The 72089-nt window shown below is 37.1% G+C and overlaps 1 protein-coding gene across 7 annotated transcripts; it reads left to right on the top strand.

Annotated features, from left to right (window-relative positions):
• The first annotated feature begins 32982 nt into the window (after positions 1-32982).
• Positions 32983-64074, top strand: LOC131153060 (ceramide synthase 1 LOH3-like). 7 transcript variants are annotated; one of them, XR_009136147.1, is made up of 7 exons: positions 32983-33365; positions 59402-59631; positions 59809-59964; positions 60072-60257; positions 61086-61270; positions 63177-63266; positions 63633-64074. XR_009136147.1 is itself a non-coding variant. In XM_058105089.1 (7 exons), the coding sequence occupies exons 1-6, from the start codon at positions 33222-33224 to the stop codon at positions 63206-63208; spliced, it is 933 nt and encodes a 310-aa protein (XP_057961072.1). In that variant the 5' UTR covers positions 32996-33221; the 3' UTR covers positions 63209-63252; positions 63633-64074. The 7 variants fall into 7 exon arrangements, 2 of the variants coding, with proteins under 2 accessions (XP_057961072.1, XP_057961073.1); XM_058105089.1 differs by having other exon boundaries at positions 32996-33365; positions 63177-63252; XR_009136149.1 differs by having other exon boundaries at positions 33036-33513.
• Positions 64075-72089: the final 8015 nt, after the last annotated feature.

Genomic DNA, 72089 nt, shown 5'->3' with positions numbered 1-72089 from the left:
TATTAACGGAGTACACGATATCTAGAGATGGGAATTACCTATTTTTGAATTTAATTTTGGTTTTGGATTTATGTGAGCTTATTTTAATTTTTAGGGTTGTTTGTTATTCTCTGTTCAGCTATGACTCCTACTAATATTACATCCAACATCAATTCTATTCCTATGCTAAATGACTCGAACTTTAAGTCATGGAAAGAGAACCTTTTAATTGTTCTTGGAGTCATGGATCTCGGCCTTGCGTTAAGGGTTGATTCTTCCCCACCTATTACGGACAAAACTACCTCTGATGAAAAAAAGGACTTTGAAAGGTGGGAGAAATCAAATCGCATGTGTATGATGATCATGAAGAAAGTCATTCCAGAAGCATTTAACGGAACTATGTCAGATAAAATAACTATAGCTAAGGATTTCCTTGCCGATATTGAAAAGAGGTTTGTCAAGAATGAAAAGTATGAAATTAGTACACTCTTGACAAGCCTAATTTCAATGAGGTATAAGGGTAAAGGTAACATTAGGGAGTACATTTTAGAGTTGTCTCATCTTTCTTCTAAGTTGAAAGCACTTAAGCTTGAACTCTTTGAAGACTTGTTAGTACATTTGGTATTATTATCCCTTCCGGAACAGTTTAGCCAGTTTAAGGTGAGCTATAACCGTTAGAAAGAGACCTGGTCTCTGAATGAGCTCATCTCACACTGTGTATAGGAAGAGGAAAAACTTAAGCAAGATAAGGCAAAGTGTGCTCACCTTGCCTCAATCTTCAAGGAAAAAGGGAAGAAGAGGAAGAAGGATAAGACTACTGTAGATACAACACCTTAAAAGAAATAGCAAAAGAAACCTATCGAACAGGAAGGTATAGGTTGTTTCTTCTGTGAAGCTGAAGGGCATAGAAAGAAGCAATGCACCAACTATCACGCCTGGCATGCTAAGAAAGGTATGCTTCTTAATTTGCTTTGTTCTGAGGTTAATTTAATTTCGGTACCTGAACACACTTTGTGGATAGATTCTGGTGTAACCACTCACATCAGTGTGTCTATGCAGGGTTTCCTGAATTGCCGAAAGCCAAATGATGCTGAAAGATACATCTATGTGGGTGATGGCAAGACAGTTCAAGTTGAGGCAATATGACTATTTAGATTATTGTTAAAAATTGGATTTTATTTGGATCTTGTTGAAACATTTATTATACCGTCTTTTAGACGGAAATTGATTTCTATTTTTGCTTTGGACAAGTCTAGTTATTATTGTTCATTTGGGAATGGAAAATTTAGTTTGTTTCATGATTCAAAATTGGTTGGTTTTGGTTCTTTACCAGGTTATGATAATCTTTATATGATAGATACAATTGCTTTATTTAATGAATCCCTGCATTTAAGTACACGTGGTACCAAAATAAAATTAACCAGGGAGAATTCAGCTATGTTATAGCACAAAAGATTAAGTCATATCTCCAAACGGAGAATAGAGAGACTTGTGTCAGACAAAATTCTAGACCCCATAGATTTCACAAATTTTAATGTTTGTGTAAATTGTATTAAGGGAAAACAAATCAATAAAAGGAGATTTGAAGCCTATAGTACATTGAACGTCTTAGAACTTATACATACGGATATTTATGGGTCATTTCCTACGGTTGCTTGGAATGGTCAACAATATTTTATAACGTTCATAGATGATTTTTCTAGATATAGCTATACATATCTCATTCATGAAATGTCACAGTCACTGAAAATGTTCAAAAATTTTAAAGCTGAAGTTGAAAATCAACTCAACAAAACGATTAAAGCCATCAGATCTAACCATGGTGATGAATACCTTGGTAGATATGACGGTTTAGGTGAACAACGTCCAGGGCCATTTGCTAAATTCCTAGAGGAATGCAGTATTGTCCCTCAATACACTATATTGGGTTCGCCCACTATGAATGATGTTACTGAGAGACGAAACATGATGCTTAAGGATATGGTGAGGAGTATGATTAGTCATTCCACCTTGCCAAAAACACTCTAGGGAGAAGCACTTAAGACTACAGCATATATACTTAACAGAGTCCCAACTAAAGCGACTGCCAAAACCCCTTATGAACTTTGGATAGGTAAAAAACCTAGTCTAAACCACTTTCATATTTGGAGATGTCCAGCTAAGGCAATACTTTATAGGCCTAGTGAAAAGAAATTAGATTCAAGGACAGTGAGTTGTTATTTTATTGGGTACTCTGAAAGATCTAGGGGGTACAAATTTTATGAACTTAGAACTAAGTCGTTTTTTGAGTTAGGAAATGCCTAGTTCTTTAAGGATGTCGAGTTTTCGGGGGGAGATAAAATTAGGGACTTTGTCTTTGAAGAGGAATATGTAGATATTCCCACAGGTGTTGTTGGCATTGATCAAGATTTTATTCCTGACCCTGTTCAAGACACATTAATTCAAGACAATGTTGTAGAACCTCCCACCCAGGAAATTATTCTAGGAGAACAAACTCTTACACCTCAAGAACCTATCCCATTAATAAGATCCACGAGAAAGAGAAGAAGTGTAGTGTCAGATGATTACATTGTATTTCTTCAAGAACATGAGTAGACATTGGAGTGATGGTGGATGATCCTATTAACTTCTATCAAGCCATGGAAAGTTCTAATTCTCAAAAGTGGATTGATGCCATGAATGAGGAGATTAAGTCCATGAAGGACAATGACGTGTGGGATCTTGTCCCATTTCCGGAAGGTATGAAACCCATTGGTTGTAAATGGATAGTTAAGACCAAGAGGGATTCAAAAGGCAATGTGGAAAGGTACAAGGCTCGTCTTGTTGCGAAGGGTTTTACACAAAAAGAAGGCATTGATTATAAAGAGACTTTCTCTCCGGTTTCTTCGAAAGATTCTTTTCGGATTATAATGGCATTAGTGGGGCATTTCAATCTTGAGTTACATCATATGGATGTAAAGACAACGTTTCTCAATGGTAACATTGATGAGACAATCTATATGGTGCAGCCAGAAAGCTTTGTGTCAGAAGACTCAAAGAATATGGTTTGCAAACTAAAGAAATCCATCTATAGACTCAAACAGGCATCTTGATAATGGTATATTAAGTTTCGTTAGGTAATTATCTCGTTTGGTTTTGAGATGAATTCAGTTGATGACTGTGTATATCATAAGTTTAGTGGGAGCAAGTATATTTTTCTAGTTTTGTATGTTGATGGCATCTTGCTTGCCAACAATGATATATGCTTATTTCATGAAACCAAGAGATTTCTAGCTGAGAATTTCGAGATGAAAGATCTTGGTGAAGCCTCTTTTGTGTTAGGGATACAAATACACCGGGATTGTTCTCAAGATACTTTAGGACTATCACAAAAGAGTTATATCAAAAAGGTTCTTAAAAGATATGGCATGTAAGATTGTAAACCAGGTGATACCACTGTGGCTAAAGGAGACAAATTTAGTCTCAATCAGTGCCCTAAGAATGATTTTGAGTTAAAGGAAATGCAGAAGATTCCCTATGCTTCGGCTATAGGTAGTCTAATGTATGCTTAGGTTTGTACGCATCCGGATATTGCGTACGTTACTGGGATGTTGGGCAGGTATTTAAGTAATCTAGGAGCAGACCATTGGAAAACAGCTAAACGGTTCTTGCGGTATTTACAGAGAACTAAAGAATGCATGCTCACATATCGGAAGTCAGATCAGCTTGAGATCATCGGGTATACTGACTCTGGATTTTGTGGGATGCCAAGATAGTATGAAATCTACATCGGGCTATATTTTTCTACTTGCTAGAGGTGCCATCTCTTGGCAGAGTGCTAAACAGTCTCTTATAACCTCTTCCACCATGGCAGCAGAGTATATAGCGTGTTATGAGGCATCTAATCACGGAGTATGGCTGCGGAATTTTGTCACAAGGCTACGCATAGTGGATAATATTGATAAACCACTTAAGTTATTTTGTGAAAATAAATCTGCAGTTTTATATTCCAACAACAACAGGAGCTCGATGAAGTCGAAGCATATAGACATCAAGTTCCTAGTTGTTAAAGAAAGAGTTCAGAGTGGTCAGTTGTCTATAGAACACATTGGTACAAACTCCATGGCTGCGGATCCGCTTACTAAGGGATTGCCACCCTGATAGTTTCATGAGCACACTACTCAGATGGGTGTCATATTTCTAAATAATGTTTAGTTTTAGTGGGAGTTTGTAATTTATGGATGCTTTTTTTCAATATAGACATGTTTTTTAGTTATTCCAGTTTACGGATTATTTTGAGGTTATTTTATGTAGAAATAAATTTTGGTTTTCATACTTTGATTTATGTTATGGTTTGATCTCACTAAGGTTCAAGGTGGGCCAATTGGAAATAGGCATGTTAAGATCACATTGTATGAAATTTCTATGCTACACATCTACATCATAATACATGTCATTCAGTTGTATTGGCATATGTGACTATTGATGGGTCGAGTTACGAATATTGTAACAAAGGCTGCTTTGATCCTATGTTAGTATAATTGATGGACCGGATTGGTTATAGATACATTTTGATATGACAACAAAGTTGAGCTCATTTGGTTATTTTCTGCAATATATAATTATGAGGTTACACTTATAGCCCAAGTGGGAGATTGTTGGATCAAAATTCAATTATGGGCATATATGTAAAACAATTATGTGTTATGGACTGTCTAATAAGGGAAGACCCTATTTAAAAGTGATTAGTTAATTTGGATTATAATGGGCTTTAATGTATCTGAAACGATTGTTGACCTTTAATGTGTAAATACTTTAATGGTTATTTTCATTTATTATGATGGACGAAAACGAAAATACACATATATGGCCAACAGTTATATATATAGTGGTTATGGTCCTCGGATCACACAGACGGTTCTATAATTTCTTTTTTGTCATCCCATTGCCAAAAGAGAATACAGAGAACGCAGAAGGAATTCTCTGGATATTACGTGTTGATCTGGAAGGTCATCTGCACGGCTTGACACATCTTAGAATGCTATGGATTCAGTTATGCTTCGGCATTCAGTTTAATGTTCTTGATGATTTGACATGACTGATTCTGACATGATGATGGTTCTCGTCAATTAAAGAAACACTCTTTAAGTTCTTACATCACATGCTTTTAAGTTTTAATATAACTCCAAGGAGACAGTAATCTATGTGAAGCAAAGGGAAAGCAAGAGAAATGTTATAATCTTACAAGCTTGGTTTGGATGGAATATTTTCTTGCGTAGAATTTGAAATTCACTAATCATGAGATATTATATTGTCTGAGGATCATATATGCTAACAAATCAAAGTCTATTGATTCAAAAATAATTAAACGAGCATATGTGTCAACAACACAAATTTTATCTCAGATTTCATGAGATTTATGATATCTCCTTTATTGTTAATTATATCTTGTAAATTTGTTTAAATACCCCAGCTAGTATCCTCCATATGCACCTAGTGTTCACGTTTCATTCATTGTAACGAGAATTATAATTTTTAGTTATTCTCATTTATTTTTTTTAAGTACAGGGTCCATATTGCGACCAACATTAAAACATATCTCTCATTTGCATCGATGGAAATGCTAACGTGAATTTCTTGCCATTACTGATAAATCTTAAATCTCATATGAAAAAATTGTTTTACATGAGTCATCCTCACTTTCATATATTAACTTCCTAAATATTCAGTACAGTGATATGTCTGTCATCACTTTCTAAATATTTTTTGCAATAAATGTATACATGGCTATCCAGCCATGCATGACAAGAACCAACGCTGCATATGGACCTATCTATATTAATGGTCCCATTGTTGGAGATTTAATTATCAGAAGCAGTTGGACAATCGCAATCGCAATTGCGCATGCATTGTGCGAAGTCTATTTTAAAAAGCAATAATGCTTGAAAGAAATTAAAAGGTGAATGTAAGCCAGTCGATCTTGAAAAGGATGGCCAAGTGGCTCTCTAGCTATCTGCAAAACTCTCACCAGCATGATTTGGCACAATCATCCTTGGCATTGTGATTTTTGTGCATAGTGTAAAAAAATCATATTTATTTATTTCTAAGCATGCTTCACTTGAGATTAATCTGATTTTGAGTACTTGGTAAAAAAAATTGTAAGATTCTTGAAAATATTTAAAATAACTAAAATATAAATATGTATTTTTTAAAAATGAAATTAATGTGTTGATACATCCATAATATTTGGAAAAAAAAAAAAAATTAAGGACATCATGAAATAGAATAATTTGTTGTAAAGAGTTAGCTTAATTTTAGTTTTTAAAAGTTTCAAATCGTTAACTTTTAGAAGTTTCCCCAAAAAAGCTTGTTAAGAATTTCATTACCAAGGTTTGTTCCACATTGAAAAATATGAGTAGATTTTAGGTGTTTATATATTTCATTAAGCCTAAAACTTAATGACTTAAGCATTTAAGTCAACCTGGTATTCATCCATGTATATAAGGTTGTCTCGTGAAGTAGTTTGAAAGCCCTCCAAGCCCTTGACATTTTAAAGTCAAAGCGTAAAAATTAATTTGATCATCAAATCTAGGTAGATAATGGATCCAAATAGGGTCAAGACGTGAGAAGTAGGATTGATGTGAAGGCACAAGAATGCAATGTGAGGATAAGTGCAAGGGTAATATCCTTTTGAGCATTTGTTGGAGAATTGAGTTTGCTCCTAAGTAAAATCTTTTGAAGATCTAACCGTTAGAAGACCAAGTATGTGATGAAGACTAATAATATTGGCGTGAACTGTAATTAGAATTAGAGAGATTATAGGGGATTATACAGATGAGTCTTGAATGTAAATCCCTTGTTTCAAGGGTCACCCCTAATTCTAGTCATAATCTTTGTATGTCCAAATATAAGTCTCAATAATCTTCTATATATGTGTATCTACATCTCTATAAATAGAATGAAAGGAAAAATACAAATTTGAATTTCCAAAGTTTGACATGGTGTCAGAGCCAATAGATCAGTGGCTCTCGTCGCGATCTTCCTTCTCCGGCTACAACGACTTCTGGTTCTCGATTCCACTTGTTTGATTCATCCCCACTTCAGAATTTTGTTGATGCACGGAGGTTGAAGAGAAGGAACTTTCTCCGCAATGATGACACATCTATCGACGCGAGAAGTGATGTTCTTCCTGACTACCCTGTTCGATTTATTCGAATCCTTTGCTTTTGGCTTCCGCAATTTCACCGTTTGGTAACGCCTTTGTCTTTGGCTTCCTCTTTCCATTTCCCCACTATAATAGGAAATACAGCTCTGGCAGAAATTCAGCTATCCTCACCGCCACTGCTGCACACTCTCGACCGACTCAAGACGAACGCTATCACCTTCATCTCCCACTCTATGGCCGTTAACTTGGTTGCTTTGCTGACCCCTCTTTGATCAACTCCAAGCCTTCCATCGACATCAATGGAGGACATCAGTGACCTTGGAAACTCTGGTGAACCCCGAATCAACACCATTCTCATAGAACTAACCACCTAAATGACAGAAGCTTTTACCAAAGCTCAGACCCCGACCTAGACCACTGAGAATTCTGCTGCACTGATCGACATCAAGTTAGACGACACCAACTATGCTCTCTAGTCCCAAGTTGTTAAGATGTATATCTCCGGCAAAGACAAGTTGGGATATATAAACAGAGACTTTCTCAAACCTTCTTCGACATTTGTATCCTTCCGGAAATGGTGCACAGATAATGCCATCCTCAAGGGCTGGTTGATTAATTCCATGGACCCTTCATTGGTTGGGAATTTCATTCAATTTCCCACAGCAAAGCAGGTCTAGGACTCGATTGCGATGACATATTTCAATGGCAGTGACACTTCACAAGTCTAAGATCTCCGACATTATGTAACCCGTCTGCGACAAACTAGAGGTTCACTTGAAAAATATTATAATGACCTCTAAGGTTGGTGGCGGAAGATTGATTTTCATCGTCCGAATACAATGGAGTGTCCCGCTAATATTAAACACTATGACCATATTCTATGGGAAGATCGAGTGTATGTCTTCTTAAATAGGCTTGACCATCGACTGGACAAGATTCGGGGTGACGTATTACAGTTGCGTCCATTTCACACCATAAAACAAGCTTATGCTCATGTTCGCCAAGAAACAATCTAACAAACTGTTATGATCACCGGTGGAAACAATGACACTTGAGGAGCAGTTGTGGCTTTCAAGAGTTTCAAAGCAGGAAAATTAGCATCTTCCTTTGTAGGAGTTCTTTCACTGGGCAGTGGGAAATTCGGGGCGTCCTCCAAGCCATTATCTGATGGAACAAAATGCACTCACTTTGGAAATTTGAAGCATACCCATGAGACTTGTTTCAAGCTACAGGGGTATCTCGACTAGTGGAATGAACTCCAATCTCAGAAACACAATAACGCCACAGGACTGATGAAGGGACAAGGAAGGCTGCCATGTCTACTGCAGAGTCATCTCTCTCCCTTACACCACCGGTCAAACCTTCCCAGGGAGTGTTATCTCTCTAGGATTCAGGTAATTCTGGTATTGTTTTACTTAGTTCTCATCAAGATGCTGATAGTGGTGCTTGGATACTTGACTCTGAAGCTACCGACCACATAACGTTCGACACCAATGGTTTATCACACACTTCTCAACTAGCATTGAAAATGTCGATGGAGTTGTTTCTTCGATCACTGGGGCTGGAACTGTGACTTTCTCACCTTCTCTCAAATTATTTGATACTTTATTGGTTCCCTCCCTATCTCATAAATTACTCTCTGTCAGCTAAGTAATAGCAGACTTAAATTGTCTTGTGCTCCTTTAACCTACTTTTTGTCTTCTTCAGGATATTCTCACCAAGGAGATTATTGGGTGTGGTACTAAAAGGGGGGAGGGGATTATAATATATGTATGATTTTAGTGTGGGCCGAGCACATCACATGTATCATTCGAATGGTACCAAGGAAAGACATATTGGGCTTTTACATCGTTGGTTGGGACATCCGTCGTTTGGTTATATGCAACATTTGTATCCTGATTTATTTTCACATATATCAACTGTTGACTTTAAGTGTGATAGTTGCATACTTTCTAAAAGTCATCAAGTTACTTATCCATTGAGTATTAATAAAAGTGATGTTCCATTTGCTTTAATTCATTCCGATGTGTGAGGTACCTCTCCTATTTCTACTGTATTTGGTAATCATTGGTTTGTATTATTTGTTGATGATTGTACTCGCATGACTTGGTTATACTTGCTGAAATATAAAGATGAGGTATTGAGTGTGTTCAAATCATTTCATGTAATGGTTTAAACTCAATTTTTAGTTAAGATACAGATTCAAAAATCCGATAATGGTGGTAAATATGTTAACCGGGGGTTCCATAAGTATTTCCAACACCATAGAGTTATTCATGAAATCTCTTGCCCGTAGAATCCTCAGCAAAATGGTGTTGCTAAATGAAAAAATAGACATATACTTGAAACTGCTTAGGCTCTCTTGCTTAGATCCCACGTGCCCAACAGGCACTGGGTTGATGCTGTTGCTACAGCCGTGCACCTCCTCAACTGTATGTCATCCAAAGTATTAGGTTTTAAGACACCCCTACAGGCCCTTTCAACTTATGTGTCCTTGTCCACCGTGTTGATGATCCCTCCCGGATCTTTGAATGTGTAGCTTTTGTAGATCTCCATAAGAATCAACGCACTAAACTTGATCCCTATGCTATTCGGTGTCTTTTTTTTGGGGTATGCCTTACACCAAAAAGGATACTATTGCTGTGATCCAATCATTAAGCACACCTATGTAACTATGGATGTAACGTTTCTGGAATCCGACACATTTTACTCTCCCTCGGTATCCAATTCTTCTTTTCTGGGGGAGATCCACACTGAAGAAAAGAATTGGTTAAGATTTGACTGGCAGGGGTTTAATGACATTAATGTGGTTGTCAACAGGGAACCTGATAAAACTCCATATGCATATCTGGAGGATGACAAAACTCTAAGAGCAACATCTACATCACTTGAAGCTAAACAAGAATCCCCCCACTTCTTAGTACCCGAAGATCCATCTTCTGAGAATATCCCCGAGGTAAACTCTCTCGTTGCACCTCCGACTAATAATGATATGGATACCTTTACTGGTTATATCTTACCTTTCAAGCATAATCATGGAAAGCCACCAAATAAGTACTCTCCAGAAATTGAGGATTGAAGGTCAAAGTATCTAATTACTAATAATGTATCTGCCAAGAGACTATCTGAACCCCTCAGAACATTTGCGCACAAACTTTCCTCGTGCCATGTTCCCACTAGTGTTTAGGAAGCTCTTGCAGACCCTAAGTGGACCCAGGCTATAAAGGAAGAGATGGAGGCATTACTGAAGAACAAAACATGTGCTCTTGTGTTGTTGTCTGAAGTAAAAAAGGATGGTGGGATTCAAATGGGTGTTCTCCATAAAACACAAGGCAGATGGATCAATCGACTGGTATAAAGCAAGGTTGGTGGCAAAGGGCTATACGCAAACATATAATGTGGACTATCAGGAAACTTTCTCACCAATGGCCAAGTTGAATACAATTAGAGTTTTGATATCTCTAGCAGCAAACCTTGATTGGCCACTACAACAGTTTGATGTAAATAATGCCTTCCTTCACGGTGAACTTGAAGAGGAAGTGTATATGGATATTCCACCAGGCTACATCGTAACCTCAATGACTAAGGTTGTGTGCAAATTACAACGAGCACTGTATGGACTGAAGCAATCACCTTGGGCATGGTTTGGGTGGTTTAGCTTGACAATGAAGAAAAATGGCTTTCAAAAAAGCGATTCAAACCATACACTCTTCCTAAAGCATAAACTGGGCAAGGTAACAACTTTGATAATCTATGTAGTTGATATGATTATTATAGGAGATGATTTAGAAGAAATTTTGAGACTTTAAAAATAGTTGATGACTGAATTTCAGATGAAGAATTTGGGAGGACTTAAATATTTTCTAGGACTTGAAGTGGCTAGATCAAGGCAAGGTATATTTATCTCCAACGAAAATATATAGTTGAGCTACTATCTAAGGTAGGATTACTAAAGTGTAAGCCTACAGACACACCAATAGTTTAGAACCACAAACTTGGAGAAAATCTACACCAAGTGCCAGCAAACAAAGAAAGATACCAGAGGTTAGTTGGAAAACTTATCTATCTCTCACATACTTGCCTAGATATTGCTTCTGATGCAAGTATAGTAAGTCAATCCATGCATTGTCCTAGTGAGGATCACATGGATGCAGTGATCAAGATTCTTCAATACTTAAAGTCATCTCTTATAAAATGTAAAGACCCGAAAATTTAAAAGGATTAAAATAATTTAGAAAAAAAATAATAAATAAAATAACAAATAAATAAATAAAAGGAATGGTGTGAGAAAAAGAAAAACAATTAAAATAAAAAAAGATAAATTAAATAATTAAATAACTAGTTGTTAAATTAAATTTTATTGTATTGGATTTATAAAAAAAATAATAATTAAAATAAGATATATATATATATATATATATATAAAGTACTGACAGAAGAGATAAGAAAGAAGAAAGAAGAAGAAAGAAGAAGAAAGAAGAAGAAGAAGAGTCAACAGACGCCCCCCCCCTCCTGCAATTTCCTGCGTGCGCGCCAGCCGCCTCCGTCTCCGTCTCTCTTTTTCTCTCAATTACTCGGCGAATTGGTAGCGAATCGAAAAACGGAAGGTGCCGTTGGATTCCTGGTTTCGCTGCCGATATTTCTACTGGAGTAGATTTTTTTCATGGGAACGGCGGGAAAGGTAGTTTTTTCTCATTTTCTCAATTTCGCCGTTAATATGTGGTTAAATCGACGAACGGACACCACCACGGGGTCCTAGTTGTCGTCATCGTCATTTTGACGTATGTAATTTTTCAATTGGGGTTTTCTAGACCCTACTCCAAAGTGAGAGTGGGATTTGAAAAATTTGGCAATTTGGCTAAATTTAAGGGTATATTTATTTATTTAGGAATTATGACCCTAGGAAATATTTAAATAATATTTTATTCAAGAATAATTTATTGGAATTAGGAATTTAATTTCAGGGTTCGGGTGAGCGCTGCAGGTATTTTTCGGAGTCCCTGTTGGCGTAGTTCAAGAAACCAGGTAAGGGGAAAAATATATATTAAATCAGAATTTTTATGAATTTAATGGAAAAATAAATTGTGTTATATGTACGTGTATATGTTTCGATATGGGTAAAATGCCAGCCATTTAAATTATATTTTTTTCCAAGTTTAGGGTTGTTTATTAGATATGTATATGCGAAAATGAACTGATGAAATGGGGAAATATTTTCAGGATAATTAATTAAGAAATGAAAGGTATTTTTAGTATATAAACATAAATGTTGGTTGGCTTATTTTACAGGCAATGTATGAATTTTACTGTTAAATTGTGTGGTATGAGATTCTGTGTAAATATATGTTAAATGTATGAGATGCAGGCTGAGTAAGTAAAGCAATGAAAATAAAATATTATATGGACAATGTTGCCTGTGTATGTTAAATGCAACCATATAAATGTAAGACAGCTGAAAGAGAGCCATGTTAGCAGATCTAGCATACTTCTGTGTAGACTAACTGATGACAGCTAAAAGGAGCTGTGTTAGCAGATTTAGCACGTTTCTACGTAAACTAACTGATGATGGCTAAAGACCAACTGTAGTACGAAGTAATGAAATGAAATGTTATGCAATGAAATGACTGATGAAATGGCAATGAAATGAAATGACAAAGGCAAACGATGTAAATGGGAAAAAGTCACTTAAAGTGAAACGAAATGCAAAGTTAAGTTATGAACAGGAATGAATATGCATGAATGTATAATGATAAAAAAGAATGATGTATTATGATATTAGAAGTACGTATGTACGTAGAACATGTTACGATTGGGCAAGGCGTACCTTTCGCCTGAGGGCTTGCTGAGTAAGGCGAGTGCACTTGCAGCTACAGATGTGGCAGTAGCCACATAACATACTAGGGCAGAGGGAACCTACTTGTATGGGCGGGTAGAATTCCCTATCCTTAGGGCCTTTGCCGATAAACTATTGTTGAATGTGTGAGTACGAGATTAATTTATCAGTTGAGGGCTTACTGAGTAAGGTAAGTGCCCTAGTATGCTTAAATTGTGACATTCGGGTTGCCAAATATATCAGAGCAGAGGGGTGCTACTTGTATGGGCGGGTAATCACCCCTATCCTTGGGAAATCTCGTGGGTTAAAAATTCGCATGTGTTTGATTAGGATTAGGGAATGATTTCGAAAATTATGTTAAGGCTTTTCAAACATTAAATATTATGTCATTTATAAACTCATGTTGGTCACACACTGCTTTAATATATGGTTTCTTCCCTTATTGAGATGTGTCTCACCCGAATATAAATTTATCTTTTTTTCAGGATTTCATCGAGATCGAGCTTAGAGAGCTCGAGGTTCTATAACATTATTGGGAAATAGTAAAAGAAAAGGGTATATTTTTATGTTAATTCTGATATATATATTTTATGTTTTATATCTTTATGTTTTAACTCAGTTATGAAAGGATAGTTGTGAAACATACTGGTATTAGTGGATAATGTTTTGGAGACATGTATATAATTGAATACTGGTGGATGATTAATTTATTATGGTTGGTAGTTAAAATTAGTAAACTCTAGTATTATGTTATATGAAGATTATGATCATATTTTCCGTTGCGTATGTTATGTTAATTATGGATTATTAGGTATAACGCGTCGGACCTCGAGTTTAAGGGTTCGTGGCGTTTCATAAAAGGACTTATGTTTTCAAAGAATAATCTTCTAAGGGTTAAAGGCTATACTGATACAAATTGGGCAGGGAATATCTTGGGCAAAAAGTCCACTTTAGGTTACGTTAGGTGTTTTAGAGGAAATTTGGTTACATGGAGAAGTAAGAAACAAAAGGTAGTAGCATTGTCAAGTGCAAATACCAAATTATGTGGAATGGCTAAGAGTATTTGTGATCTTCTCTAGCTAAGGAGACTATTGACAAAAATTGGCTTTGCTCCTAGTTTCGAGATGGATCTGTGTTGTGACAATAAGGTGGCTCTTAATATTTCTGACAACCCTATCCAACTTGATCGCACAAAACATGTGGAGGTAGATCGAAATTTCATCAAACAAAACCTTGAGACCAAGATAATTTGTTTTCTTTTCATAAAATATGAAGACCAGTTAGCAGACAAACTTATAAAGGCAGTATGTAACAAGAACTTCCACAACTCACTTGACAAGTTGGACATAAGAGATCTATATGCACCAACTTGAGGGGGAGTGTTGGTGTGAGTTATAATTAGAATTAAAGAGATTATAGGGATGAGCCTTGAATGTAAATCCTTTGTTTCAAGGGTCACCCCTAATTCTAGCCATAATCTTTGTATATCCAAATATAGGTCTCAATAATCTTCTATATATGTGTATCTCCATCTTTGTAAATAGAATGAAAGGAAAAATACAATATTGAGTTCCCAAAGTTTGACAAATAAGAACAATTTTGACCAACAACCATTGGAGAATTGTGCTTACTTCCATAAGAGAGACGATTCAAATTAGGCTTCAAGTGTTCATGCATGTGTTCATACAGATGTAAACCTGTGGAAGAGGAGTGGTGAATCCTATGGATTCTTTAAATCTTGTAGATGAGTAGACTAAAATGGTTTCATGGCCCCTTTGTTACTATTTAGTATAAAAGTAATTCAAAAGTTTTTACTACTCTTGTCTAATGGTCGTTTAAATTGTTTATTTAATTTTATTAACAGTTATAAAAATGGTTATGATTGTTTTTGTCACACCCTGAACCCGGCAGTAGGACCCAATGTGTGATATAGTAACCTAACCTGTCTCCATATCATACAAAATATCAATGATACAATAATGAATGAGGGTCCAACCCCATGGGGTTCGCGTACACCCTATACACATTCACATATATAACACACACATAGAAAAAAATGTTCTTTCTATACATAACTTGTACTATACCAGAGTCTATACAAAAAGAGTCTGAGCTCCATAATACAACACATAAACCCGGGTGCCAATCAAAACCCCAAAATGATAACTCGATAAAGTCCTAGTACTTACACAAGTACTTCCCGCAATACACCGACCACTACGCTCCCAACACAAGGACGCTAGTTCCGATTACTTGAAGGACTTGAAAAAATATGTACGTACAATAGGGGTGAGACACCTCTTAGTAAGGAAGAATCAGGTTTTATTGGTGTGTGGCATATGAGTGTTATCATGACAAAACATACACAATTCAATACAATTCCAGTATTTCACAAAATAGTTTCAGTATAGTGCACATCACGCACACACACATGATCAAGTAGCCCGGTGTCGTCACACCCTTTGGCCCAAAGCTGGCCCGCATTACATGGCGTCCCTGGAACATGGCGTAGCCCCAGGCTCCCATGGCATCGTACTAGTACAACTGGTAGATCCACACCCTTCGATGATCAGCCGGTAGGGCTCACGCTCTCGGATATATAGCCGGACACTCTTGCCACTGGCAGGTGATATTTCACACCCTCGGATATAGAGAAAGGCACTCTTGCCATTGGCAGGTGATATTTCACACCCTCGGATATAGAGCCGAACACTCTTTCACAACCTGGAACAATTCGGAACCCAATTCCTATTTCTCATTTCATAAAAATCACAACTCGTGCATGTTGTTAGCTTTGGTGCAATCTCAAGAGGGGGGGTGAATTGGTATTTTAAAATTTATTGCCTTAGGTCAAACCACTAACAACAGTATTACACAAGCTTAAAGTCAATCTAGTGCATGTAAACTAAATCAATGTAAATATACAATGGAATTTAAACTGCAATAAATGTTTAACCAGGCATGCACAATAAAGCAATAAAAGAGACGACACCTAGAAATGTTATCGAGGTTCGGCCAAATTGCTTACATCCCCGCCTTGGCCAACAAGCACAAGGATTACCACTATAGGCTCACTTAACGGGTGGAGCGGCACCTAAACAACCAGGTCAATTAGCACAGGGCTGACCTCAACCTTTACAACCAGGTCAATTAGCGGGGCTGACCTTAACCTACACGCCTTAGCAGGACGACACACCTAACTTTCCTAACCGGGTCTAAGCCAATCCGGGACTATTCCAGGGCTAGTCTCCCTCTTCAGGCCCGTGCCTGGATATACAATAGATTTGAAATACAACAAATGGTACAATGATTGTGCTTTCGTGTAAAGCAGATATGTACCCAGTTACGCACAGTATAATCAATATACTACCAAAAGATAGGATTTGATAAGCTCGATGTAATCTAAGTGTCTACTCTCAAATATTTATGCAAATATAGCAATCAGTGTATGAGAGTGTAAATGATAGGATCTTTGTATCAAAATAATATTTTACTCACAATGCACCAACAAAGATCATAAGCACACTTCAAATATCTCAACAAATAATATTTCTCAATATAAACCACAAGAGATATTTAAAAATGATTTGCAAAAATTTATTTGATCTTTGTATCAAGATAAAAAGATATAGCAACAAAAATCTTCAATATGCTAACAAATATCTCAAAAGATTTTACTCAAGATAAATCACAAGAGATATTTGAAATTTGTTTGTAAAATATTTGATCTTTGTGTCAAGATAATATTATCAATCAAAAGGTGCAATAACAAAGATTTTCACAAGCAAAATATCCCAAAAGTATTTTTCTCAAAAATAAGCACATAGGATATTTGAGAATGGTTCGTAAAAATTTATTTCACAAACAAGAATCAATACGAACTCTTGAGTATTGCAATGATTATGCAAAACTCACAAGCTCTACGAAGTTTTCCTACGGAGGACTTATTAACGAAGTCTCCTAGAAAAACTTCAAGCTTACTCTTGGATAAAAATATATATCAAAGATTCTAAAACTAGCGAGAGTGTAAGCTTTATTAGATACTCACAATAGCACTCTTACTTAGCAAGATTTGCAATGAGGATGAGTAAAAATGAAGAAATAAGGCCTGGATGTGAGAAATAGAGCTTTTGAGAATCAGAGGATTTTTTGCTAATTGTTTTTCTAATCTTCTTGCTAATTTTTGCAAATGAAGCCCTATATATAGAGATAGGAAAAATTATAGCCGTTAGGACATGTAGGGTACTATTAATATAGTTTTAAACCAATTTAACCCTAATTAACCCTGTTTTAAAAAGTTAACTGCAGTAAAAAATATGGGGCAACCCAAGAGGTCCGGTCGACCAGAACAAGTTCGATCGACCAGGTCTCATATGGTTCGATCGACCAGGCGACTTTTGAACTGAGGTCTTGGTCGACCAAGAGAAGAAGATTTCTCAATTTTCCGAGGTTCGGTTGACCAAACCATTTTAAACTGGCTAGTTCGGTAGACCAAACAGCTGGGAGTTCTCCCGAGGACCCTCCGGTCGACTAGGTAGTTAGAGTACAAAAAGGGTTGGTCGACCAGATGGTCAAACTTTTGACCCCAGGGGGTTTCGGTCGACCAAGGCCTTTTGAACTACATGGTTCGGTCGACCAGGTGGTCAAATGTTGACCAAGAAGGGTTTCGGTCGACCAGGGATCTGTGAACAAATTGGTTCGGTCGACCAAATGGTCAAACTTTGACCCAGGGAGGTTTCGATCGACCGGGGATTTTGAACTATAACGGTTTGGTCGACCGTACTGTGGTCAAATGGTTGACCAGGTCCGGGTTCAGTCAATCGGGAGTATTTGTACTGTGAAGTACGATCGACCGAAAGTACCCATTTAGAACATTTTGGTCCCTTTTAATCATACAAACAACCTATTTAAATGACCATTCAAGTATATGCATGAGTGAGTGTCCTAGGGTCATTTCTAGGCCTTTTTCAAGACACCAAAAAAATTCGGTGTCGGTCGACCGAAGAGTGTTCCTTAAATTCCATCTATGGTCTTGAGCTTATTGATCCTTCCATGCAGGTAAGACATTAATTATTACAGACCATGTTCTCCTAATTACTATTACAAACCCAAATGAATGATTAAATTACAATACAACATAAATAAGGTCTTTAGGTCTTCACTTCATGTGTCGTGTGCATGCACCATATTATACGTTCAATCGGTCCTGCACACAAACTCATCAAACCATTAAATACCGTATTTGTCATAATCAAAATAGGGTATGACCCATAGGGTCAACACATGTTCATATAACAAAACAATCCACACCCATTTGATAATCTAAAAGTCATAATTTTCCCAAAAATACAGTTTAAATGAGTCAAGGCACAGTTATCCCCATAACATAATATATATCATAATATATAAATGGTTTTCTAACGAAACCAAAGATGCAACCCAATGCCTCCTTTTCCCAAAACTGTAACATGAAAATCCCGTAATTTCCACCCTTTAGATTTCCCCAAATGAGTAACCAAAATACACACAGGACCGTGAACCACAGTTCTACTAAGTCCGATTTTAAAAATAACCAATATAAATAGAATTTCCCTTACCTTCCCCCAAATAGCCAAACCTGACCTCTACAGCTCCTAAACAGTGAACCGAGTTTCCAAAACCTATAAATCACAGTACCAAACATACTCACAATTTCATTTCCTACAAAATTACCAAAACATAAATGAAAACTGAGCCTTACCTCGATTTTGAGTCAAAACCCGAAAATGCTCGAAACGAAGATCCGTTCCACTAATCTTGAAGAGAATCCTTCCCCAATCCTCGTAGTAACATCGGATCATCGATTCTAACAGCGTACGATGAAGAAATCTAGAGAGAGAGTGTGTGGTTCGAGTTCTTAGAGAGAGAGAGAGAGAGAGAGGGGGGGGGATTTTGATTTCTTAGCTAAGAAGCAACCCAAATGGATATTTATAGCACCTTTGACTCGGCCAAACTCGTCGATGAGGCGGCGTCCTCGTCGACGAGTCAATGTAGACAGTTCATCGACGAAACAGTGGCCTCATCGACGAGCCTGAGATTTCCGAATTTCTCGAAACCTCTCGGCTTCTCCTTGTTGACGAACACCTGAAACTCTTCGCCGAACAATAGAAGGGTATTCATTTACAAACTCTGGCTTCATCAACAAAGCTTTCTTAATTTACTGCCTTGTCCTTTCCTTTATTTATTTATTCCAAATATCACAGTTCGGGTTCTTACAACCTCCCCTCCTTACAAAAATTTTGTCCTCAAAATTTGTAATCTCTTATTTATGAACTCATTCGCACAACCAAAACACACTCGACTCTAGAAAGAATCGGCGGCCACTTACAAAATTGCCCCGTCACAATACATACATACCCTCACTTATGGCATAGGAATACCATGGTTGCATACATAAACCGTCTCAAGAGTTCACAATAACGCACACTCCCTAAGACTAACCACCTATCTCAAACCATAGTAGGGTAAGACATACAAACTCAAAACAACTGTGGATACTTCCAGCGTATCTCTATTTCCAATTCCCAAGAAGCTTCCTCAACCTCGTGATTCTGCCACAACACCTTCACTAGTGGAATATCCTTGGTACGTAGCTTCTAAACTTTACGGTCCAGAATCCGAACGGGTACCTCCTCGTATGTTAAAGTATCCCCAATTTCCAAGTTCTCATAATTAATAACATGAGATGGATCCGACACGTACCTCCTTAACATAGATACGTGAAACACATCGTGGATTCTCGAGAGTGTTGGGGGTAGTGTAATCCTATAAGCTACCGGACCCACTCGCTCAAGAACCTTGAATGGTCCGATATACGTCGGACTCAACTTGCCCGTCTTCCCAAATCTCATCACCTCTTTCATCGGAGCGATTCTCAGGAATATCTTACCCCTACCTCGAATTGTAACTCCTGGCGATGAACATCCACGTAACTCTTCCGCTGACTTTGAGCCAATTTAATCCTATCCCAGATCAAACCCACCTTCTTAGACGCCTGCTGCACAAGTTCAGGTCCTAACACCTGACATTCACCAACCTTATCCCAATATAGAGGAGATTGACACCTACAACATACAGAGCCTCGAATGGTGCCATCTCGATAGTAACCTAGAAGCTATTGTTATAGACGAACTCTACTAGTGGCAGAAACTGCATCCAACCACCACCGAAGTCTAACACGCAAGTCCGTAACATATCCTCCAAAATATGTATTGTTCTCTCCGACTGTCCATCAGTTTGGGGGTGGAATGTTGTACTAAAAGTAAGCTTCGTCCTTAGTGCTTCCTGCAAGCTCTTCTAGAAACGAGAGGTAAACCTTGGGTCTCGATCTGACACCATAGACACCGGCACCGTTTACCTTCTAACTATCTCATGCACATATAAGTCTACCAGCCTACTCAAAGGGTAGCTAACCTTCATCGGTATAAAGTGACCAGATTTCGTCAACCTATCCACGATCACCCAAATGGCATTCTGCCCGTGAAGTGCTGGCGGCAATCTTCACAAAGTCCATGGAAATATGCTTTCATTTCCATTTCGGAATAGCTAAGGGCTGTAACGGCACTGCCGGTCTTTGATGTTCAGCTTTCACCTGCTGACATGTCAGATACTGCTCCATGAACTGAGCAATCTCCCTTTTCATACCACTCCACCAAAAGGTCTCGCACAAGTCCTGATACATCTTCGTGCTGCCAGGATGTACTATATACAAAGAACGATGCGCTTCCTCTAGAATTATCCTTCTAGTCTCATCATCGTTTGGAACACACAGCTTGGTTCCAAACCTCAACACACCTCCCTTAGAAATGTTAAAATCCGCAGCCAACCCCTTCTGCACTTTCTCCACAGTCTTAACTAACTCCGCATCACTAAACTGCACTGCTTTAATACTTTTAAACAAAGTCGGCTAGATCACCAAGTTAGCAATGAAAGCCTGATGATCTCCGACCACCAACTCAATTCCAAAGCTCTCCAGATCCCATCTGATATGATGTTGAGCTACTACTGCAGATACGGCCGCATGCTTTGACTTCCGACTCAACGCATCAGCCACCACATTGGCTTTCCCCGCGTGATAGCTGATGGTTCAATTATAGTCCTTGACTAGCTCAAGCCACCGTATCTGCCTCATATTCAACTCCTTCTATGTGAAAAAGCACCTGAGTCTTTTGTGGTTAGTGAAAATATCGCACTACATACCATACAAATAGTGTTGCCAGATCTTCATAGCATAAACTACAGCAGTCAGTTCCAGATCATGCATAGGGTAATTCTTCTCGTACTCCTTAAGTTGCCAAGAAGCATACACTATTACCTTACCCTGTTGCATAAGCACACATCCCAAACCCTTTAGAGACACGTCGCTATAGATCACAAAACTGCCATCCCCCGAAGGAATAACTAATCATTGTTTCAGCTCTTGGAAACACCGCTCGTAATCCTCTGTCCAATCAAACTTCACCCCTTTTTTGGTCAATCGTGTCAAAGGCCCAGACAACTTAGAGAATCCCTCCACAAACCTACGATAGTAACCCGCTAGTCCTAGAAAACTCTGAACCTCCTACACACTTTTCGGTCTCACCTAGTCAACCACAGTTTCAATCTTGCTAAGATCAACTGAAATTCCGCCTTTAGACACCACATGGCCCAAAAATGCGACCTAATTCAACTAGAATTCACACTTCTTCAGCTTGGCATACAACTTCCTCTCCCGCAGAATCTGTAGTACCAACCTCAGATGGGTTTCATGCTCTTTCAGACTCCTCGAATATACCAGAATGTCATCGATGAACACCACTATAAACTAGTCTAGGTACTCATGGAAAACCCTGTCCATCAGATGCGTGAACACTGCTGGAGCATTCGTCAACCCAAAAGGCATGACTAAGAACTCGTAGTGGCCATATCTAGTTCAGAAAGCAATCTTCGCAATATCTTCAAATTGAACCCTCACCTGATGATACCCTGACCATAGGTCGATTTTTGAAAAGACTTGTGTCCCCTGCAGTTGGTCAAAGAGATCATCAATACGAGACAAAGGGTAACGATTCTTTACAGTCACCTTGTTGATCTCACGGTAATCAATGCACATACGCATCGACCCGTCCTTCTTCTTCACAAACAAAACTAGAGTTCCTCAGGGCGAAACACTCGGTAAGATAAAGCCATTGTCTAGTAATTCCTGCAACTGCTCCTTTAACTCCTGAAGTTCTGCTAGAGCCATTTGGTACAGAGCTTCAAACATTGGTGCCTTGCCAGGTAGTAACTCTATTGCAAACTCTACGTCATGATCTGGAGGCAAACCGGGTAATTTTCTGGAAACACATTCAGGAACTCGCTAACCACTCGAATATCCTCGAGTTTCAACTCATCTTGCGGTGGTTCCTTCACGCAAGCTAGGTATCCCTGACATCCGTCCAAGAGTAGCCTCCTCGCCTGCAACGCCGATAGAAACTGTGGTGTCGAACGCACACACGACCCCATATACTTGTACACCTGCTCCCCAGGAGGTCTTAATACTACCACCTTTCCACGACAGTCGATCACAGCATAACTGGAGAATAACCAATCCATCCCCAGTATGACATCAAATCCCGACATATTGTATACCACAAGATTCGCCAGTAGCAATCTTCCCTAATTTACCACTGGGCAGTTTTCTAAAACCCTCATATAGAAAGATACACTCCCCGACGGTGTAGTTACTGACAATTCTTCATTCATGACTTAGGTATCAACCCCACACAGTTTTACAAAGTTAACAAATATAAAGGAATGTGTCGCATCTAAATAAAAAAAAAACCACAACTCTATTTAAAAGCAACATCATAGTACTTATCACCACATTCCCCGTATGCTCAGCATCCGTTGGAGTAAGCTAGAATACTCTTGCCAGAGTTGTGTTCATCTAATAAGTTCCCCGAGATACCTGATTAATTCCCCGACTCTGACTCGGAGCGGGCGTACCCCTCTTTGGTGCGTGACAATCTCGAGCCATGTGACCTGATTGGCCACAGTTGTAGCAGTTACCCCCAAATGGTTGATATTCACCGTTATGTCATCTGTGGCACCTAACACAATGATCACTCGATTGGCTTGCCTGAAAACTCTGACACTCGATATTTTGACGGTAATCTGAGCTCTTGTTCTTCTTCTTCCACGATCCTTGGCGAGATCCAAACTGAGAACTAGAAGGTACAGGCCTCTTTTTCAATTCCTGATCCACCTCATCCTCTCGAATGTTGGTCTCGATCACAGTGGACTTATCCACCAAAATTGAAAACTTATGGATCCGAAGCATACCCATTAGTCTGCGGATGTCCTTCCTTAAGCCCTTCTCGAACCTCCAAGTCTTCTCATACTCACTCGAGATCAAGCACGGCGTGAAATGGGATAGCTCTATATACTGAGCAGCATACCCTTGCACCATTATATCTCCTTGCGATAGAGCAGAAAACTCATCTGCCTTAACATCACGTGTGGAGGCCGGGAAGTATCTCTCAAAGAACACTTCCTTGAAATGGCTCCATGGCATCTCTATAGAACTGACTCTTTACCTCTCCAGAAGATTCACTACAGTCCACCAACACCCCGCCTCCCTAGATAGTTGGAAGGTAGAGTAGAGGACTCTCTGCTTATCTATGCAGTGTAGGACTTCTAGAATCCTCTCAGTCTTCTCAACCCAGTCCTCTGCTATCATAGGATAAGGTCCTCCTGAGAATGTTGGAGGGTGCATATGTGTGAACCTCTCGATGGTACACCCCGCAGTAGTAGGAGAATGTTCATGTCTCCTAACACTCCGCCCGATTTCCCGCATAACCTGCCTCGTCAATCCTCGAGGCATAGAAGGAGACTCATCGCTCATAGTCTCCTCGGAGCCACCTTCCAAGTTATTATCCTTGGGCTCCATTCTGAAAATACGATAGAAATCTATTAGTACTCCTACATCAAGTACAATTAACGCAATTACTTACAACTAATCATGTTAACCACTATCTCACGGGTCCAGTTCTGTTCTATCACACTGACACGAAAGTCATCAATGGTTTACCATGATTTTACTGAAATCGTCATTCCAGGAAAAACACAGGACACTGCCAACAAGTTCCTGTCTAGCAACACAACGACCCTCGACGTACTCTACCCATTTCCTACATCCTATACTCTGGTATGTACATATAGCTACACCTAACCAAGTCTACAAGACCTAACAACCTGGTTAGCTCTGATACCAAGCTATCGTGCTCTGAACCCGACAATGACCTCGGGTGTGACATAGTAACCTAACCTGTCTTTGTATCATACAAAATACTAATGATACAATAATGAAAGAGGGTCCAACCCCATGGGGTTCCCGTACACCCTATACACATTCACATACATAACACATACACAACGAAAAATGTTCTTTCTATACATAACTTGTACCATACCCGAGTCTATACAAAAAGAGTCTAAGCTCCAAAATACGACACATTAACCAGGGTGTCAGTCAAAACCCCAAAATGACAACCCGATAAAGTTTTAGCAGTTACACAAGTACTTCCCTCAGTACATTGACCACTACGCTCCCAACACAAGGACGCTAGTTCCGGTTACTTGAAAGACCTGAAAAAACATGTACGTATGATAGGGGTGAGACACCTCTTAGTAAGGAAGAATCAGGTTGTATCGATGTGTGGCATATGAGTGTTATCATGACAAAACATACACAGTTCAATACAATTCCAGTATTTTCACAAAACAGTTCCAATATAGTACACATCACGCACACACACATGATCAAGTAACCTGGTATCGTCACACCCTTCGGCCCGAAGCTAGCATGCATTAAGTAATGTCCCCGGCACATGGCGTAGCCCCAAGCTCCCATGGCATCGTACCGATACAACTGGTGGATCCATACCCTTCGGTGATCAGGCGGTAAGGCTCACACCCTCGTATATAAAGCCAGACACTCTTGCCATTGGCAGGTGATATTTTACACCCTTGGATATAGAGCCGGACACTCTTTCACAATCTAGAACAATTTGGAACCCAGTTCCTATTTCTCATTTTAGAAAATCACAACTCATGCATGTTCATATAACAAAACAATCCACACCCATTTGGTAATTTAAAAATCATGATTTTTCCAAAAATACAGTTTAAACGAGTCAAGGCATGACCATCCCCATAACATGATATATATCACAATATATCCATGATTTTCTAACGAAACTAGAGATGCAACCCAATGCCCCCTTTTCCCAAAACTGTAACATGAAAATCCTGTAATTTCCATCCGTTAGATTTTCCAAAATGAGTAACCAAAACACACACAGGACCGTGAACCATAGTTCTACCTAGTCTGATTTTAAAAATGACTGATATAAACAAAATTCCCCTTACCTTCCCCCAAATAGCCAAACCCGAACTTTACGGTTCCTAAACAGCGAACCGAGTTTCCAAAACCTATAAATCACAGTACCAAACATACTCACAATTCCATTCCCTACAGAATTACCAAAACGAAAACGAAAACCGAGCCTTACCTCGATTTTCAGTCAAAACCCAAAAACGCTCGAAACGAAGATCCGTTCCACCAATCTCGAAGAGAATCCTTCCTTAATCCTCGTAGTAACGGTGGATCGTCGATTCTAATAGCATACGATGAAGAATCTAGAGAGAGAAAGTATGGTTCGAGTTCTTAGAGAGAGAGAGAGAGAGAGGATTTTGATTTCTTAGCTAAGAAACAATCCAAATGGATATTTATAATACCTTTGACTTGGCCAAACTCGTCGACGAGGCAGCGTCTTCGTCCACGAGTCAATGTAGACAGTTCATCGATGAAGCGGTGGCCTCGTCGGTGAGCTTGAGATTTTCAGATTTCCCGAAACCTCTCGGCTTCTCCTCATTGACGAGCACCTGAAATTCGTCACCGAACTGCAGAAGGGCCTTCGTTGATGAACTCTGGCTTTGTCAACGAAACCTGCTTAATTTATTGCCTTGTCCTTTCCTTTATTTATTTATTCCAAATACCATAGTTCGGGTTCTTATAGTTTTGTGATCATTGTTAGTAGACACTTTTTAACCATTTTTTACCCTTTTGTGATCTGACCATTTTGTGATAATTTTAGAATCAATTTTGTGTGTGTGACGTCCCGAATTTTTCTACCATTTTTTTCTTTACATATATAAATATATATATTCATATTCAAAGAACTCTGATACCCTATATAACAACCACCCGAACCCCATGTGGGTACCAAGTTGACCTGTCTATATCTCAAATAAAACATGCAGCGGAAATATATACATAAACTCTAAATACAATACTAGAGATCTTGAACCATCATATCACATATATAAAATGTCTCCCCAAAAACCAAAATAATACTACAGCCCAAGGTAATACAAAATGTTCCCCTATACATATACATACTAGTGTCTCATCGGTACTAACTCCAATCCCCAAAAACACTAACCCTGCTCAGAGCTCTCTAAGCTTGTCTCCCTAGATTTCCTAAAAATGGTAAAAATTGAAGGGGTGAGACACTTCTTAGTAAAACGAAATAAATTATAAAAAAATATCATACCACGTTCATTTAAAAAATAATGTAACTGAGTAATCATGAAAATTGTACTCATATCCACACACACACACACACACATGTCAAAATATACAAGTGATCAATACGTTTTCCTGGGTTCAAAACCCAACATGTTTGTAAACGTAGATCCATCATATCTATAATGAGGAACCAACCTGAGTGGACATCCATCAATCACCATCACGTAATCACCCCACATGATTAACTTGTGCGGCTCGAAGGCGGGACTTAACTATGGTTGGACTACCAGGTTAAGTCAAAAAAATTCTCGTCTGTAGTCCGATTGGCCCACCACAGTCTGGTCTAGAACTAGGGGCGGTCAACATCTCTTTGCAAGTCCAATTGAATTCCAATACCAACACTCTCCACGAGTAGTGTGGTTGCACTGACTCATATCCTAGGAACGGTACCATGCTCACAAATTCATCACTGGTCCATTAGGGTTCTCATTTTCATAATTTCACATGTAATCTCAGTATAAAACTTGTCATTTCATTTCTCAGTATCAAAATATCATGTCTGTATAAATCACATTTCTCAATATCAAAATGTCATATCTATATTTTCAATATTTCCATAAGCCAGTATAAATCACATTTCTCATGCCACAAATTTTAAGTAATATTTCATAAAATAATAATTTCCTAGATAAATATAAGTTATTCCAAAACCAACATTTTCAAATGCCGAATACGTTAGGAAATCATATACCATATTTCCATTTTTCTCATGCTTAAAATTAATCAGTAATTCCCAAAATGTTTGTCATAATTTATTCCCCTTACCTATTTACCAAGACTATGCCAGTAAGATCCCTAAACCAATGCCCATAGTGTTTGGAGCACAACCCAGTATTCACATGCCTAAGTTTAATCAACTCAATCCTAGAATTATAACTATTTTAACATTCCTAGGTCCACACATTCCATTAACCAGTTAAACCTTAAAAAAACAACATGATCAACTTCCTTACCTCAGCTTTGGAGTCGTTCCCAAGATCCTCAAAACACGATTTTGCTCCAATTAAACTAACGAGGATCGACCTTAGAACCCTGTAGTGGTGTCCGATCGTCAATTTGGGCGAGTTTTGAGGGAGAAAATGAAGAAAGAGAGAGAGAGAGAGAGAAAGAGAGAGAGAGAGAAACAATTTTAATTTCTCTCAAAGATTTCCCCTTACCTGCTCCACAGGATTCGGTTTGAAATCAAATAAATCATCGATCCTAGGGAGAGGATATTTATTTTTAACTGTTAATTTATTTATCTCCCTATAATCGATGCACAACCTTATAGTTCCATCTTTCTTTTTCACAAACAGAACTGGCGCTCCCCAGGGCGACACACTGGGCTTGATAAAACCCTTATCCAGTAATTCATGTAGCTGATCTTTCAGTTCTTTCAACTTGATTGGAGCCATACGGTACGGTGCTTTAGATATAGGTGTAGATCCCGACAACAAGTCTATAGTGAACTCAACCTCATGATCAGGCGGCAAACCAGGTAATTCTTCTGGAAATACATCTAGAAACTCTCTCACTACTGGCATATCAACTTGTCTCAATGCTTCTTTTGGCAATTCTCTTATGTATGCGACATACCCCTGACAACCATCTTATAGCAGTCTCCTCACTTGAATAGCTGACACTAGCTGTGGTAAGGCACGCATGCGTGAACCCGTAAATCTAAATTCTGGCTCACCTGGGAGTCTGAAAATTATTTTTTCTGATGGCAATCAATACTAGCGTGATAAATAGCTAACCAATCCATACCCAGTATAACATCAAATCCTTGTATATTTAGGACCACAAGATCGGCTAAAAGTACTCTCTCCTAAATACTTACTGAAAAATCCCTAAGTACCCTCCTGCATCTAACCACATATCCCATCAGCGTACCCACAGACAATTCTATATCTAATGGTTGTGTCTCTATTCTAGCTATTTTCACATATCTCGTCGATATAAAAGAGTGGGTGGCACCTGTATAAAAAAAACAATAATTTTATATGGTAAAGCAGTAAGAGTACCTGTGACCATGTCTTTAGTTGTCTCAGCGTCTCCCGGTGTCAACGCGTAGACCCTTGCCGACGTAGTGTTCCTCTGCTGACCACCGTGGGGCGCCTGATATCCACCTCGAAATGGTTTGGGAACCTGTGCATAATTCGATAGCATCTGACACGATCGAGCTATATGACCGGGCCTCCCACATCGATAACAAACATTTTCCCCCAGTCGGCACTCACTAGGATGTCTCTGTCCGCATCTAGGACAAATGGCAGGAAACTATCCGCCCTGAAATCCACCATGCTCTACCATCTGTCTTTAGCCTCCGCCAAATCTACCCCCTCTCCAAGAGCCTCGACTAGAACCTGCCTGAAAACTCGAGGGCGCAGTCCTCTTTCTCTGACTTTACGTCTCAGTCTCCCTAGGCAAACTTTCCTTTACTATAATAGCCTTGACAACCAACTCTGAGAAGTCCTGGATCCTCAGTACTGCCACCCGCATGTAAATTTCACGCCTCAAGTTTCTCTCAAACATTCTAGCCTTCTTTGCTTCATTTAGGACAATATAAGGGCAGAAACGCAATAGCTCAATAAATCTCACAGCGTACTGCTGAATTGTCAATGACCCCTAGGACAGACTCAAAAACTCCTGTACTCGAGCATCTCTGACTGAAGCAGGATAATATCTATCAAAGAACATGTCCCTAAATTGGGCCTAGGTCATCTGCACTGGTATCGCCCTCTGCTCCTCCAACAATCTGGTGGCTGACCATCATCTCTCGGCCTCCCCTGCCAGCCTATATGTAGCATATAAGACTCTCTGCTTATCGGTGCAGTGAAGTACTGTCAGAATCTTCTTTATCTCCTACATCCAATTCTCAGCAACTACAGGATCGGTCGCTCCAAAAAAAGCTAGCGGATTCACCTTTATGAATTTCTCTATGGTACATCCCTGAACTGGAGATGGACCTCCCTGCTCTCTAGAGCTCCGTGCTATCTCAACCATAACTTGCTGAGCCACACTACGAAGCACAGCATCTGAATCTCCACTTCCTACGCCAGAAAGACCTGCTCCATCATCCCCACTGGTGTGAGCGTTATTGCCTCCTGGGTCAATCCTGCAAACATATAAAACACCGTTTTCAGAATCCTATTTCCTACACATCAACTTTTCCCCTTGATTCTATCCCATAATTCAATCCTGCAACCTAAACGCCAAAAAGTTTACTATGGTTTTCCTGGAATCGTCACCCCAGGAAAAACACAGAAACAATAATGAAATCTCGTATCCAGATCACAGGACAAAACCTCAAATATTTTCCTTATATTCTGGTATTATTTTCCATTGCACTTTAGAGTCTACAAAACCTACCAACCTAGGCTCTGATACCAAGAATGTAACATCCTCAAAATTTTCACCATTTTTTTTAATAATAATAAATTACTCCAATATCTGCATGTAATGGGCATCCCTATGCAGCGGAAGAACATAAATCACATAACCACATATACATGTATATACAATACCAGAATTCAATATTTTCAATCATAGCTACATAATACATCTCTCTTTCCAGTGTCAACTACCCAAAAAAATACAAAACCCTACACAAAACTTACCCTATAACTAGGGTGACTAAGTGATCTCTATCCGCGAGCTAGATTTGCTCACCTAACTAGCTCACTTGAAAAATGTTAAAGTAATGGGGTGAGTCAACGCTCAGTAAGTGGAAATATGCTATTACTAGTGTGTGGCGACTAAGTCATAAAATTATAATAATAATGTTTAAAAACTGCATAATCTGGCAATTCTGTACAACACATGTATAATAACTTAAAATATTTGTATCATCTGAACTTTCTATCATTCATAGTGCTACATTATACTATATACAATAAAAGCTGTAAAACTGTATACATATATATAACTGTGTTCTTTCCCTAGGACTCTATATGTCATGATTTGACCCCTCATGACAGGGTTGTACAGCTCGTAGGCGGGACTTAACCTGGTCGGCCCTCCAGGTAAGTCACTATACTCTACACTACCTCAGCCCGGCCAAACTGCATACTTTCCTAGGCACGGGACTGGCTACTACCTCGTCAAATCGGCCCCCCTCAACCCAGCGAATTGGAGAGCTGCATACTCTCCGAGCACGGCTGACGGTACCCACACACTATCTAAGATATGTGGTTGCACTCTATCTATGTCTAGCAACAGTACCGTGCTCTGTATTCTATATCTGTACCGTATCTGTCTATAATCATTCCACAGGGATCTAATACTATAAATACATCTACATATTTATACCTTTGCTGTTTTCATTATGTTTCCAAAAAGAACCATAACTCTATAATTATGTACTGTAAAATCTAAGTAATTGTAGCATCTCAATGTTATAACTGTATAATTTGTCTTTATAAACTGTGTTATGATATTCAGAAAAACATAGCATTCTGTAAAAACTATGATATACTGAACTATATAAAATCTATATAAATATGTCTGTTAATCATTTGTGAATAACTATATATACATGCTATATAACATGATAAGCTGAAGTACTGTATAAATTTTACATTAAATAAATATTTACTCAAGCCACACAACATTAAAACATTCGTTCTGTAAAAACTGCATAATAACTAGTATATATGTATCTATAAAAACTCTGTTAATATTCTTAAAACCCTAGCATAACATATTTCCCTTACTTTAACTCTGAAAAACCCCTACTAAATTCTAGCCCTATATCCGCAGAGTTCTCCACTCAATACCCTGAAAATCAATTCCCCCAGAACAAAACATCAGTATTTCTTCGTGTATTGTATTTCTTATAACCGAGGAAAAGACAAATACTGAATAAAATGTCTTACCCTGAGATTGGGACGAAATTCAAGCCAACTCCACCAACGATCAGCTCCAGTAGACTTGCAGAAAACTTTACCAAGAGCATTGTGGTGGTTTCAGATCGTCAATTCGGCGAGAATCAGGGCCGGAATCGAAGAGAGAAGGAGAGGGGAGCGTTTTTAAAGAGAGAGAGGGTTAATTTTGCGCTGAAATCTGATAAAAATATGAGTTTTTCACTACTTATAGGGTCATATTCTCGACGAAACACGTCACCTCGTTGACAAGTCCTTCAATAATTTCGTCGACGAACTTCCTCCCTCGTTGACAAATTTTAGATTGTCCAAAAACCCCTCTCGGCATCTTCTCGTCAATGAGGCGTGGCTTCGTCGACGATGCCTACTTATGAGCTCATCGACGAACTCCCTGTGTTCGTCGACGAGGCCTTGTGTAGAATTTTCGGGTTATTCCATCCAAAATACAATGTCGTCAATGAACGCGAAAGCCTACTGCCTCTTTCCGTTTCTGTTTTCCTTTCCCTCTCTCTTTAATATTTAAATATCATTAATTTTCGAATCGTTACAAGCTATCACACTTCGTGAGAGAGCGATAGAGAGAGTATTGTATCGCCGCACTCTCTGTATTTTTTTCTTGATAATAGTGAAATTCCTGCAATTATGTGGACGTGAGCAAAATTGTCGAACCATGTAAATATTGTCTTAAGAGTGTGATTGATTTTTCTTTGGTATGTATTCTTTCTTTATTTTGTTTCTTACAAGTTTCGGGAATTTATTATTAATTCCTAACAATGTTTGTATAATTTATCTCAGGAGAGGAAAACAAATGGACCATTGAAGACGTTGCCCGATTCACAGTGCAATGTGGAGAAGTTTTTTTTTAAACTTAGTTAATTATTATTTAAATCTTATAATTAGTTTAAAAGTTTTTTATATTGAATTTATAAAATTTCACTAGTTATAAAATCTCCCCATTTTTTCTTGTCACCCACTTAAACTGGACAAAGCTCTCTCTTACTTTCAAATTTTTTTAAAAAAATTTTGTCATTCATGAGTGAAAATTACTTTTTTTTCAATCTCTCTAATCATGCATTTATTTTGTTATGATCAACTATCAAATAAATGATTTAGCACGTACAACTTTTTAAAAGCTCTTATTAGAGTAAAAAAAAAAATGATCTTCAACCTTTTTTGAAATATTAAATATTATTAAATATTTTTTGTATGTAAATTAAATTAGCAAATTTATGATTTACTCTTGGTATCTTATCGGATTACGATTCCGTCGGATTCGATCTTAAAAGTATTGTACACGTGTTGAGTGACTAGGACAACTCGCTTTCCAGTTTTTGAAAATGCAGCCAGCTGGGCGGACTTTGCCCAACGGCTGCCATGAGGCCCAGGCCCATTGTTCATGCCACGTGGCACGCCTCCGTGCAACCACAAGGATGCCGTGATTGTACAAATTCCTAGCTAAACAATGTAAACGTCACAAGGGTAGTTTAGTCTTTCAGAGAAACCAGTGGCAATTGGGTAGAATCAGAGAAATTTAAGGGCAATTGTAACCCGTAACAGCCAATTAAATCTTTCTTGGAAAAATTGGGAACCCCCACGAGCAATCCCAATCATATTGAGCCGAACTGTGAGCCTAGAGAGAGAGAGAGAGAGAGAGAGAGAGAGGCGAATGCCTCTGCGAGACTGCTGCTTTATCTGATCCAGCAGTACTGAATCTCTCTCGGATTCTTTCGGTCAGTACGGGAAAAATCTGAGATGGGTTTGATCGAATTTGAACTCGCGAAATCAATCAACTGGGGGTACGAATCCTTCCCTGCGTATGAAGATTTCGCAGTTCTTCCTCTCTTCGTTGTCTTCTTCCCATCTGTTCGGTTTCTTCTCGACAGATTTGTGTTTGAGGTACTGCGTTTCTGGTTCTGATTTTAGTTGTAGTGGCTGTTTTGATTTTATTTGGATATGAAGATTCCGCATTTCTTCCTTTTTTTCTTTGTTTTTTGCTGTTTTCTTCCCTTTTGTTCCGTTTCTTCTCGACAGATTTGTGTTTGAGGTACTGTGTTTCTGTTTTTGATTTGTGATTGTAATGTTTGTTTTGATTATGTCTTCAGTTTATTAATTGCATTATCTTTTGGGCAAGTGTTGGATCATTGTTGTTTTGTTTTGTTTTTGATAGGTAATTTGGGGGGAGGGGGTTGATGAGGTTTGAACCCTGCACAAATGCAGGGTGGGATGAGCTAGGCCTGAAAAATTTATTCTTTTTTGCCTTTTTTGGGTTTAAAGGTCCAATTGGAACTTTTCATATAGGCCCTTTTAGATTAAATGCATTTGCTTGGTGGTAAGTCCATTATGAAAACAAAAACCAGAAATGAAAATTAAAAACAAGAAAAAAAAGCTGAAAACTAAAATTGGACAACATGTTGGGTTCAACGCTCCAAAAACAAAAATTGAAATCGGTTAAAAACCTGATTGAACACATATTCATTTTGTCCTTGGATCAAATAATAATTAATAAATGTGATTAGAATAATGAATTGCAAAAGAATACACATTAATCGATATTATAATAAAAATATAAATTAATTTTAATTATTTTATTTATTTTGTATATTTTAATACTTACATTTTTAGTATTCCAAGAATAATCTTATAGGTGAAATCTAGTGAAAATATTTTGTGGATGATTTTTATTTTTTTTTTAAGTTTGTAGAAAATTGAGGATTTTTTGTATTTTAATTTTTTCAAAAATTCATATGAGATTTTTAAAATGTTTTAATTAAAATATTATATTGACGATGAATCTACAAGAGTGAATTCAAGATATTAAAGAATTGTTGTCTTAACACAGTGACTAGAAACCTTTTTCTTTTTCACTTGCTACAACAGTTGAAAACTGGCAATAGTAGCTGAAAATTGAGGGCCCTTTTTGTTAAGGTTTCAGGTTCAGTTTCTGTATCCAGAAACGTGAGTACAAAGAATACAAAATATCCACTTTTGGTTAAGTGTTTTCAAATAAATGTTTTAAAAAACATATAAAAAAGCACTCAGGTTTTTAGGAAAAAAATTTAAGGTGTTTTTTTTTCATGTTTTGGATACAATTTTCCAGATACAATAAACGCACAAGGTATGGGCCATAGCCCACTCATTATCAACAGATTGCCACTTGGATCAACCTTAACTGAATGTAGTTCGACTGTTTTCATTTTCTAGGAACAATTTTGAATACTCCTGGCCAAACACATTTTTGAGTATAAAAAATAAATGAGGCAATCCTTTGTTTTAATTTTCAAAAACAACAAATGCAAAAACTCCTTTTTTTATGGCGCTAAGGGCTTGTTTAGTTAAGTTTTTGAGTTATATCTAAGAATGTATCCGAGAACAAGAAATACCAAAAAAAAAAAAGTGTTTTGAGTCACTATTAAAAAATGTGTGTTTTGAGCAGCAGGGGTGGCGGTCTCCTTTAGGATTCTGAAAATAATGTTTTCTATGAATAAAAATACAATCCAAAATACATGTTCCTCCACCACCCATCACTCCCAAGTTCCAACCACCACCATGTACTGCCGCAACTGCTACATTGCCCACTTTTGCCCACCACTCATCATCGCACTTCCATTCACCACCACCTGCCGCTGTCAACCACCACCATCCCCTATCTCTGCTCGCCACTGCCACTCTCCATCAACCGCTGTGACCAACCATCACACCAATAGCCACTGATATCCACCACCCATTGCTGCCTACGGCCATTGTCTACAACTGCCAACCACCACCATCCACTGTCCTTGTTCGCCGCTCACTACCACTCTCAATGAATAAGATTGAAGCTCTATAGAGTAGAATGGTGTTCTCTAAGTTATTTTGAAAAACAAGAATGAGAGAACTTGAAAATGGAGTAAAAGATGTGTTTCAATAATGCTCAAAGATTCAAAGATGTTCAAGGTTGTTCAAAAGTCTCTCTCCAACTCTTTAAGCCTCGTATTTATAGGCAAATTTGAAATATAGCCGTTTTATGGCCGTTGGAGGGTTTAATATATATTTTATTTAAAAAAATATGGTTGTTTTATAGCCATTCTGGGTTTTTCCAGAGAGGTCCGGTTGATGGATTGGGGTTCGGTCATCCAGATTGCATGCAATTTCCATTTTAGCAATTTTTGGTCACCTAACCTGATATTCCGGTCGCCCGGATCATACTGCCTTGAAGTTCGGTTGCTCGGACTCAAGATTCGATTGCCTGACTGCCTTGCAATCTTGAGATTTTGGGCCTTTTCATGTTCAAACTCATTTTAAACCTTTTGAAATAGTTTATCACTTTAATAAAATGATTTTCCATGAAAAGTTTAAGTCCCTTAGGTCCATCTAAGGTCAAGTATGAGCTTCACATCAAATTCATTTAGATGTGTACTTACAATCAATCCTAAATGCGATACAAATGAAAAGTTCTTTAAGTCTTCAATCTTGCTCTTCAAATACTCCATGGAATATGTCAAGTGATGTGTCATTTTGAATGCTTCATGGCTTCCATTTTGCATCAGTCATTGTGATTTCTTAAGGTCATTCCTATGAATACTTAAAGCACAAATGAGATGCTTTGGTTTGTCATTATCAAAACGGGATCAGACTTAAAAAGCCAACAACCGAGATAAGAATGCTTAGATGGATGAGTAGTATAACACTGAAAGGTAAATTAAGGAATGAATATATTTGCGGTAAGTTAGATGCAAATCTTATAGAAGATAAGATAAGGGAGGGATAACTCAGATGGTTTGGACGCTTGCAACGTAGGCTGCATAATGTGCCAGTGAGGAAGAATGAGTTAGTTATCACGAGGGGCAGTAGAAGGGGTAAGGTTAGACTTAAAATAACTTGGAATGAGATTGTGAGTAAGGATTTAATAGCCCTGAATTTGTCAAAAGAAATAGTCCATGATCACATAAATTGGTGGAAAAAAATTCATATAGCCGACCCCACCTAGTGGGACTTAAGGCTTGGTTTTGTTGTCGTTGTTCCTGTAATTTCAACCCCCTCTTATTTTCCTTGGAATGATGCCATTTGGGAGCTAAGGTTCCTTTTAGGATCAGGGCATTCATTTGGAGTTCGACTCTTAACATGATTAATACAAATGACTTGTTGCATGTAAGGAGGCCATATAAGGCCATTAACTAGAGACATCTGTGTGATGTTCTTAAGAGTCTAATGAAACCAATGCACATCTTGTTATTCACTGTCGAGTAGTGTGACGGCTATGGTCTACTCTAATATCTGTTTTTGGTGAAATGGGCAGCTTTGCTGACTGTGGTTAAATTCTTGTGCGGTGCTGAAGTTTCTGAAAAATCAGAATGAGGGTGGCCTTATGGAAATATGCGGTTTATGTAATTCTTTCAATCATGGTTTAAAAAATAGACTGGTTACCAACTTGGTGAAACCATCAGGTTGGTTGGATTTGTTGGACTGATAGGTCAAACCGGTGATATCAACATAATGATCATAAAAAAATTTAAATGCAAAAAAAGGTTCATAATCACCCGTTAATAAAGTCAGCCAAAAATATTTAACGAGACAAACCAGGACAATTTTATGGGACTCCTCCTATTAATTATCAAATATCCTTACTTATCAAATATTCTTACTTATCAAATATTCTTGAAATATATACTATTATAATGTGTTCTTAATATATGAGTGAAAAAAAAAAAATTCAATGATTGAGAGAAAATTTTATTATTTGTAGAAGTCTTATAAATTGTACTGGTAGGATTTCTAATCACAAAAGAGAAGGAGCTCTTGTTGGCAGGGCATGCCTCCTCTTCTCCTACAGGCCCAGGTTCAAATCCTCCCCTTTGCACAATTCAACATTTTTTGGTGTAGATGTAAACAGATTGGGTCAACTTGGCTGGTCTCACTAGGGTTGGCCGAGCACATTGCCTGGTTTGACTGGATTGACTCTGGTCTGACACATTTCTGGTTTTATGGTGTAACTAGAATTGGGACCTTGCCCAGTTTAGGTCCAGCTGGGTTGGACCGGCCAGTGCAGTTCAGTTTTCAAAATCATGCTTTCAACTCTGTAAACTAAGAGAAGTACAATAATTTTCAATGCTAAAACTACTTCTCTATTCCTGCTTCGAGATAGAGTAGGTTTTTCTTTTCGCTTCTTTGTGGGCACATCCTTTGGGTATTTTTTGGTGGATTTTGTTATCTGACCTCCAATGGGAATGGAAGGCAGCCCTTCTGTAATTGCTTTTAGCTGAGTACCGGAGGATGTCTGTCCTTCAAAGTTTGTAGTGCTGTTTATTTTTTAATGAATTATTTTTATTATATAAAAAAAAAAGCCTATTGGGTTAGAATGCAAAATGGGAGTAGGAGTATCATCAGTGTTCAACAAACAAGCTATATTATATATCCTGGAAAATATGTAGATTGGATAAACCTTTCTAAATAATACGACTGTAAAGTGTCTAATATCATTAAGATGGGCAATAACCTGCCTTCTTAAATATAAATATTACTAATGAAGTCGTAGACCTAGAAGTACCCTCTAGATAAGAAAGGTCAAATTTATTTAAAATTGGAAGAAACTCTTGGCAATTGAATAAAACAAAAAATAATAGGTATAAAGATTGTAGTTAAGGAATCATAATTTTTGTTATATATCCTGGAAAAAATCCTGGAAAAAATGTAGATTTGATAAACCTTTCTAATACCACTGTAAAGTGTCTAATATCATTAATAAGGGCAATAACCTGCCTTCTTAAAGATAAATATTACTAATGAAGTCATAGGCCTAGAAGTACCCTCTAGATAAGAAAGGTCAAATTTATTTAAAATTGGAAGAAACTCTTGGCAATTGAATGAAACAAAAAATAATAGGTATAGAGATTGTAGTTAACGAATCATAATTTTTGTAGATGTTTAAGTATATCAACATACAGGAATTTTATATCAAAATTATTGGATTTTTAGGGGGCCCCTTATATCAGTTTGATATTTAAACTAAACATTATTTCATTATTTTTATAAATCAAAAGCATGACTCACAAACACGATACAAAGAGCTAATATTGCTCACATTAAAATTAATTTTTTTAAAAAAATTTAAGTTATATGTTTCCCGTACAAAAAGAAAAAGAACTTGAAATTAATTTTCATATATTTAGTATTTTAGATACAACACCCTTGCATCTGGTAACAAAATCTACACTTCTACCTGTTTTCTATGGCTTAAAGTAATCAAGAGTAAATTTGTCGTGCAAACGAATGCGTGGGATGCTAATATTGGAGCTAGGGTTTTCCATGAAGCCCATGGATTTTAATTTTATAGGCGCCTTCTCTTTTCTTTGCAGGCAATAAATATAAAGTGGGTCATGTTTGTCAGGTTCGGTTCTGAGAGGATATTTGGCTCGGGATCAGCGTTTCTTAGCTGTTGCTTTTCATTTTTCTTTTTTTTTTCTTTTTTTTTTTTTCATTTCAATTTGCACCATGACACTTCTATTTTTTAATATTTGATTATTGACAATGGTGAATGTGTTTTTCCTAGGATTTTCATTTCTCAGTTTGTTGGAATCCTTTCGTTATTCTTGTAGTGGAGACATTAGGGAGTTTGGATGCTTTCGGCGTTTTCTCTTTTAAGTTTTTTTTGTTTTTTTGATGGCAAAATAAATTCATTAATAGGAAGAGAATTTATAAGGGGGGAGAAAAGGCCTCTTCCAAAAAAATCTGGAACGAACCAGAAAAACTAAAACACCAAAAACCCTAAATCAATCCCACCAATTCTTCCAATTCCTATTCAAATCCTGTGAGCTAGCTTCTCTGAAAACCCCAAACCAGATACACCATAATGAAGGCAAAAACTAAATCTTTTCCCTCACCAAATATGAATTCAACTTCTTCCCGGAGAGAATCTGCGCATTTTGTTCCAACCAAATACCCCATGAAACTGCATACTTGCTACACTTTCATAGTGCTGACCCTTCCTTCCTTCTACCAAAGCCCACAAAAGAAGTGATAAATAATTCTTCCACTGAATAGGGGCAATCCCAACTCCCTTCCATGAAACCAAACAATATAGTCCAAATCCTCAATGCAAATCACAATGCAAAAAGAGGTGAGAGGCTGTTACAGAATTCCTATAACACAGCACGCAAACATCTGGAGAGAGAGAGAGGGCCTTCAAAGGTCTCCTTATCTGCAGCATGTTATTGGTATTATCTTTGTTAAGCACAACCAACCATGTAAATGTTTTAATTTTTGGGGGAACTTTAACCTTCCAAACAACTGAATAAAGAAGAAAGGGATAATTTGAATAGGTCAAAAACTCAAAGAATGATTTTCAAGAAAACACCCCCAAATGATCCAGACACCATGAATGAACATCCCTACCCAAGGATAATTTGCAATTGTTCAATGCTGACAACAAGGAAGACAACACCATCTACCTATCGTTCAGAGGTCTCCCGATAATTTTAGATTTGTTCTGGCTTTTATTGTCAGGTTGTTTTGTCATTGTTGGTTTCTCTATTCTTCAGATTGATTGGAAGGCATTGTTAGCCTTATTTCTCTTTCTTTCTGTATGCTCTTTTTCCTTCTTCTTCTTCCCTTTTTTTGGGTTTGTGTGTGTGTGTGTGTGTGAGTGTGTTAAAGAGGATTCCTTATCTTCATCTACTTGTTACTTTCATAATGAAGTTTATTTTTTCTATTAAAAAAAATTAGATAAAACAATTTTTGAAAGAATTAAATTCCAGAAAAATTATGTAAAATTGCATTGGATTGGTTTATTTTAAATGTGCTAAGTTTTAAACCTGAAAGAAGAAAGTCCATTTGGTAAAACAAGGAAAAGAAAGTAACAATGTCATTAATGCTAATTAAAGAAGTTATATCTTTAATAATTTTAGAATAGGCAACCCTATCATCTCCTAAAACAAATTTTAATTTTTCTAATATCTTTCAAACAATTAAATTAGGTACTCAGTATTATTATTTTATAATATAGAGTGATATTTATATAAATAATAATATCGAGTGATATATAAATAGACTCATGTCTACGCTGAAAGCTGCTGTTAAATGGCTGCACAAAGAAGTAAAGGGCACTGGTGTTCAGGCTGTGGCCAAGAGAATTAGCTTGGTTACAACAGTGTATTTCATTTGGCACTTCCAGAACAAAAGGAGATTTGAAGGGAAGGCTATCTCCCCTGAAGGTGTCTTTAGGGTGATTCAGATTCACATTTATAGAGTGTTGCATGATAGATTCCCTTTGTTCTCCTTGGATTGGGGTCTGGTTGACTGTATGTGACTGCCAGTTCTTGAGTTTGTGGTTTGGTTGCTGGCTAGTCGTAACTTGTGCTCTTGTGTTGTAGTTATTGCTGCCTTTAAGGCCCTGGGTATGCCCAGGTTGATTGTAATGCTTGGCTTGTTACTTGTTTGGGAGATTGCCTCCCCACTCTTGGGTTTGTCAAAGTTTTTGTACATATCCTTTTGATTTATAAAATTTACATTTACTGATAAAAAAAAAATGTTAATATTATCATATGATTTTAATTTGGGTGTCTGTGTTGTGTCGTGTCCTATATTTTTAGGATTTTCATGTCCATGTATTTGTGTAATGTCATTGTATAGTTTCATGTCTGTGTTTAATGGTTGCAAAGAAAATACAAATTCGCATAAATATACTTTCGAGGATTTATACTTGTAAACTTAGTTTTTATTTTTATTTTTTTATGGTAAAAGAAGAATTTCATTAATTGAATAAGAATATACAGCACGGAGAATAAGACATCTCCTTAACGTGGCCTGGAAAATCTGGATACAAAACACAAAGAAACAACCTGAAAAAAAAAAATAAAAATGAAGAGAAAAACCAGCATGAATCTAACATTCCTACACAACACCAAATGTGCTGAATATAGAAAAGCTCATCCCATTAAAATTCCCCAGCCCCACACACCAAAGAGAAGCCAAATAATGTATCTTTTCCCTAAACCAGCAAATGAGACAATTTCTTCCCCAGCAAAGTATGTGCACTACTCTCCATCCACAGCCCTCAAAAGACTGCAAAAAAAAAAAAAAAAAAACACATTTCCAGAGCACTGCCCCTTTTTTTCCCCTGCCAAAACCAGTAGAAGTTCCTCCACTGCCCCAGAACTCACCCAACATTCACCTGAAGTACCAATTAGCTTATTCCATACCCTCCAAGCATAAGTGCTATGAATGAACAAATGCAATGCAGATTCTGAACAATTAAATCAAAGAGCACAGATGTCTGGAGACATAGCCTTCAAAGGTCTCCTAACCCGCAGCAAGTTATTGGTATTAATTCTATTAAGTACAACCAACCAAATAAAAGCCTTGATTGTAAAGGGGGCTTTGGCCTTCCAAATGGATGTATAAAGAGTTAAAAGGTAAATTAGACTTACTCATAAAATCACAAAAAGATTTGCAAGGGTAAAGCCCTGAATGATCCAAAGATCTAGACTGGTTATCCTCCTCTAAAGAAAAATGACAGTTATTCAACAAGACTAGCAAAGAGGATAGCTTCACCATCTCCCTATCGTTTAAGGATCTGCAAAAGTGGAAATCCCAAGAAGTCAAAGGAGCACTTGGAACAACAAAAGAAGAAATGGAATCATCTTGTCCTGAGCTCAAGCGGAAAAGTCGTGGAAAAGAGGTGAACAAAACTGCATTCTCCAAAAATGGATATTACTACCTCTTCGCACTGAGATTTTAATATGGGGAATGAAGAGGAGATAACTCTGAGAAATAGCTTTCCACAGACTCTCCGAAGAACATCTAAATCTCAAATTAGTACCCATTCTCTTTTAATCCATACTTACTTTTAACAACTAAATGCCATAAGGAAGAATTCTCTAGCTGAAAACGCCACAGCCATTTAGCCAAAAGAGCTGTGATTTTAATACAGCAATACCCAAACCTCCCTCCTGTTTAGACTTACCCATCACTCCCTAACTAACCAAATGATCCCCAAAAAGTCCTACCTGACCACAAGAAGTCCCTTATTATCTTCTCAATCTAACTAGCAACCCCTTCTGGAATCTTGAAAATAGAAAGAAAATATGAAGGGGTACTAGAAAGACAACTTGGATGAGTGTTATTCTACCACCTAGAGAAAAAAAAGCACCTTTCCACCCATCTAGTCTCTTAGATACCCTTTCCACAACAGGATCCCAAATTCTAGCAGATCTAGGGTCACTCCCCAAAGGAACCCCAAGATAGGACACTGGAAAACACTACAACCCACCTCTACGGATAACTCTCTTACACTTTTGACTGGAAAATTGATAGCCGCAATATTGCTTTTCCCCATATTAATCTTAAGTTCAGAAAATTTTCTCAAAAACATGAAGGAGAACCAAAATATTCTTAAAGGAAGGATCTATGATCCTCTTAAAAGAAGATAGTATCGTCAACAAACTGAAGATGCAACACCCTGACCCCTCTCACCTAATCTCCAAACCTCTAACCACTGCTTTATCCACCAACCTACTCAAAATATCAGCCACTAAAACAAACAAAAACAGGGAAAGAAGGTTACCTTGCCTAATCCCTCTCGTAGCCTTAAACCAAGATTTAGAGTTGTCATTCACTAAAATCGAGTAGTTTACATTATGCAAACAACCTCTAATCCAATACCACCATCGCTCACCAAACCCTTTCCTCACAAAGATCTATCCAGAAACTTCCAATTCACTCAATAATAAGCGTTCTCAAAATTCAATTTGAAGATGATTCACTTCTTCTTCCTTCTCTGAATTTCCTCAAGAACCTCATTGGCAACCAAATGGCATCCACAATTTGCCTACCCCCTACAAACACACTTTGAGCTTTAGAGGTAGTCCTATCAAGCACCACACTCAACCTATTAGCTAAAACTTTAATGATGATTTTATAAACATTGGAAACTAAACTAATAGGTCTATAGTCGATATCTTAATGGATTTATTCTTCTTTGGCATGAGAGTAATGAAACTGGAATTGATACTCTTACTTAAAATCCCATTCCCGTAAAATTCATTAAAAACCTGCAGCAAATTAGCCTTAACCACCTCCCAGCAATCTTGGAAGAAAGCCATATTAAAACTGTCAGGTTTTGAAGATTTATCCCTCTCCAGCCTTAAAACCGTTGCCCTCACTTCCTCTTTCTCAAAAGGTCTCTCTAACCAAACCACCTCCTCACCAGACAAAGGGCCCCATTTTAATCCTTCAACCATTGGTTTACTCTCATCCTCCTAGGAGTACAAGTCAGAATAAAGCTCAATGATTTCGGAAGCAATTTGACTTTGATAAGAGATAATTACCCCTCTATCCACATCCAACTCCCTAATCAAATTCTTCTTCATTGCCCCATTAGTTATGCTATGAAAAAATCTAGAACTACAATCACCATCTCTGATCCATTTGAACTTCGTCTTCTGCCTCCAACTCCTCATTTCCTTGAAAATTACCTCTTCCAATTCATTCTTCAAAGATACTCTTCTCATCTCTTCCTCCCTTGAGAGAATACTATCTTCTTCCTTCATATCTAAATCAGCCAACTCTCCTAAAATACTCATCTTCCAAACCTGAACACCTCCCTATTCCAATATTTCAACTTCTCTTCAATTTTTTCATGAATCTAAAACCTTCCCATACCCTTTCCACATCCTTATTCCAAAAGTTCCTATCTAAGGGCTAAAAAGACTCATTATCCAACCACGTGTTCTCAAACCTAAAAGGAGTAGGTCCCCAAGCAACTTTCCTCCATTCCAACATGGCGGGGAAGTGGTTAGAAGTAGGCCTAGGTAAAATAGCTTTAGAGAGATTAGGGAACTCATCCTCTCACTCTATATCAGAAAAGGAATCTATCGAGCCTACTAACCACTGGTCTAGCACCTCCCATTGATCACGTAAAATTAGCATTATCAAGGGAAGATCTCTCAAACCACACTCCCTAATAAAAGGCCAAAACTAAGCATAGTAGCACTAACTCTATCACCCCCTCTCATCTCTTGAGGAGACCTCGCAGATTAAAATCACCTCCCATAATCCACTTAGGAGCACAATAGCCAAACACATAAAACACTCATTCCAAAAAGAGCTCCTAAGGGTTGGTCTAGAAGAACCATAAACTGACGAAACACCAATGGCCCTATCCTTTCACTTCTACTAAGTTGAAAAGAGAGAAAAATCCAACTAGACTATCCACTTTAACAATAGAACAAGTGTCCCACAGCACCAAAATATCACCGCTGACCCTTGAGAAGGTACAAAGGCCCAATCCTTGTTACGACCTTCCTAAATCAGCATTCTCAAGTTTAGTCTCTTGAATCAACACAATATCAGGAGAATGTCTAAGAAGTACCTCTTCAATTAACCCCCTCTTTCTAAGGTCTCCCTACCCTCTAACATTCCAATTGACAATTTTCATAATTTCACTCGTTCCCCTCCCTACTCTTCTCTCCCCCATAATGGATAAAAGAAACCAAGTCCTAAGTTCTTTTTGAACGCTTTTTTTTTTTCTTGTTCATACCGTTCTAGGGCTCACTGGAAATTTCTCCTCGACCCCTACTTGACTACTTAATTTCAAACCTAGGTCCTCAAGCCAATATCAAAAGCGCTACCCCTAAATGAACCCTCCCTGTGGCGTAAAGTTTTAGAATAAAAAACGAATTGAACTAGAAGGGGAAGAATACCTTTTCCATATTTGGACGAATTCGGACTGACCATAGGAATAGCGGCCTCTTCATCCGTACCCCTAGATTTCCAGAAGGAATATCAACAAAGTCCATCATGTTGGGGTTAGGCTTAGGGACAAGGGACAAAGACGCCTAATTAATCAATGCCATAGTCTGGTTTAAAAATTGTGTTTAATGTCATTAGCAACCCCTTGCATAGTTCATGAGAGCGATTGAGCACACTCTTCCCCAAACAGTTGTATACTTTGTGTGATGTCATTGTGCTGCCCCTAGGCGTCTAGTCCCTTGCCTTTAGAACTTTCCTTTGTAAGATGTGCCAACTGCCAAGACATCCTCTTCGTTCAGATCTAAATCAGCTCTCAACTAATCCACCAACAATTCCTTTTCAGAATCACAAAAGCTGCTCAAGTCATCCTCCATATCAGATATCTCATCTTCAATCCCACTAGTTAAAATATCTTCAGCTCTTTGCCCACCATCCCCTTTGACTGCTTTGACTTTTCCTCCCCCAAAGTACAGTGTCAAAGCTGCTCCCCTCTACTCTCGAGAATCTTCGAATTCCTTATTGATTTCTCACTAGCTGAGAGATAGCCGTGGGTCAGTAACATGTTGCGCATTTATTAGATTCTCCTCCATCACCTTCGAGTCTCCTGATCATAATGCCTTAGAAACTTGTCCATTCAATTTTCCTTCTAAGCTTTGCCCGACCTCCCTTTCTAGCGTGCCCCCTAACTCCAAAACACCAAACTTACTCAACTTGAAAAACGAGGTGTATTCCCAAGAGAAGGGGGGGGGGGTAAATTGGGATTTTAAAATTTCTTTTTACCCTTTTTAATTTTCTCTTTCTTAACTCTTTTCAGTTTCAGCAAACACACATACAAAGTTGATTTACTAGCACAAATTCAGCAGAAAATTTACTTGGTTATAAACCTTAATCAATAAGGATTCCAAATTGAATACAACAATTTAATTTAATCCAACCAAGATAACCAAGACGCAATTCGCAATATAGAATGAATTCAGCACTACTTCCAAGATTCAGCAATTGAGTAACTCAAAGTAGTTTAAGTATATAGCTGATAAAAGTCATGTATTAGTGAACTTGATTTCTCAATATTAAGCACAATGTAAATTTCCAACACTCTTCCAAAAACTCAGAATTTAAATAAACTTTCAATTAATGAGTTTTGGGTGTTAACCAATCAACATACTCCCTTATGGTTTTCGCAATAAGTATTGATCAACCAACGTACTCCCTTTCGGTTTCCGCAATCCCAAAGTCAAATTAATTTTTAGTTTATTTAAAACTCAATCCACGTAGTTTATATGAGCAGAAGCTTAAAATCTAACCACGCAGTGTATATGAACAGAAAATTAAATGAGAGTAGGGAAGAGAGTGAGATCGAGTTTTAAGAGGTTCGGCTATACCTGCCTACGTTCTCGCCTTAGGCAACACACCTAAGGATTCCACTATACCACTCATTTACGGGTAGGAGCAGTCTTACACACTCCTTTGCGGGTAGGAGCAACCTTAAAATCTCTCCTTCAATAGGTTAGAGTTCGCCTCTCCAAACGATACCCCACGCTTGGTCCAACAACAATTCAAAGACCTAAACCGTCTACAAAAACAAGAGCAAATTTGGTGTACAAAGACACTCTCAACAAGAGCTGATTAGTACAACAATAAAGCACTACAATATACTTCAATTCAAAATAACAATAGAAAGAATTTGAAGCCCTAGAAATATATCACTGTGAGCTTTCTTTCTTGATTGAAATAATTCAGAGTATGCTCAATAATTCGTGAGAGTTTTACAGCAAAACTCAGTAGTGATCTTTAGAAAGTTTGAGAGCAAGAGAGCTTTGAGAGCAAGGGAGCTTTGATTGCTGTGTAATTGCTTGGTGTCTTGAATCCTTAGCCTTGGGGGGTATTTATAGATGTTTAAACAAGAGTATTTCGTGTTCCCCAAGTGACTTAGAGTGTTTCCCAAGTTTTCATAACGTTTGGAATTCAAAAACTCAAATTTGGAAACTTCTCGTTATTTTTTAAGATTTGAAATCTCGAAGAGTCAGTCAACTGGGAACTGAGAGTCAGTCACCTGGATTCATTAAAACACTAAGAATTTCAAGGGCAGGAAGGAGTTAGTCAACTGGGTCGTTATGAGTCAGTCGCCTGGGTCCTCTCGGGTTTTGAGCCTAAAATCTGAATTTTCATTTTTGTTTCCAAAAACCTTTTGCTCTTTTGCTTTCCCCAATGTAATTTAAGACTTTTGAAAAAATATTTTTTTCGGGGTTTTTCAAAACATGGTCTCTAAGTCAATGAGTTTCCTAATAAGCTTCAAATTCAATCATATCATCATTTGAATGAAGTATTTACATAGAGACTCTCTTAAGATTTAAATCTATTCTAAGCTTGGAGTCTTCATACCTGTCATTTGCTTAGTCCATCTTGCCTCTGAGCTTCAATTCTCTAAGCTTCTTCAATTTTCTAAGTTTTCATCAAGTTATCTTTGAAATACATGCTTTCATGTCCTTTAAGCTTTTATTTCCTTTTTGTAGTCTTGCAATGACATGTTTACTCAAACTTGAGATTTAAAAACCCGATTCCTGAAGTATCATCACTTTCAACAAAACATGTTAAATTACCTTTGATTTGTTATCATCAAAACAAGATTAGTAAGCCATGTTAGACCAACACAACTGGCCACTAGAAAAGATTCTCAAATCATTAAGTCTCCTTTCCTTAAAGCCAGAAGGTCTCAGATCCTTCTCCTGATTTGGATCTGATATCACATTATTTTTACCCTTTTCAACCCATTTACTAACAGCCTTCTCAGCCCATTATGTATAGGCCCAACTCTGCAATCCCCAATACCAGCTTTTGGAAAGGAGTTACTTCCAAGCTTCCCGAAAATTCTCCTTTCCTTAACCTGAATTTCTCTGACAACCTTGGAGAATGTGAGGTTGTCCAACAGCCACTGGAAGACATTTTGCTTCTCCCACTTTTGCTCACGATGAACGATTTTCGTGGAGCCTCAATTTGCGCTTCATCAAGGCTTTGAGAAACTTAAGCCAACCTTCCTTCCGATTCCCTTCCGTGATACGGAATGCTTGCCTTTGACCCCCAGAAGACTGCTTCTCAATACAAATAAATCTGCCCCTCTCATTGCTCCTCAGCTCTATACGAATCCGGCCTCCATCTCTTCTGAAAAGAGCATCCCCCAAGTGCCCATTTGCTGCCCCTAGGGGACCCGCACAGATCACCCTCAAGGATCTTAAGATTCTTTTGAACTCCTTTTTCAGTAAGATAAAAGAGAAGAATCTCCCTGCAAATTCAGATAGCCTGAACACTTTATTATCCAAGCGATTAGCATTAAAAATTTTTCTCTCAATCTTCACGGTAACATATCTGCTCATCTCAGCCCTTTCCCCCATAATAATGGAGGATATACAGCAAACGAAATCATGTACCCGTAGCTGAGAGAACATGACCATACGGCAAGTAATCAAACAACAAATGAAACCACAATCAAAAACTGAGCCACAACTAGTAGAAGACCATCAACCGATGAACAAACAACAGGGTTAGACATACGCAGTTCTTCCCTGTACTGATTACACCATCCCAGCCCCGAGTCTCATCTACTCTGTTAGTGACAAAGAGGATTCCCATTGGTATAGACTCCTCCAAGAAATTCTCAGATCTTCTGGTGAAGTGTGAACAGCCAGGAGAGGTGCATATGGTCTCTGCAAGTCCAGGTTGAATGCTGAAGTAGTTCATAGAGAAAGAAAACCTCCTGAGTGCCTTCTGGTCCATAAGGAAGAGAGCCTCCTGAAGAGGTCCGTAGGGAAAAAGGATCGCAAGAGTCTCATAATGATTATTGATAAAATCAAAGTAATCTTTGTTGAAGGTGAAGCTGCAGTAGCAATCTCAGTTGATGAATGAGTCAGTTAAACACTAGCTGTCGCTGATAGAGTTGAGCAAACCCTAAAGCCAAGGATGACTTGCCGCAGGTGTCACATGGATCTGAACAAGGGAACGACAGGTCTAACTGTTGGAGATAGGGTTCAAATACTAAGGAGATATAGGTTCCTTGAAACAGTTCCAGGTTAGGTCAGCAGAGTAGATTGGTTTCAGGCCATAAGATTTGGAAGAAAGAAGGTTGGAGATGCTCGCCATCTTCGCTGTTGCGAAGGAGGGCGACGTCGGGGAGAGAGCATCTCAAAAGAACCTCCCTAGTCAATATTTATTTAGTTATAAATTTAGTTATGACCATGACTTATCAATGTTGTATTAAAAAACACCTAGATTGTACTAAATTATTTAAACATATATGCTGGATTATTTCCTTGCAATGACGTGCGACACATCAATTTTTTAATACATATAAAAGGATGATTATAAACACTTGTCTAGTGGTTATTTTGATAGTGGATTACATTGCTGCTAAGAGAAACTTTTTTTTTTTTTTTCCTAATTTTATCACTGTTTTTTTATAGTTAAGGTTGGCCCCAAGGATGATTGGGAAGGATCAATAATGGCACTTTTCACACTGCACATTTTCTTTAAGGCCAGTTTACTACTAGTATATCACATTAACCATGACGAAAATAAGGTTGCATTTTTTATCCTCGTGATCACTTTCGTGTTCTTATTTTCATGGATGGATAAATTAGTAATGGTTTTAATTTTTGAACGTTTTTGTCATTTATGCTAGAAAATTTGATATTGTTATATTTTCATTGCTCCTTTGGGATTGTTTTGTTTGATAATGTTAAATTGCTGTAACATTTGCAAGAAATTTGACCATTTTATGGACACATCAATTGGTTGTCCATGACTGATTCTTATTTTAGCTAAGGATTTCCAAAGGGAGTGTGATGTGCAGCATGTAGTTTTGTTAGTAAAACAGTTAGGAGAATTTTAAAAATCGTCTTGACTGATGTTGAATTAATCTGAGTGTTCTTATTGTTGTTTCTCATTGGGTTTACCTAATTTGGGGAAGCTAGAGCTTGATTCACTGGTCCTTCCTCCTGATACTTATCATAGCTCAATTTTGGATTTCGCTACTCAACTTTTGTTTTCTAATTAAAGAAATATATCATTGAATCCCTTGTTTCTCTACATAGTTTCAACTCTCTCCTTGTTGCAAAACATGTCAATCATGACTATTTTTTCCCCAGGAGTAACATGATAAGTTGACAAGAAATATCTTGCCTAGATTGAATGGACAGAGTTTTTAATGAAAAACGAAAATATTATCAATAGGATAATATTGTCTTTTCATGAGCACCTTTTACTTTCTTGGATGGCGTTGAGGAGAAACTATAAACTTCTATTTGCAAATGGCATAAATGATCATAAAGAAAACATGCATGCAGACATATAGCCACAGCAATGACTAAAAAAATCTTACACCATTTAGATGTAATATAATATTTAAAGAAAAAACATGTAACACGTAGCACGTAAGGCTCCCTTAACCTTTATTCTCCCCTTTTGATGAGAAAAGAAAGTCTTCAATGAAAGAAAAAAATACAATATTTGGAGAATAAATTGTCCTCTTATAGAAAATAAAAGATAATTACAAAAAGGTAGCCCTCCTATCCCTTTGTGAATCAGACATACAGCCCCACCCTGCACCACACCCCCAAAACACAGCCAAAGCTAGTGTCCAAAGGAGATCTAGGAAAACAACTTTATCCCATGACAAATAGGAAGCCTCTGTCTTATCTTTGAAAATCCTTTCCATTATTTTTAGTCCATAATGTTCAAAAAATAGCATTCGAAACACAACTTCTCCCTAAACCTGAAAAACTTGACCAACATGAAGGCATCTACAGCCTATACTGCCCACACCTTGTCAAGCGACGAAATAAGTGTCACCCAAAGCTGTCTAGCACCCGGAAGTGTTGAAAAACATGCTTATTTGTCTCATTGGACTCTCCTCACCAGCAACAAGTCATTAGTACTAATCGTGTTTGGAGTTAAGTCCAATATCTTATCTAAAAGGAACTGCAGATTCCTAGTTACATTTTCCAAAGGAAAAGTATAGGAAGTCAAAGATCTTAATAATTCAACGGGGAAATATGTAGAGGAGAAGGAACCAGAAGTATACCCCAACCAATGGCATCAATCACACCTCAAGGTGGGGGGAAATGAATCTAAGAATCTCAACTAATTAGCTAGCTCCTTGACCTCTCTTCCATTAAGATTCTGAAAAAAAAAAAAAAAAAAATCTTAAAAATAGAGTTGTCTCAAAAGAATAAAAGGAAGTAATTGGAGCATCATGAATTGAAGAAAGCCTAAAAAAAGGAAGGCATTAAGGCTGCCAAAGAAATCTCACCAACCCTCATATATTCCCAAAACCAAATATTACCATCATTACCAACCTTAAAAAGGGTAAGAGGAGGGAAAAAAGCAAATAGCAACCTGAGAAACAAACTTCCAAGGGCTCACGTGAGATGCATTACCACTACCTTTAACATCCCATCTATTTCAATGAATAGCGCATGTTTCTTTTAGTAACCTTGTGCCATAGGAGTTAACTTCTAATGGGAGCCTCCACAACCATTTTCTCACTAGAGAGAGATTCTTGGACATTAAATTTCCAAGTCCCAAACCCCTTTGTGAATTGTGATTTAGATCTCCTAACCATATCCCATTTGACAAGATGATCCCTTTTGCAACAGATTGTTTAGTGTTAGCTTTATTAAGGACTTCCAAATAAATGCTTTGACTTGGAAGAAACCTTAGCTTGCCAAATATGATATACAAGAAGAAATGACAAGGAAGAGTAAATCAAGTGGTTAAAGAAAGATTTACAGGAGAAGACACTGAACCCAATAGAATCCACACTCTATAACCCCTCTTGAAATCTGGCAAATGAGCAACAAAGAAAGGTCATATGCCTCCCAGTCATTGAGGTTTCTACAAAAATTAAATTCTTGAGAACTAGTCTCCTTAACTATCATAAAAGAAGGGATGGGACATTATGTAACAAAGGAATACTATAGAGGCAAGGGAAAATGAGAAAAAAGCTTCCCCCATGCACAAGGCCTCCCAAAACCAGACAATAGAGTCATCACCAACTTTATAGTTAATAGAAGGAAAGAACAACGAAATGATATAGTCTTAAAAATTGGCCCATAATGGCTGTTACGGACGTTACCTAATGGTATTGGTGGCTTCCGCTACGGTACCATAATGGCCTTTATGCAATGTTACAGGCTGTTACAACTTACGGGCAGTTACGGGCCGTTGCAGTCCCAGAGTGGCTGTGAATGACTAAAAACTGGTTTTTGAGTGTTTCTTTTTTGCATTTTCCCATTTTTTCCCCATTACCGAAGCTTAGAAATCTAATTTTAAGTGGGTTTGTTGTTGGTTTTTTTTTTTTTATTTAAAATAAAATCATTTTTGAGTTTATTTTCCAATAACTAGCATTAAAATATACCCAACTTTTTCTCTCATTAAATTACATATGTTTGTATTCTAAATTCTTTCATTTTTATTTTATTTTATTTTTCAGTTTTTTTGCACCTAGTTTGGAGACTAAAATACATTCTATTGCATGCATTTTTGTTCTAGTTTAATGTATGAACAATCTATATTTTATTTTTTGGATAACAAAAATAACATTAAAATACTAAAAGAGTACAAAAGATGACGTTCTATATTTTATATTTCTTTATATTTGTGATTTCTTAGTTTGAATTTCACTTATAATCGATTAAGTAGTGAAAAAAATTAGCAAACGCATGCTTCTTCTCGTCAATAGCAGCTAAAGCAACCACATGGCATCTAATACTTGTAGTATATGTTATATTTAAATTGATTAAAATTTACTAAAAATCATTTAAAGCATAAGGCATGATTTTAAATTGCGGTTGCGAATAACATCGCATAACGGTTGCGGGTGTCGTGGGATGCGAGAGACACCGGTGTTATGTAACGGGAAGCAAGTGTAACAGTCGTGAATTTTTTTCACGCATGCACAACCTTGCCAAAATTGAAGAATAAGCATGAAATTCCTTAATACATGATTTTTAATGAATTATGACTACTTTTATTTAACCTAAAAATGCTTTTTAATAAGCATTATGATTTTTATATTAATTTTAGTGGGCGCTGTTTACAAAAAAAGGTCATATTTTTTTATAGTTTGTACTACTTTAATGAGTAAAAAATGTCGAAATGTAACTAAAAAGAAGAATCAATTAATTAGAGACATAAAATTTCTAAAAATGAATCAATACTCAATATGCACATAATGAGTTTAAAAAATGATTGACATCAATAGTTGAATAGATGAATACAATATTACAATATGGCACATGTCACCACCAAAAAAAATGACGTGGAGGGTCTTCATAATCTTTTTCTCTATTTTGAGATTGGGATTGGGAATTATCTCCCAGCAAGCCTTGTTGAAATACATAGTTGAATATACCCATGTTCACATTATTTCGTTGTTGCTCTTGAAAATCTACTAGTGGTAAAAATCCAACTGATATAGGAGGTGCATAATTTCCTCCTTGACCATATCCTGAATAATATCCATAAGTTGGGGTTGGGGTTGGCTCTAGGTAGTGTGTAGAAGAAGACTCGCTAGACCCTAACCCACTAAGATAGGGATGAGATGCATGATATGGATCATAGTGTTGAGGTGGTGGATATGCTAGATGATAAATGCTATCATAAGATCCATATGATTGTGATGATGAATCATCTAAACCAAAGTCTCCAAAACTACGAACCACACCGTATGAATCTTCAGCAGAATCTTGATCTCGGTGTCAATGACTTCTTCTAGTTTGTGCACCATGACTCCCACTAGGGCCATCACTAGATACACTCCTCTTGGGTTGTGAAGATTGCTACTCTGGAGGAATACCCAAGTCATAATTTTTGGGTATATCATGTAGTCCATAACGACTAGGAGGATATGTATCCCCTACAAATGATGTCCCTATGTCATACCAATAATCATATTCTGCACCGCCACCGCCACCGCAACCGCCACCACCACCACCACTACCATCACCCCCAACCCTAGCCCCAACACCATTACCACCATCATCATCACTTGGTGGGCTCAAACCAAGATTATCATCACTTTGTGTACGTTCAGGACTTGAACTTGAATCATGCACGTTTATTGGTGGTTGATCACCTCCTTTTGCAGTACCACCAACCTCTTCATTTAATCAATTTGAGTTGTCCTGACCATCAAGTAATGGTGCCTTTCTCTCCTCTAACCGTGGACTCAAAGGATCATCTTCTTCAAAAATTATAGTCCAAATTGATAGGGTGGAAACTATCTTCGTGTTCTTGTTGGCTTCTTCTCATTGTATGTTTTAACTTTAACCTCGTGTTGTAATGCACAAAAACAAGTTTTTGTAATCTCATGTACTTTACTCTATTTCTTGTTTTCGTATGGATAAGGCTAAAGGTGCTCCAATTACGCTCATAGTTCGAAGCTAATGTGGTTTGACTAAGAACTCTGATTGCTATTCTTTGGAGCTCAGGAGCACACATGCCATAATGAGCCCACCATTCGACTACATTATTAATTGACGAAAAACATATGTCCATATCGTGTATTTGGCTACATTTACCAAGATTTGCTTGTTTCACTACCCTTTGAGCCAACGTGGCTCCAAATGCCTCCTGCCTATCCCAATATAACAACAACTATAAAAGGATGATTTTGTAGTATAATTAATTAATTAGATATATATTGTAGAAAGTATTATAGAATACTAAAAGAATTCATTAATCAATAGAGCCAATACTTACTTGATTAATAGCCGAATTTGAGTATTTATATGGGATACCAGCTTGGTTATCACTTTTTTAACCCCATCCATGACTTCTCTAGCAACTTCAGGGGAGGGTGGGGCACCATAAAGAAATTGGGGGTTCAAAAAAAATCCTAAAATTAAATGTACAAACATATTAATCAACAATAGTTTTTTAATGCAACTATGCATATTTAAAAGTTGAAATAATAAGAAATTGTATTTTATTTACACTTACTAGCTGCATGCAATTCTTGGTGCAATTGAAAACTCCACCAGTTATCAATTATTTTCCAATAATCTTTGTAGAATTGGAAATCTTTCTAAATGACCAACTTTGCCATATCAATTGCCTCGTACATGAAACCCATAGTTGGTTTTTCATCACCATCAACTAATTTAAAAACTTTCACTAAGGGTTCTTGTACTTAAATTATATCGAAAGTCTTTTACCAAAACTTTTTCCCTAAAATAATCTTCTTCGCATCATTTGTTGGGTCTGACTTTGTCATCGCAAATCTTGAGTTTTTCCAAGTATTAGACGTGAACATTTCCCTCAATGCTTGTTTATGCCCAACCATGGTCTTCAAGGCTATAAAGTTAGTGGCAAATTGAGTGATGGCAGGACGAAACAATTCTCTATTATTTGTGAATTTCTTCATGAAATTCATTGTCCGTGTGTGGTTGTAAATAAAAGAGGTCATTGTTTTGCATCTTCTAAGACCTTCTTCAAATTACTTTTCTTACCAATTTCTTTCAAGAATAAGGTCTATGCAATGAGCTGCACATGCTGTCCAGTTAAGATTGAGCCTCTTTTGCATTAATAATTTCCCTCCTGCCTTTATTGCAGCTTCATCATCAGTCACTACTTGGACAACATTTTCCTCTCCAATTTCTTCAACCACTTTGTCCATTAATCTGAAATAAAATTGTAGATTTAATAGTCACTACTGTGTAATTAAAAATATACAAGATCAAGTGACTCAACTCAAGTCTATAAATTTATAAAACTATTTATTATAGAAAATCAAAATTAGAAAATTAATTGAAATAATATTTAGCTGTTTGGTTGGGTGCATCAAAGGCATCAACCGACTTGTGGAAGACATTGTCTCTATTGCAATAAAAGAAAAAAAAAGTTTATTATGTGTTTTCTTGTAGGCTCTAACCAACCATCACATATAATGGTTACACCTCTCTCCTTCCAAGTTCCAATAAAAGAAGATACATAATTTTTCATTTCCTGATACTTTTGCTCCAAACATACTTCTGAGACCTCATAGAGTGATGGGCCCTTCACTCCCTTTCCAATCTCTGCAGCAACATCAAGCATTGGCTGCATAAATGGAGAGTTAGCTGCATTCTCCAGAATTCGATTATAAATTAGGAATTTTCCCACTGCTTTTCCTAATTTACTCCTTAAACCTTTTAGAATTTTGGTATTTATTTTTGGTTGCTTGACACTCCTACTTTCTAGAGTAGGACCATTGCCCTTAATCTAGCTTCACGGGCATCAGGATTGATCCATTGTTGTCCACTACCTTTTGCTTTTCAAACACTTTGTGACTGAGCTCTACCAAAACCACCGACACTGCCACTACTAAAGCCACCGCCCTGTTCATAATAATTACCACTTTCACCAATTCTTGCCCCAAATCTTTGCCTTTTCTCCCATACTTGTGCTCGTATGCTTTCTTGTCAAGCAAATCCCTTTCTTTCCTCATCTGAATATTCTTCATTGCTCAAATTTTCAAAAATCTTCTAATTTGAGCTTCCAGTTCATCTTGCCTTTTTTGTTTCTTTCTTCTTCTCCACATATTGTTGTAGAAGTTTCATCATTTCTTCTCTAACCTGCATGGTTACATTTGGAAACGAAGACACCTAATCTTTTTATGTGCCAAGTGTTGTTTCAATCATGTAATTCCTCCTTTAATTGTCGTTCCACATAATTTACATATGACAACATGTGTACTACCTTCCATTGGAGTAGCAAAATGCCAACCAATGTCTTCACTAGGTAGCTCTTCACTTCCTTTTTTATCACACGGCATCTTGATGTTTGATTAGATGATTTCTACACATAAGTAAAAATAAAAAGTTATGGTCCTTTCGCAAGAAATTAAGAATAAAATTTTACATAATTAGCTTTAAGTTGCTAATTATTAAGATTTTAGTTTATTTGTACATATATAATACTATTATTTATATTACAATTTACAATTTAACAAAATATATATAGAATTGTAGATCTTACAATTTAATTATTTAAGACAACAAATAAAAGTTGATTTTGGGGGTTTCAAAGCTTCAGATCGGGAGACGAGAGGGGAAGAAGCAGCAACACACGAAGAGAACCACAAAAAATGAAGCAGATTCGAGCAGATAAGGCGTTGGCAGCTGTAATGGTGCGTAACAGCCATTACGGTTCCGTTACGGCCGTTACAGCCGTGAATGTTTTGCTCACTGCATTAGCGGCCTGTAACAGTAACTGAGGCCTCATTTTCTGTTACGCTACATAACGGCTTTTATTTAGTACCATGGTATAAGGATTCTGGGATCAAAACATGTGTATCTATATGTTTTTAAGAAGTTTGCTATTGCAAAAAACGTATTCACCGCCTCAATGGCTGTTATTGTTATGTAACATCTGTGATGGCCATGACTGTTACACCGGCGACCGTAACCCTTACGAAGATCGTTATCGTTATTTCTAATGACTCTCATGAGTAGCTCTAATACCAATATCTATATCCCAAATTTCCAACCATTCCCTTGCATACCACTTTTCTTTTAATTACCTCATGCCAAAGGAGTCTATTTCCCCTGGAAACTGACATAGCCATTTACCCACTAACGCTGTTTTAGATGCTAGTTACTAAGACCAACTCCCTCTTGCTCCTAGAACCACACACAAGATCCGAGCTAACAAAATGATCCCTCCTCTCCTCTGTACCAGTTCAAAGGAAATCCCTCAACCCTTATCTAATGAAGGCAATTAGAATGATGCTATGATTGAGTTCCAGGTCTGCTGTCAATTGCAAATACCAGTTTTCTTACTTGAGCCTTGCTTGCACAGCTGCTGTGGTTGTAACTGAGGCTCTAAATTGACCCATGTCAAGATGATAAATGGAGTGAAATAGGTGTGAGTAAGCAAAGCTTGAAGCACAGTGCTGAATTTAGGGTTCCAGAATTTTTTTAAAAAAAAAAAGGCAGCCCGGTGCACAAAGCTCCCGCGAAAGCGAGGTCTGGGGAAGGGGCAGGCCACAATGGGTCTATAGTATGCAGCCTTACCTTGCATTTTTGCAAGAGGCTGTTTCCACACCTCGAATCCCGTGACCTCTAGGTCACACGAAGACGACCTTACCGTTGCGCCTAAGCTCCCCTTCAATTTAGTGTTCTGGAATTGCTACAAGAAATTAATGTGGAATAATCTGAAATCTGGGTGTTTTCTGGGTAAACACAAGACATAATATCTATAAAATTCTTAAAATATATCATAGAATAAGGAAAACAATTGATGGCATGGAAAGGAGGATGATATTCACAAGCTGTTTACTTTATCTTATTGATATTTCCCTGTTACTTCCAAAAATTTCAGACTATTAAAGTGTTCTTGAAATGAATTATTTGCTAAAATTTTATCATCTGGATTATTACGTAATGTCGCCCAGCTTAATTCAACATCGTAACAGCCAAAATTTCTTAAATGTTTCCATATATAGATTTCTATAGAAAAAGAAAACTTACTCAAGAGAACAGACAGCGAGATGAGAAGATTATTTCCGTATATATATTAATTTATCTCTAGTGTCTGCCCAACTTGATAAATTCACCATCTTAAAGGTCAAACTTTTATAGTATTTTTTTTGGGTATATATTATATCTGGTGTTTGATTGTTGGTAATCTCACAAATTAATGTCATGAGTGCCCTTCCATCTCGCCACATCAAAAACAAAAAAGAGCAAAAAACAAGGGTGGTGGGCTTCCTGCGTCATGCACAACTTAAGCATCAGTGCATGCTACTCAACTTTTTAATGCATGGTTGAATTGTTTTCCATTTACTTGTGGATATGTTAATTCTTCTTCTTCTTCTTCTTTATTTATGCTCAATTTCATTTTATGAAGTCCTTCAGGAATTTTATCTCATTCTATAAAACCATAATCAGTGTGCCAAAATAACAGATAAATTGATTATTTATTGGGCTTTTCTTTGTTGTAGACTTGTAGTGAACATTGATGGCTCTTTTAAACTGTCGCATAGTTTTAGGCCACATCCATACCATGGGGACATTTTCATTGCTAAACAATAAATGTAAATACTTTTTTACAATTAAGAAATATGAATGAACTTGTCACTTTTTGCTGGCATTATCTCTGTTCCATGCCTGTGAGCTTGATTCTGCTTGCTTTCTATGAGGGTCTTAGTTTTAATTGAAATGAATGCCCTATTGCAGGTATTGGCAAGAAGATTGATTTTTAGAAAAGAGCATCAGATGTTAGATGGAGAGACAAATGAAAGGAGAAAGAAGCTGCGGAAATTCAAGGAATCTGCATGGAAATGTGTCTATTTTCTTTCGGCAGAGCTTCTAGCACTCTCTGTGACCTATGACGAGCCATGGTTCACTAAAACAAGATATTTTTGGGTAGGACCTGGTGAACAGTTGTGGCCTGACCAAAAAATAAAGTAAGATTTTGAATCTAGACAATGAATAAAAAAATTAAGTTCGGTATTCATATCTTTATTTCAATTCTTGATTTAATCCATACTCTTGGATTTTCGTTTAAACTATTTAATCCATACTTTATTGGATAAATATCTGAGCATCAGAGCTGTATGTGTGGCTGTTTTGTGGATATTCAGGTTGAAATTGAAAGGGCTGTATATGTATGCTGCTGGATTCTACACGTACTCCATTTTTGCTTTGATTTTCTGGGAAACAAGGCGTTCCGATTTTGGTGTGTCAATGGGTCACCATTTTGCAACCGTCATTCTCATTGCACTGTCTTACATATTCAGGTATGCTTTAATGGAGTTCAACTCTAGGCAGTCATGTATTTGTTTGCCAAAAGCCTTCCTCCTCGCTGGCCTTGAACAGGTTGTGTTGATGTGCCTGCTTCTTGCAGGTTTGCTCGTGTTGGTTCGATTGTTTTAGCTCTTCATGATGCCAGTGATGTGTTTCTGGAAGTTGGGAAGATGTCAAAATACAGTGGTGCAGAGGGGATTGCCAGCTTCTCATTTATTCTTTTTGTTTTGTCTTGGATCCTACTTCGACTTATTTACTTCCCATTCTGGATTATTTGGAGTACAAGGTGAGTGTAAACTGATTCATACTTTTATTGGTTATTATACATCAAACACTCTCTAGGCCGAGAACAAAATAAAATCTGAATAGACATGGTAGTGTTACAAAGACTGTGCTGTTAAAAGTTGCATGCAGCAAGCTTCTTTTTTTTTTTCCTCTCTCTCTTTTCCTTCCTGTTTTGTTCTTGTTTTTAAATTTTTTTTTTACTTTTTAGTTTTTTTTTCCTCATGGGGAAGGGTGTTTTAGTTTGACACTGAACTCAACTAACTACACTTGGAAGTTTCCTATTGTTATTGATACATATATATATATATATATATATATATATATATATAATGTTTTAGTGCTGGTCCTTCTGGAAGCTTGTATTTTAGAGGATCACCTTTGGTCTGATGCTAACTTCAGCTACCAAAGCCACTCTCTTAAGACCATGTTTGACTTACATGGTTTTTTTTATTTTTTGGTTTTGTTTTTTCATTTTTATGAAGTTTGTCACTTTGAATTTGTAAAAGTTGCATATGTTTTTAAATGAGCATAAGTTACGACATTTAATTGCTGCCTTGGCCATTAGTTATATCTTAAAATGTCTACATCTCAGACTACAGTTCAGCTTCAGCAGGCATGGCAATAAAAAGAATAAAGGGAGGGACCCATCGCGGTCCGCCCCTTCCCCGGACCCCCATATGCACGGGAGCTTTGTGCACCGGGCTGTCCTTTTTTTTGGAAACAACATGTTCCCCTTTAAAATTTTATTTTCATGATTTTCAATCATATTGTGTTCTCAATTTCTTCTGTGCTCCACCCCCACCCCCTTTTCTCTTCTCTTTTTACGCAGCTATGAAGCTATCCTTACCTTGGACAAGGAGAAACACCCGGTGGATGGACCAATATATTATTATGTATTCAATAGTCTTCTAATCTGCTTACTTGTTTTACATATTTATTGGTGGATGCTGATATTTCGGATGCTTGTTAAACAAATCCAAGCAAGAGGCAAGCTTAGTGAGGACGTTCGTTCTGGTGAGTTTACTTCGATTATTTTTAATTGTTGTAATGTGAATGTACATAATGCCATGGTGGTCTATGGATATTGGTGATGGAACTAATTTATACAGCATCGCCATATCAACTGGCTACATCCTGTTTAATATTTGATTATGCTCTGCTTGTCATGCTCGATGATCAGTTATTTAGAGATATTTGATTATGCTCTGGGGGATGATCAATTTTATGTAGATATATAGGGAAGACAGGGATGTGACAATGAAATGATAAATTTTCACAATCATCAGAATGTACTAAACTGGGAAATGGGCTGTATACAAGCACTGAATGTGATGGCAATATGACAACAAGAGAATAAGTATCTAGGATAGGTGGATGGGAGTGGTTGAAAAGGCAAGTGCATTTGCAGGTTGGGATAGAAATTGAGGCTCTCTTAATAAGTCTCTTCCATACATGAACGTGAAATCGGGTTCTACGATCAATGTATCTGGGATTTTCCCCTCTCTTGTGTGGTTAACCCCCCATTTGGGTTGCAAAATGGAATTGAAGTAGAAATGGAATTGAGGCATGAATGGAATCAAGCTAGGTTTGTAATTGCATTTTAATGCGATTACTACATTTTCACAACAATGACAAGGAGTCGCAATTTTGATTCCTCTCTTGTATGCTTATTTGTGGGTATGATGGAACGAGAAATAAAAATTTCCCTAATGCAAATAGTTTAGTTTTATAATCTTTCTAATATATGACTTCAATTTAGCATTGTTTTATATTGAATTTTTTTGCATTTTTGGATCATAATATTTTTTTTTCCCGAAAGTCAGCTTGGGATGTCGAGTGAGACAGAAATAAGGGAAGGGCTTGACCACTGCCTTACATGGTTAGATTGCCCGCCTCCTCTGATGATCTATCTGCAAATTCATTGGTTGATCCATCTGCTCATCCCTCCGCAGAAGGGAATGATGCCCAGAGAAAGGAATATAAATCCACCGTCGTTCATTGGGGTGATAAAACCATCCGTTCCTGGATCCGATACTAGCATTTCACATTCAATAAAATGACTTGCCGCCAGATGAGATGATGATTAGTGGGTTAGGTCCAGTGTGTGTGCTCTTTTTTACAATCACTAAAGGGGCGGGCTGGCTGGGCTGCCTTTTCAATCAATCATCGGTCGCTCAGTGTTGGTGCGAGTTGTAAGGAGTCTTGGTCTCAAGTCGAGCTGGGCTTACAGTATTTTTAAAATAATAATAAATGATATTTTTGTTTTTATTTTCTTGTTATCTTTAAAAAGTAATAAAAATTATAATATGTAATTATTTTTTTATTTTTTTATATTATTTTATAATAATTATTGTTTTATGAATATTATTATTATCGGATATTATCATTGTTGTTGTTATTGTTATTATTAAAAATTTTTTATAATAGTAATTGTATTCTTATAATTATAACAATTTTATTTTGTTATTACATTACTATGATTATTATCAATATCATTGTTGTTGTTTTTTTATTTATGTCAATAATTATTAGTTTATTATTTCTATTATAAAAATTATTATTGTTGTTATTGGTTATTTTTATTTTTTTATGCATTATCATTCTAATAATAATAATATCATCATAATCATCATAATCAGTGGTCACACGATTGAGAGACAGCTCGTGTTGAAGTATGATTCCATTGAATGAGGAATTAGCATTCCAGCCAGTAGACCAAACTATGGCAACAACTGAACTAGGTTAAAATTTTAATTCCATTCCAGCCTTGATTCTGCGAGCAAACAGGGGTTAAGTTTGCATATGTCTGGTGTGCTTAATTGTCTCTGGTTATTATACCTTATGATTTTTATTTTTATTTTTTGCTATGGTCTTTGATGTTTTTATTTATTTTTATTTTTTTTCTTGGGCTCTTACCCAGATTCTGAAGGTGAAGACGAGCATGAAGACTGATCTGGATACAAGATTTGCCACAAGCCACACAACTCATGGTGAAGGTGTGCTGAAAATTGTAAGAAGCACTAGGGCACCCCATGGAAGAAATGAGTGTTTCATTTTGTTTTGTGCCAAGTCTTTCTTCAAATTCCATAAATGGGAGTCAGTCCCACGATCATCAGCTTGAAAATAAACCTAGTGTCATATTTTGGTATTATTCAATGGCCTCGTATTAAACCTTTTAATGAAGAAGAAAAATCTCAAGAAGACTAATCTCAAATGCAGCAAAAAGTTCAATTAAGATGATGATATTCTTTCCATGGGAGATCCAAATTCCTCCTTAAAGAATCATCGTTAGGACAGTATTAATATTATTGTATTTGTTCTCCTGTTCTAACTTTTGTTGAGAGGAAGACTTTTTTCTGACATTTTTTTTTTGCAGATAAAAACTGGGAGCTGCTAAGATTTGCACAATCTCATGTGCTTGCTCATGTTGAAGTGATTGCACGCAATCAGAAAGCTTCCCTGCAAATGGGAGGAATTTGTGTATTTATTTGAGATGAGGTGCGGAAGCATGTTCAAAAGTTGCAATTGGCTGATGTAACAGATCAACATAGGTTCCATTCTACATGCTCGAGGATGAGTTGCAAGGAAATTTATGAGCTAGAACTCTGAAACTTCTTGCAATCTTGAGCCTGCTGCTGGTAGTGATAGTTGTAAATTAATTCATTTGATTTTTTCCCCACCCTAGAAGCCTTCGGTGGAACTTGTAATTTAAATTTAACCCTTTCAATTTTACATGAAGCATCCAACCATGATAAGATTTTGGTTCAGAAGTTTTTCAGTTGCTTAATAATTACAAGGCTAAGCCACGTTTGAAGTTACTTCCACTTGTATCATCTGACTAATTTGCGTTGCTCGGGGAAGATATATATATATATATATATTTTGGGGGGGGGGGGTGAGGGAGGCCTTAAAGGGTGGCATTTTTGGCATTTATGAAATTTCAATACAACTAGGTTTATAGAGCAGACTGCCCCATTGGCACAAAGGTTCACACCCTTGAGGGCGGTTTAAAAAGGGGTAGAAGGGAAAAGAAACACAGACACAGGTTTAAACAAAAGCTCTTATGGGTGTGCTTTGTAGAGCAAGAGAGACTAAACTAAGATCTTCGCAGCTCATGTTTGGTGCAATTCAAATAAGATTAAAGTTAAGGGATATGGAGGGTGTTGTCTATGGACATGGTATAGAGTTGGTCCATCCCTTAAGGTTAAGCTTTTTGAAGGTATAAAAGTTTAGAAGGTAATTTTTATTTTTCCAAGAATGTCCTTATCTTGTTCCTTATAGATGACAAGCCAAACATGAGACAAGATAATTATTGTGGTTAATTCCATTTAATTTTATTCAATCAAGTCCAAATCTACGAGACTTAAATCTTGTGAAACTGATGCTCGCTATGCAACTAACTCATAATTGTGCTCCCATCTTGGCCTCACGTCAAAAGTGTCTTCGAAGTTTGGCTGCGTTTTGGTGATTTGTCAACTTGACAAGTGTCCTACCAAAAGAATAAGTAAACTAAAACAAAGAAAAATAATTCAATAGCATTGTATGGTAGATTATAGAAATCACTTGAGCTCAAATTTTTGAGTTAGGACCATAAATATTCACCATTTTGCATGATATGTTCCAAAATGTGTAGTAGAACTCCAAAAAAATTCAAAAAACAAAAATAAAAATAAAATAAAGTGCAAGCTCTTTTTGTGACATTCCTATTGAGTACTAATTGTGCAATCATGGGACTCCTAACAAAGTAGAAATGAACCCTAGAAAGGGCACAAATGGAGAATTTCACAAGTGGCCAACGATCCTTCAGGGCCTGTCATAGGAGTCACAAGCTCTCCCCCAAAATGCTTGAACAGTTTGTCTACAAGGAAACCAGTGAATTAGAGACTAGGGTCCAGCTCACACGGTTGAGAGGGAGAAAATACATTGCAGGAAGAACAAATAAGGAAAAAGGGATAAGAGATTATATAAAGATTGGGAGAAAAAAAAAGAGGTGTGTGTGTGTGTGTGAGAGAGAGAGAGAGAGAGAGAGAGGACAAATGTATGCGATGAAGAGGAGAGGATTATTATTATATATAAAGCTATGGATTTTGAAATCTAAATTATATTTGGATGTGAATTTGTTAAAAGGGTTGTACAAATGATTATTCACCCTAAATATATTGGTGAAAGGGGTTGCAAAAATAAACCATTACTGCACTAAATGAGTCCATGATAAGCTCTAAAAGATAAAGATACGAATGAAGATAAAATTTTACAATGAATTCATCTTAATTTATATTTATTGCCGGTTATTATCCTTACTTTTAATAGTTCTTCTAATCGATTACACTAAATGCTTTTCAAACATGTAAGCTAAGAGTATTCTCATCCTTCATACCACAGTGCTCAGAAAAACATTTTGTGCGAATTAGGTGCTTCTTTTAAAGAGACATTTTATTTCCTATACTAGTTGGTTTTTTTTTTTTTTTTTGATCCTAATACGCTAAAATTAAGGATGCCATTTATGCATAATTTCAATTACAACTACAATATAAGACCATGCTTCCCACAATTTCTTACTTTAATGTGGAAAATGAAGTGTTACATTCAATCAAGTCATTTGTAATTGTGTTCATGTACATTAACACATTGTAGCTCCCCATTGAAGTGCCCATGCTTGTGGCTGTAAATTGACTCTAACCTCGCTGACCCTTATCTCTTGGAAAGGGCCCTTGTCAAGTTGTACAAGATTTTATTCTACAATTGAAATTATTCAACCTTTATCCAAAGGCCTTTTGTATGTAATATATGAATTCTAGTTGAAAGTGTCATGGCTCAAAAAAATATGTGACTTAAAATATTTTTTCTGCTATGGTTCACTAACTTGGAGAAGGACATGGCCCTTAATAGATCAATCTAGTCATGCATTAACAATCAATCAAAGATTCTCTAGCCTTCATAGGATGAATAGAGTATCGTTGGTCAAGGTCAATAGCAACAACCTGACTATTCCTTTCCTTCCTCATCATGTCTTGACCTAATTTAGGCATAATGAGTGTTGGGCAGTTATACAGTTTCCTTTTAACAAATTCAACCAACAAATTACATTTTCAAAGTTAGAATCTTCAAAATCAAGTTCAACATTTGATATTTGTATTGAGTCCCTGTAGCAAGTGCCATAGCTATTGTCATGAACAAATAGATTTTGGCTAGAGATTGATGTAGCAAGTGAAGGTCAACTTGGTTAGGGATTTAGAAAATTGTTATTGCCTTGGAAGTGCATTGAAAACCCAAGTCAAAGTGTTCCATTGTGGACTCAATTCTCTTTTCAAGAACTTAGGGACCCTGTATCCTATGGAAAACCCAATATAAGTATGGTTTCATACATGAAACATAGAGGTGTTTTACGTCTATGCTCAATTGTTTGGCCTCCATAATTTTTCTTGAGTGTACACTAGCAAGAGGTTCTTGACTTGACCAACTATCTTACAAGTGACGACAATATTTAGCCATAAATTGAGGATAATGAATGTGTTCCTACTATTATGCCATTAAAGGGTAAGCCCCTCTAATGTTAGCCACCATCCCCCTACCCCCACCGCACCAAAAGCTCTAGAGGTTGGTTAGATTCCAACATTTCCATGTGTTTGGGGTAGGATACTAGCCGAAGTCAAGCCCTTAGCCAAGCTTTAGAAGTGGTAATTGTTGTTTTTTGTCCCACATTGGTAGAATAGTTCCACATTGGTATAAAAAGTTGTTGTAAATTTTTTTGTATTCTTTGTCCCACATTGGAGAGAAGTGTTTTTTGGACTTGAGGTTGAAGCTATATTAAGAGCTCAACTCTTCATTTGTAAAACACACCTCAAAGTTGTACTTTGTCAAGAAGTAGTAGATTGATCATCGATGCTCGAGGATTAGGTAATTCTATACCGACCTCGTTAATTTCTTATCTTGTTCTTTTTACTATTTTATTATTAGTTTTTGCATTGCTTTAGTTTCTTATATATATTCAATAGTAATAGTTGTAATATTGGTTTTTGACACAAGTGGGGTGCCCAACACAACAATTGGTATCAGAGTTAGGTTGAATAGTGTCAATACGGAGGTGTTCCTTTATTAGGATCCTTGATTCCATGTTCGATGCCTAAGAAAGACCTTATCTAAGCGAGTGCTCAGAGACCATTGTGGCTCAGTCGCTCCTTGGAGGTTGGCTTGATCAAAGTGGAATTTCATAGGATAAAACAAAGTAGACACATTTGATACGTACTATTCATCCTAGGCTTTTTGCTTTGTTGGTTGCTATTGAATATATAGAAGATGACAGAAACTAATGCAGCAGTAGAAGAAACTCTGTCCACACGAACTCCAGCCCCTTCGGCTCTGACATCATCATTGAAGACGATAGTTAATGCTTGATTTGAAGTGGATAAATTTGATGGTATCAATAATTTTGGTATGTGGTAATGTGAGGTGATGGACATCTTGTATCAGCAGATATTGCTTTGGATGGTAAACCGGTAGATATGGGTGACAGAGATTGGGAAAAGATCAATCGTTAGGCATGTGGTATGATTCGTCTGTGTCTCGCTAAAAATAAAAAATATTGTGTTATGAGAGAGATATCTGCAAAGAAATTGTGGAAGACATTGGAAGATACATTTATGACCAAGAGTCTGAAAAATCGGCTTTATTTGAAAAAGAAATTATTTTGCTTCCAGTATCAACCAGGTATTTCGATTAATGACCACATAAATACTTTCAATAAAATTTTGGCCGATTTGTTAAATTTGGATGAAAAGGTGAAAGATGAGGATAAAGCCATATTGTTACTGAATTCTCTCCCTAATGAGTATGAACATTTGACCACCACTTTATTGTATGGGAAAGATAAAGTTACTTATGATGCTGTTTGTCTGCATTGATTAGTACTAAATGCAGAAAGAAGGATCAGAAGGTCCATAAGGAAACTGTAGAAGCACTAACAATAAGGGGACGTTCTCACAGTTGTATGCTTGGAAGGAAGAGTAAATCTCATGGAAGGAGTAAATCTCGTGGGAGACCTGCTAAAGATGAATGCGTCTTTTGTCGTGAGAGAGGGCATTGGAAGAAAGATTACCCTAAATTACAGCAGAAGAATAAGGGCAAAGCATATTCTAATGCCAATATAACCAATGATGATGGAAGTGAGTCAAATTTTTCTTTTGTTGGAACATCTTCATTACATTATTTTGGTGAGTGAGTTTTGGATTCTGGTTATTCCTATCACATGTGTCCCAATAGGGAATGATTTTCTAATTTTGAAGAATTAGATGGTGGGGTTGTTTTTATGGAAAATGATAATACTTGTAAAACAATTAGAATAGGATCAATACAGTTGAAATGTCAAGATGGAACTATTAAGACCTTGACTGAAGTTAGGTATGTTCCAAGCCTAAAGAAGAATCTGATTTCATTGGGTGCCTTAGAATCTAAAGGTTTCACTATCACTTTGAAAGATGAAACCTTAAAGATTAAATCAGGTGTGCCGGTGGTAATGAAATGAATAAGGAAAAAAAACTTGTATTATTTACAAGGTAGTACAATTATTAGCTCAGCAGCTGTTGTTTCTGAGAAAGATGCAGGTTAAGATACAACCAGGTTATGGCATATGCGATTAGCACATGCAGGAGAAAAATCTTTGCAACAATTAGCTAAGCGAGGTTTGTTAAGAGGTGCAAAAGTGTGTAAACTTGAATTTTGTGAGCATTGCATTCTGGGAAAACAGACTAGAGTGAAATTTGGCACTACAATCCCCCAGACTGAAGGTATTTTAGACTACATCCATACATATGTATGGGGGCCCACAAAAATGGCTTCATTGGGTGGTATGCATTATTTTGTCACTTTTGTTGATAATTTTTCCAAAAGAGTTTGGGTGTATTCTATGAAACATAAAAATGAAGTGTGTGATATTTTCCTTAAGTGGAAAAAATTAGTTGAAACTCAAACTTGAAAAAAGATTAAACGGCTCAGATTAGATAATGGTGGTGAATATACGAGTGACCTGTTTATGAAGGTATGTCAGGATAAAGGTTTTGCTCAACACTTCACAGTTCAAGATACACCACGGCAGAATGGGGTGGCAGAGCGCATGAATTGGACTTTGCTGGAGAAAGTTCGATGTATGTTGTCTAATGCTGGGTTAGACAAAATGTTTTGGGCTGAGGCTGTTAGATATGCATGTCATCTCATCAATCGTCTATCATCATCTACAAATAGGGGGAAAAATACCCTATGAGATATGGTCTGTAAAGGCTGCTAGTGATTATGATTCTTTACATGTATTTGGTACTATGGCTTATTATCATGTTAAAGAATCTAAGTTGGATCCAAGTGCCAAAAAAGCGATATTCTTGGGGATAAGTGCAAAAGTCAAAAGATACCGTCTTTGGTGTTTAAAGACCAAAAAAATGATATTAAGTAGGGATGTGACTTTTGATGAACTTGCGATAATGAAGAAAACAATACGCAAGGAGTCACGAGTTAAAGAGAAGACTAGTGGTACTCAACAATAGGTGGAGGTTAAGACAATTTTGGGAAACGCAGTGAGAAATAAGACTACACAAGGTAACTCTCCAGTTATGATGGGGAATAGTTTACAAGAAGAGGAGATTATCTTCACAACAACAAGAATCAATTGTTTCTCAGAGGCCAAGACGAGAAATTTGGAAACCTGCTCTGTATACTGACATAGTGGCCTATGCACTTCCAGTTGTGGATGATAATGTTCCTTACACTTTCAAAGAAGTAATGAAGAACTCTGAATCAAAAAAATGGAAAAAAGCGATGGATGAAGAAATGCAGTCTCTTCATCAGAATCAGACTTGGGAGCTAGCCCAGCTGCCCAAGGGTAAGAAAGCAATTGGTTGCAAATGAGTTTATGTAAAGAAAGAAGGATTTCAAGATGCAAATAATGTTCGCTTCAAAGCTAGATTGGTAGCTAAGGGCTACACACAGAAGGAAGGCATTGATTATGATGAGGTATTTTCTCCAGTTGTTAAATATTCTTCCATTCGAATTTTGTTGGCTTTGATAGCACAATTTGATCTTGAACTAGTTCAGCTCGATGTAAAAACTGCATTTTTACATGGTGATTTGGAAGAGGAAATCTATATGACTCAGCCAGATGGATTTCAGGTTGTTGGAAAAGAAAATTGGGTATGTAAACTAGGTAAATCGTTGTATGGTTTAAAACAGTCTCTAAGATAGTGGTACAAACGATTTCATCAATTTATGATGGGTCAGAAGTACATCAGAAATAAACATGATCATTGTGTTTATTTTGGCAGACTACAAAATGGATCCTTTATATATTTACTCTTTCATGTTGATGATATATTGATAGCTTCAAAGAATAAGGAAGAAATCAACAAGTTGAAAAGTCAGTTAAATCAAGAGTTTGAGATGAAAGATCTTGGTGAAGCAGAGAAGATACTTGGCATGGAGATTCGCAGAGACAGAATGAGAGGAAGAGTTAGTTTGTCTTAGAAACAGTATTTGAAGAAGGTAGTACAGAGTTTTGGCATATCTAAGTAGTCAAAACCAGATATGTGGATTCTGATTTTGCAGGTGATTTGGATAAATGCCGATCAACTACTGGATATATTTTTACATTTGCTGATAGTCTAGTGAGTTGGAGGTCTACCTTACAGTCTACCATTGCCTTGTCTACAACAGAAGCAGAGTACATGGCAGCTTCGTGTTAAAGAAGTTATTTGGTTGTAAGGTTTACTTGAAATTTGGGGGTTGTTCAAAAGCACATTGTTGTGTTCTGTGATAGTCAAAGTGCTATTTATTTGGAAAAGAACCAAGTCTATCATGCACGAACGAAGCACAACAATGTTTGGTTTCATTTTATGTGGGATATTATTGATGGAGGCAAGATACTCCTTCAAAAGATTACTACAACTGAAAATCCTGCAGATATGTTGACCAAGATTATGATAACAATCAAGTTCAAACATTGTTAGGACTTGATCAATATCCTGCAAGTCTGAATATTTTTGGAAGGCGTCGATGATGTAGAACTCCAGAAAATATTGGTGACTGAAATATTTGTTGAATTTATCATCAAGGTGAAAATTTGTTGTTTTTTGTCCCATATTGGTAGAATAGTTCCACATTGGTATAAAAAGTTATTGTGAATTTTTTTTGTATTATTTGTCCCACATTGGAGAGAAGTGTTTTTTGAACTTGAGGTTGAAGTTATATAAAGAGCTCAACTCTTCATTTGTAAAACACACCTCAAAGTTGTACTTTGTCAAGAAGTAGTGGATTGATCGTTGATGCCCGAGGACGTAGGTAATTCTGTACTGAACCTCGTTAATTTCTTGTCTTGTTCTTTTTACTGTTTTATTATTAGTTTCTGCATTACTTTAGTTTCTTATATAGTCAATAGCAATAGTTGTAGTACTGGTGTTTGGCACAAGTGGGGTGCCTGACACAACAGTAATTGATTACCACTTTAATGCATCACATGGGATGGTTCATGGTGAGTTTCATTCACTACTAGCACAAATTTTTTAGCCACAGAATGACACTGGTAGGCTATAGAAAATGATTCTAAAGCATTTTTTTTACTATGTACATACTCCGACCAGTACTAGGCTATTTTAACCTTTCCATATAGCAAGTATGCACAATTGGTGTTTTCATCACTTATATGCCTCTTGTCACCGGGTCCTCATGCTAGTCATATTCACTAGCGATTTGCCTTCTATTAGTTTTGGCAAGGTAATTCAAGGTAATTGTCACTACTTAGTTTTTGGCCCATATTTTCGCAAACCATCTACATGACAATGTCCCTATATTTTCT

This window comes from Malania oleifera, chromosome 4 (genome assembly GCF_029873635.1).
Source record: "Malania oleifera isolate guangnan ecotype guangnan chromosome 4, ASM2987363v1, whole genome shotgun sequence".
NCBI lineage: Eukaryota > Viridiplantae > Streptophyta > Magnoliopsida > Santalales > Ximeniaceae > Malania > Malania oleifera.
Note: the sequence above shows the minus strand (reverse complement) of the source record. Positions and strands in the feature narration are given on the sequence as shown.

Excerpts from the sequence above, each read along its gene's own strand:
- LOC131153060 (XM_058105089.1), top strand. The coding sequence starts at position 33,222 with ATGGGTTTGATCGAATTTGAACTCGCGAAATCAATCAACTGGGGGTAC. Across the intron at positions 59,632-59,808 it reads TGGCCTGACCAAAAAATAAA|GTTGAAATTGAAAGGGCTGT; the intron begins GTAAGATTTTGA and ends GTGGATATTCAG. Across the intron at positions 59,965-60,071 it reads GCACTGTCTTACATATTCAG|GTTTGCTCGTGTTGGTTCGA; the intron begins GTATGCTTTAAT and ends TGCTTCTTGCAG.